Raw genomic sequence first — 67,660 nt, forward strand, 5'->3', positions numbered from 1 at the left:
AATCATCAGAGCCAGAATGAAGAGAGGAGCAGCATCTTCTGGGTTTCTGGCTCTACCAAGGCCTAATGTAGCTGCTGGCATACAGAGAATAATCAAGAGCTTCAAGAATTTGTCTCAATTATTTTGTGAGTACACCAACTCTTAATCAATGCTGTTGTTGTTGTGAATTATGTTGGTCTTAACTACATGAAATTTCTATCTCCATACCCTTATAGAAATCAATATAAATATTGTAGGTGCATTATTCTTCTTTTCCTTATAATATATTGTTAAGACAGACTAAATACTATAGACAGACCCAAATTCGATCACCTATGAGGGTTTCTCTGAATAAAAAAAGAGAACAATGATAGAATATCAGTTACGTATACTACTAAAATTAAGATTATCAAATTTTTCTCTTTCTTTATTCAGAGAAACCCGTTACCTAAATATGTGATTGAGTTTGGACATGTATGTGATATTGGTTTTGTTCTAACATATATAATTCTCTTTTATTTTATCTTTCTGTTTGGTTTTTAATGTGTTTATATGTAGTATTATTATTTTTGGAGTGTCTCCAATTGTACAATTGAAAACACTAAACACCAAAAGGGTGGACCCATAACATTAGAAAATGGATCATCTATGTGTAGCTGAAATCTGAAGGCTGATCATGATTTTTGGTGCTAATACTCATTAGGCTCCCTTAATTGAAATGATTTTGTCCAGCTATAAAATACACCATAATTGCCTTTGAGATCTTTGTATTGTGTGAATTGTTGAGCATTTTGTTCACTTGAATGTAGTTTACAGAGAGGATGTGAAGGAAATGGAAGCTGAGATGGAAATAGGGTTTCCAACAGATGTGAAGCATGTGACACATATTGGAATTGATGGGTCAACCATTACAAATAATGTTAAGGGTTGGGACAATATGAAGGCACCTGAATTGTTGTCTCTCTCACCAATTTCATTCAAGCAATTTGAATTGGCCATGGCTACCCAAGCTCAATGTTCTCTCATTGATGATCCTAATTCCTCAAAATGTGGTTAAGAAATTTGTGGGAATGTTCTTTCTAATTGTAGATTAATGGTGATGATTGATGATTGATGACTATGTACCTAGGAGTTTATATACAAGTGCACAAATTGAATATTCATGAATGCTTGTAGTCTCTTTCACTCTTTTGTTTTGTTCACCTCTTGAGATTGCCCAAGCTTCATTACATTTTTTTCAATTTGAAGTCTTCCATTTTAAAATTGAGTTTTTTCTTTCTTTCTTTCTCTAATACTTTATCAATTCAAAGAAACAAACACAAAACTCAATAAGATTGACTTTGTTGAAAAATTTTCACTTCTCAGTTATTCTTTTTTTTTCTTTCTAGTTTATTAATAACAAAAATATTCTTCCTCTGTATAAAAAAAATCCATTTTAATAAAAAAAAAATCATACTGTTGGATTACACATCGACTAGAAATTAGAACTTTTCATAGTATATAAGTGGGTGCTTTTACCTCAATGAGCCAGTTTTATACAATTGAGCTAGGTTTAAAGTTCATTTCTTAACATATACTAAAACATATAAAAATAACATGAAAGAAACAGACTTAAATTTAAGATATTGAGTCTTAGATATATAAAATCTTAAATTATAAGAATACAAATTATTTTTTTATAATTTTACTTAAGTTACATCCACTTTCATTATTTTATTTAAAAGTATTATACTACTAAAGCTTAAATTAAAAGTTTTAAATATTTTACAGAAAATAAAAAAGTGAATGTTACTCTATTATAAATGTAAAAAATTAGATGTCATTTATCAAAATATAATAAATAAAAATAATTTATTTAAAGTTTTAGAGAATATGATATATTATTAAAAATATATGTCAAATCAATGTCTATTTTAAAGTGGATGGGAACATTAGTATTATTTAATATAATTTCATAAAAGAGGTAAGAACAATGTTCCTTTCTTTTAAAAAGTAAACCAAACAAGTTCAATATGAATTTCTTTTTTTTATTCTTTTGATTTTTTTTTCCATTTCAATCAAATTAAACAGTAAAATTGCCATTTTTATCTTCCTCGTTTCATTAACTCTGTTTCTCAGTCTCTTACCAGGTACACCTACCTTCATCAAAATCATATTAATCTTTCTGAAACAGTTTGTCAGAAATATATCTTTCTATATTTTTATTCTATGGATTTTTTTTAATATGTTTCTAAATTTTATTTTTTAGATTTATTTTAAAATTTATTATTTATATTCCTGATTTTGATTTTTTAGAATGGGAGATTTTAATTTTCCAAATGTATTCCAGAATCTTATTTCTAAAAGGCCACAAATTTATTCAAATTTTTTTCTAGAATATATTGTTCAATTTATAATTCTAATTTTAAAATAAAAGGTAATTTTTTAAATTTAAAAATTAATTGAACGCTCGTTAGATTGATTGGGTGCAATAATAAATAAACAAAACCAACAGAGAGTAATATTAGCTTCCAATAAAATCTAAATATATAAAAAAAATTATACTAAAAACATTTTAATAGAATGAAAATGTATAATCATAAAAGAGTTGAAAAGACGTAGAAGTATTCTATCAAATAAGTGGTGTGATGAAAATAATTAAGAATCTTGTGTATATTTAATATTTGAGAAGTTAAATCATTTATTAAACTAAATAATTATTTCACTTGATTTTAAATGTTTTGAGTATAATTATGAGAAGATAATTTGATGTTAAGTTTGTGTCGGTTGTCGTTAGTAATGTTATGTCGTTCTCTTTGTTCCTTTACAATCACCGACACCTCTCTTCACTCTATTATTTCCACACTTAAAAACCTTCAATTTTCAAATTAGGGAGATTTAATTTTAAATTAGTAAACATCATTACAATGTATAAATTGATTTTTAAATGGAAATTTTATCACAAAAACGTGTTAATAAAATAAACTAACGTCAAATACTTGGCCATGAATTCTTTTCAATCAATTTTTTTAATTTCAGTTTATTTTATTATCAATGATTAATAAATATACATGAATCAAAAATAACATGTTAATATTAAAAATTAATCTTAGTTTAATTAAGATTATGAATATACTTATTGAGATATTTTCCAAATTGTTTAAACGAATAGTAGTGTATTTATAAAAGATTTTTCAATTCGCTTAAATCAGTAAGAATACCAATAATTTTATGTGTTAATAAATAGTAGGATAAATATATTTTTTCATAAAATTAAGGTATTTATAAACTTATAAAATTAAAAATAAAAATTCAAATAAAACAATTAATTTGTAGTAATAATTTAAGTTAAGTTCTTATTTAAGTATATCTTATTATTAAGATGACTTGATAATTACTTAAGAAAAGTTAAGGTCCAACATTGAGTAACATAAATAATTACTAACAAACTATCAGATCAACTATCATAATTATTATTTTTAGACTATATTTTATAAATTATCTATTCTTTACATATTTATTAAAAATCTCAATCGATTAAAAAAATTATAATATCTTATAATATAAATAAGTATAAATCTCATTTAATAAATTAATTTAATGAAATTGAGTTAAGGAATTATAATTAAAATTAAGAGACTTTTAAAATGCTAATAATTTATGGTTAGAGAAGACCCGCGAGAACGAGACTGAAAAAAAAGACCTACCAACTAACTAAATAATGGTGAAAGAAAGGGCAATAAGGACATTTCACGTGTCCTCCCTGGGTGTCGGTGGAGAAATGAGGTTCTTTGCCTCAAAGCCAGTCTGTTCTCACTTAAACATCGAACACTTTGGGTCGCATCAACACATCATCCACCGTCGATTCCCATAAAGTGTTCGATCTATAATCTCACACACACAAAGCACGCATAACGCCATTGGAGAAGGACCTTCTACCAGAACAACTCATAGTGTTCTTATTATTCGATCGATTCTCCCTCTTCTCAGTGCGCGCGTGTGAAGAGAGTGAGAGAGAGATGGAGAGGGCGAAGCGAAATGCTGTTGTGGCAATCGCGCTGGTGGTACTCGCGGTGGCGGCGGCGCGTGTGGAGGCGCAGCAGGAGTCAGAAGTGAAGACGCTGGTGAAGCACAAGAACGGGAAGAAGTACTGCGACAAAGGTTGGGAATGCAAGGGGTGGTCAATTTACTGTTGTAACCTCACTATAACGGACTACTTCCAGACCTACCAGTTCGAGAATCTGTTCTCCAAGCGGAACTCTCCGGTGGCGCACGCTGTCGGATTTTGGGACTACCGCTCCTTCATTGCCGCCGCCGCGCTCTTCGAGCCGCTAGGTTTCGGCACCACCGGCAACAAGACCACGCAGATGATGGAGGTCGCCGCGTTCCTCGGACACGTCGGCAGCAAGACCTCTTGTGAGTTCTCTACCATCCACATTTTGTGAATTTTGTTTATGGATTGTGTGTGTTTGGTTTGGAGTGTGGAAAATTGTTTAGGTTGAGCTTGCGGTCTTGAGATTGTGAGATCTGTGTGTGTTGTGGTGCTTGAGTAGATACTTTGGATGATTTGGATTTGTTGCTGTGTTGTCTGGTTTGGTTGCTATGCTGTAAAGCTTGATTTGTTTGGTATTGAGTCGGTGCAGTCAATTTTTCACGCATTCTCGCCGTTGTCGCGTTTTAACTGTTGGATGACGACTGGGCTTCTCTGATTTTGAACGTGTTTTTTAAGTTTGATTTGTCGAAAAAACATGTGTAATCTGATCTTGTCTGTCTATTTTTCTTTGACGGTTTGAGTTGTGGAATTTGCGAGTGTGGGATAAAAAAAATTTTGTCGAGCAAGCAATTTTGAAATAGTGCGATGTATGTGGTGTTGGAAACTTTCAATGATTTGGATTTCTTATTGTGTCTGGTTTTATCATTATGCTGTAACCTGGTTTGTTTGGAACTGGACTCTGTGCTGTTAATTTTTTCATGCATTCACACAGTTATCGCATTTGTAATTCTTGGATCAAGAAATGACCAATCAGATTTTGAATGGGTGCTTTGAATCTGGTTTATTGAATTAAAACATGTGTTGTTCAATCTCTGTCTGACGGTTGAGTTGTTGAATGTGGGAATCTGTGGAAAATTGAATTCGGGGAAGGGAATTTGGATCTTTAGTTGGTTTCACATGTATTGTCTTAAATGACTTTATTTGTGATTGACATATGGTGTCTGTTATGTTGAACCACATTTTGAGGTATGAGAGATGTTTGGTGAGAGGATAATTCGTGGGAGACATCTGTTTTGGATTCATTGTTTGTGTTTTGAGAGTTTCATATAGTAAGGTGATTGATTAGTTGTGTTTTAATTGGACAAGTGTGTGGTGCTGATTGGTCTTATGATGCTTGTACCAGGTGGTTATGGAGTGGCTACTGGAGGACCTCTTGCTTGGGGTCTTTGTTACAATCATGAAATGAGTCCTATGCAGTCATACTGTGATGACTATTTCAAACTCACATACCCCTGTACTCCCGGTGCTGATTACTATGGACGTGGAGCTATTCCCATTTTCTGGTATGCGTATGTTTGTTTGGCTGTACGGATAATAGAAGCATATTTTCCTGGTTTTGGGATTCCCGGCTTATTTTTCATTGTTGACTAAATTGCTTTTTAATTCATAAGAGATAACTAAAGATACCTAAGCTAGTCTTGGTTTCTTTCTGATTCCTGAAAATTTCCATTCTTCTCAAATGTAACCAGTTTTGTTCCAAGGTTTCTGCAATATCCCTGAGCAATCTTTATCAAATCAGTCACACTTGTCGAAGGGTTAACACACACCACAAAGTTATTTGTTCTTAACTCATAGCTTCCTCTCTTGTCTGAAAAAATGGAGTTCATGGATAGCAGTTAGGTTCTGGTGTTATCCCCAATTAATTAATCCGAAGTACATGTGTCAATGATCACGATCATCAAACTCACTTTGGCAAAGAAACTAATTGTTTTAGCAATCTAAATGACACATTTCATAGGCAGATAACTACTATAAGGTTAAGACCTTCAAAATATCAGTTAGCTGCTCATTGTGGCAATTATAGTTTCTTCAAATCATAATAAAGTAAAGATAGGAGTTAAATGGGCATTACATTACAAAGTTTGAAGACTATTGTAATAAGAAAGAACCTATTGCAACAAGAGATAAAGTAGGATAAGATTCAATAGAGAATAACAGTAATTTATCAGTTATTGGGAAAAACAGAGCTGTATTTCCGCAGATGATTTCTTAAATTATCAGTGATACCAATGAAAATTATTAAGAAATATATGCATGTGCAGATTTTCTGTAAGACCAATCAAATCTTAAACCTGATTCCATACATTCTATTGTTCTGATATTCTGGTTCTGTTTGGTCTGAATGGGTAGATATTTGGCCACAATAGCATAATGGCCATTTATAAAATTAAATACCATCTAAGACTACTTGTATTTTATGCATATTGTCATGAAAGGCGGTTCTGGATATATTTTATTGGAGCTTTTTATATGAAAGCTGAAACATATAGACAGTCAATAAAAAAACGATTCATTAGGTTTTATCACCATCGTTGTGCTTGTTGAATGTGGAGGTTATACTTAATGGCATACTCATCAATCCAGGAACTACAACTATGGTGCTGTTGGAGAAGCTTTGAAGGTGGATCTTCTAAGCCATCCAGAATACATAGAACAGAATGCAACCCTTGCTTTCCAGGCTGCAATCTGGAGATGGATGACACCAATAAAGAAGTATCAGCCCTCTGCTCATGATGCCTTCGTTGGCAACTGGAAGCCTACAAAGAATGACACTTTGGAGAATCGTGTTCCTGGTTTTGGCACTACAATGAACATTCTCTATGGGGATGGTGTTTGTGGTCAAGGTGATGTGGACACAATGAACAATATCGTTTCCCATTACCTATACTATCTTGATCTTCTTGGTGTTACTAGAGACCAAGCAGGGCCCCATGAACACCTTACATGCGCTGAGCAGGTTCCTTTCAATCCCTCTTCCAAAGCTGCATCATCAACTTAGATTACATTTATTAGCATGTGATGATATTGTTGTGCCAATCCCTTTGAAAGTGTAAGTTAATAAGGGTTCTTTAAATTATTGGTATGCAATAATTTTGAACTGTATGGCGGTGTGCGGATTCATATAGCTTTTTTTCTTGGTTGTTGTGTAGAAGTTAAAGTTATTTGTAATATTTGAAAAATTTGTATCTGGTATATATGTACGTTGTGGGGGCATTTTGTCACTATCATTATCAACATTCCTTGGTTGCAATGTAAATTTCAATATCTTCATTAAACAAATATCATTTCTTGGGAGTCATTTATTTTATTTTGTATGGTTCTTAATTTTTTGGAAGTGAAATAATGTGATAATGTTTCATCCAATTACCAGGAAAATCATTACTTAATAAATAAATAATAGCAGTTTTATCTTATGTGTAACGTAACTTACAATCAAAAGATATGCAACTTACAAAGAAATTGTTATATATATTATTGCATCTTTAAAGTTGAGAGACTTGGTTTTAAGTTTTTTTTAAAGAACTTTTATTAATAAAAGGATATAATTGAATACAATAAATTTTTATTTCTCTGCTGCTTGTTCTTTATCTTATTAAGATAAGATTTATTTTGTTTTCTATTTTTTCCAACAGTTATTAACTATAATGTTACATACGGGATAATATTACATTCGTCTTAAGTTATTAACCCATTTAATATTCTTAATTCATCTCAAAATAATTGATGTTATCCCTGGATGCTATTCTCCCCCTAATTTTTCCTCACATAAATTTCTTCAATAATTAATAAATAAGTGAAGTGAATGTAGTACACATTTTAATAAAAGTGTATCAGAAAGACGTATTTTTATTACTATTCTTAATCCGTATGTAAATGTCTTAAAAGTACAATAAAATTTCGAAAGAAGGTAACACTATTTTGATGAATTTTTTGTGAAGCCAATAATGAAAGCATAAGGTATGAAATTGTTTTTAGAAAGTGTGTTCTAAAAATTTATGAGATGAATTGTATTATTTAAAATCATAACAAATTTAAATAAACATGTGTTTTATTGGGATATCACGTTTGCTTAAGGAAAAAATTGTAATTATTCCACTTTGGCTTGAAACCAAGGACACATGAATAAAAGGTTGTTAGAATTCCATAAATTTGAGATCCACATTTTATTATAATTTTTATTATGATATAATTAATTCATAAATAATGGAGTGATCTAAACTCTAAATTTATCTATCAAAATAATATATAAAATGAAAAAATTATTCTCGTTTATAATTTTACGTGTAATGTAAATAAGATTAATTTCTAACCAAGAAATTAGAAGAAAAAAAATCAGCGTTAAGATAAAAAAAAATAGTTTATAAACATAAAGTTATGTAATATTTTTTACTCAATAATATAAATATTTTTATTTTATGAAAATGTATTTTTTAAATTATTTGTCTTCGTATGTAAATGTTTATTCAATTATTTAAAAAAACAGTTATTATTATAAACAATATTGTATTCAAATAGTGAAATCGTGGACTTTGTTGACTGAGTCACCAACATGGTCACGTTCTGGAGTGTTTTAATAAATTTGTGAAAATGAAGGTGATAGAAACAAATCACCAGCACCATTTATGAATAAAAAATAGACAATTCTTCAATGTTCTAAATTTAACCAAAAAAGTGAAAATGGATAAATGAGAAAAATAAATAAATCAAAAACACAGTAAGAATAAATATTGTTTTATGAAAAGGAAATGAAAGTAAAAATTAAATTGTAAAGTTGTTTGAAAAGTTGTAACGTTGATTTAAATCTTATATAATCAATTACATAACTTTATCTGTACATTAATAATAAAGTAAGAAATAATAATAATAATAAATATCTTATTATCAAGCAATTTTTATTCATTTTAACCAAATAACAGTTCCATCTCATTCGTGTATTAATTGAGCATAAATTAATAAATTAATTTATAGCAGAAGGAAAAAAAACCAATTTTACATGAGTCAAAAATTTCACATTGATTAAAAATTAAGATATTTAATATATATGAATATAAATTTTATTTTATAAATTAATTTTACGAGATTGAATTAGATTTAAATTTATTTTTAATATTGTATCATAATTGTTTTTATTGTGATTGGTTTTTATGGTGATTGTTGAAATTATTTGACAAATTAAGTTAAAACTTAAAATTTATTTCTCAAATACCATATTTTAATGAAAGAGGTCATAATTAATATAACTTTTTCTAATTAATATATTTAAGTCATTACTGTGTAAGAACAAGCTTATTATGATTTAAAAGTCGCTTCAAACTTAAGCTTTAAAGATAAAATAAAATTTGGATTAAACATGACTTTAATCTCTTTGAAAAAGCTTAAATGGGATAGGATTTGTTTTAATGATTTGTTCTTTATAAAAAAATTAAGAATTAAAGTGATACCCAAAGTGTTGTTTTAAGGATAAAATCAAAGTACTTTCTTTTGGGGACATGAAATCAATGTACTCTATGAACATTATTTGATGGTTTTGGAGTGTAGCATAAAAGAAAAAGGTCTCAGTAATGATAAAGAACATTGAACTTAGTCAATTGAACTTAGCCATTTACCAAATTCAACACTCTCTTTGAACCGATACCTTGACAACTACACCATCTTCATCCTTCATATTAGGCATCTGCATTATTATTTTTCCAACTCAGTTTTTTAACTTATTTCATTTTGTTTTAAAAATAATGATTTCAAAAAGGCATGGATATGAAAATAAAAGAAAAAAATTAGCTCATATATTTGTTTTAACTTAAGTTTATTGAGATAATACCGCTAGGATTAATCGTCAAAGTAGAAATATTGTTTGTTTTGAAGTTTGGAGTTTCGTTGAAATATATATATATATATATAAATTGTTTTTTATATCAACTCCTTAGTTGACTATTGGATGTAGAATAACAAAACTCTAGTGGAGGACTAAGGAAACAATCATTTATCTTTGGAACCTCATTTCTGTTGGGTATGAAGTCATGACCAATTGGATTGGGCTGAGTAGACTTAGTGAGTGCACTTAATCATTGTGTCCCTTTATTATCTCTATTTAAAGATATCATTGTACTTGTAATTGGTATGCAATAGGATAGAATGAAAACCTAATAGTTATCCGTGTGGATGTAGGTTGCAGTTGACGACCGAATCACGTTAAATCTTGTGTTATTTTTTTTTTTGCAATTGATTCGTGACTGTGTGTTGCTTCCGCGTGCGTTTTTTCCATCAATTTCGTCCCATCAATTTCGTCCCATCAATGTTTCGACTTTAAGTATGCTGAGATGATATCAGTAGGATCAATCACCAAATTCAATATATTATTCGCTTTAGAAGTCGAAACTTCGTCACAATTTTATTATTAAAAGACATATAACTGGACTCACATAAACATTTTTATAATTGAATTCTTTAATCTCCTATTTAAATTAAATAAATTCGACTATATTTAAATTTACAACGAGTCAAACCTTTTCAAAAAAATTCTTTAAAGCGTGGAGAAAAAAAAGTTGAATTTGTTGTTATTATTACATTATTTTTGGGTTAATGAGTATGGGTTAGTTATAATATAATACAAGACAATGATTATGTGTTTTTCTGATTCTATAATCCTATCCATCAACTTCCGAGCAACGGAATCATCTGCACCGTCCAAGCCACGTGTCGGCCTTATCTATCACAACCTTGTTTTGTTTTAAAAAAAATGTGGGTCTGCTATTACACGGTGTCGTTCTGATCCACTGTCTCGTTTCGCTTCAACCAATATATTCCTTATTTTTCGTGGCGGAGAAACAAACCCTGTTCTGTTGTCACAGCCATTGGTCCAAAGCCATCACCACCTGCCGGTGACGCACCCGCTCGTGACGGTAGCGCTGCCCTCCACGTTTTCCTCAAACACCACCAACACCAACGCCAAAGCCTAATTCGTTTCATCTTCAACCCTGATTTCTGTTGCATTCCTCGATTCGGTTTTCGGTTTTCACGACTGATTCTGTCAGAGGAGAAAGGGAAAGGGCGCTGGATCGAGAATCTCGATTCGTTTTTTCTGTTCACGGTTTTGATTTTACTATATTTGACATAAACGTTTTCACTTCTGATTTCACGCGCTTTTCGACGAGGTTACTGTTGAATAGGTGGATACGCTGTTGAATTTGCGTTGATTCGATCGAATCGGATTTCGTTGCAATCATGACTCAGGTTCCATTTCGAATTGCTATTTTTTTTTTCGCGCTTGGTAGTGTTAGTTTCTGAATCCGAACATCTGGTGGTGATTTGTGATTTTCTGAAATGATTGTGATGATGGCAGGCGGTGGAGGTGCTGAATAGGTATGGGACGGATATGGTGGGGGAGCCCAGGGGTTCTGATTCGGAGTGTTTGGCGGGTTTCGAGTGTTTTCTGAACATTGTGAGGGCACTGGGAATGGGATCGTGCATTTCGGAGGTTGGGGCTGGTGGTAGTTCCGATCCTCTTCTTTCTGATTCCAATACGGATGGGAAGAGGAGGAGGTTGAGGGGTTCCTCGTCCTTTGATTTCAGAGTGCCCGGGAGAATGTCCTCGAATGGATCAAGCGAGGTTGCATCCATGTTTTGTAAGCAAGGAAGAAAAGGGATCAACCAAGATGCTATGCTTGTTTGGGAGGTTAGCCCTTCCCTCAGCATCTATTAATGTTCTTTTGGATATTACTCCTTTAACATTGGATTTGTATAATTGTATGCTTTCGGTTTGCGGCAATAGAAATGAAGACTATTTTATTTTTCTGCATTTTGGAAGTTAAAAAGTTATATCTTTGAAAGGGAACCAAACTTGAGAAGGTGTTCTGCTTTAGTTACAATTTTTTTTTTAAATCAATGAACGAGTGAGTAATGCCTTCATTTTTTTATTTAGCATATCTTTTAGCTTGACCAAGTGTGCATGATTTACTGTTTTTAAAAGATCTTTTTTTTTCTCTGTAATTGGATTAAATATGAGCTGAGCTGATATGTGGAGCCTTGTAGACCTTTTTCTGACCTTTACATGTGTTCATTTCTTTTGCAAACACTCATCAATCTTCTTAGGTAGTTAGTAGTGCCATGTCATGTCGCCAATTCCTTCATCTGTTGCTTTTTAATAGATAATTGTGTTCTCCACCTCATCCCACTTCAGCACATTTTGAATATTTTTTTTTTTTTTTTTGTAAAAATGTCCTACATCAGCTAAAAAAACATGGCTGGAATACTCATAAAACATGAAAGGTCCCCTCTGCTTGAGTTAAATTTTGCGTTTGAGTTAGATCTAACCCATCTTTTATAGTTTATTTTGAGTTTTCAGATACTCACAGTTTTGTTGTTACAGTCTGCTCTAAGACTACTGATATAGATGTTAATAGTGTGTACAAAACTTTGTCTATTTTTCTTGTGCAGAACTTTTGCTCCAAGGAAGATACCATTTTTTGTGGTGTTTTTGATGGTCACGGACCTTATGGACACAAAGTTGCAAAGAAAGTTAGGGATTCTTTTCCTTTAAAGCTCAATGCCCAGTGGGATTTGCATCAGAAGAGTAGAGATGGACTCAGTGATCATAGCAGTGCCAACGGAAGTTATAAATCTGAAGGGAATGGATTTAGACTGGTGGAAGAGAAAACTAGCCCCACCACTGATCATGAACTTGACGAAACAGATATTACTTTTACATTGAGAGAATCTTTTCTGAAAGCTTGTAAGCTCATGGACAAAGAACTTAAAATGCATCCTGATATTGACTGCTTTTGTAGTGGGACTACAGCAGTTACCTTGGTCAAGCAAGTAAGAAATATAAATTACAATGTACTCTTCTCTTGATTATTTCCTTGTTTGTTTTTTACACTTGGTTTACTTCTTATGATCTTTCAGGGGCTGGACCTTGTTATTGGAAATATTGGGGACTCGAGAGCTATATTGGGTACTAGAGATCACGATGATTCTCTTATTGCTGTTCAGTTGACCATTGACCTGAAGCCAAATCTTCCAAGTACCTCTCTTTCTCTCTCCTCCGTCTCTCGCTGTGTGTGTTTGGAAATCTAATTTTAGAGAGCATGAGTGGGGAGAAGACGTGAGAAGAAATGTTCTGCCTTTTTAACTTTAGAAGTCCGAAAAGACATACTAGTTTTGAAAGCAGTTTAAAAAAATTACTCTTATCGAACAGAAGTATTTTAACTTTTTTTTAAAACAGAAAGAAGTTTTCATAAAAGGAAACAAAAAAATTGGCAATTTGTTGTTATACAGCACTTTTTAGTACAAAAGTCACTCGATCGAGTATATCAAAGCCAACATTTTGTTATGTTGGTTTTTGGGTCCTATCTTTTTAGGCCTTAGCATTTACATCCTTCTTGGGGAGGAAAGTTCTACAGTGCTTTTACTATTTATCATTTATTTATTTTCATTTTAACAGTGCCTTTGGAGATTACAGAGACTTCCCTCTGCTTTATGGAAATATATTTTTTTTTCCCTGAATTAATATACAAATGCCCTTGAGCTTAAATCTTATTTTTTCTTTGTTTGTTTAATTTAGCATGTATAGCTTCAATGCCTTGTCTCTTTGTTTTATCCAATATATTTCTCTGCTTCGGGTTTAGAACAACTTTACTATTGTGAAAAAAATGTATTTAGGATTGGTGAAACTAAATTTTCATTGTATGATTTAATGAATGATTTGGAATTTGTTTTGACTTCTGTTACATTACATCAGTCAGTGAGGCATATCTCAATGTGTATGGATGTGTGATATGAGCTTGTTTTTACGTAGGGGAAGAAGAGAGAATTAGGCTTCGTAGAGGAAGGGTTTTTTCCCTTCAGAATGAACCTGAGGTGGCTCGAGTTTGGCTGCCTAACTCTGATTTCCCTGGTCTTGCTATGGCTCGGGCATTTGGAGACTTTTGCCTGAAAGACTTCGGATTGATTGCAGTTCCAGATATCTCATATCACCACCTTACAGAGAAGGATGAGTTTGTTGTGTTGGCAACAGATGGGGTAAGGCCTTAAGGGGCTCTTTTTTTGTTATTCTGTCTTCTATGATCTACATTTGTTGAATTATATTTTCAAATCAGATTAGGAGAAGAAAACTTTATCTCATTCCTTTCAGATATTTATTAATATTTTGTAGTAAAAGCAGATCAATTAACGGTATTTTAGGAAAAAAAATTAATGCATCATTCACCTTTGTAAAATGGGACAACAAATTTTCTGAACGGGTCAATAGGGACGGAGGGGGTAATTATTATTTGAGCTGATTACTAATGTCAACAGTTAGCCCCAAACTTTCTCCATATCAAAAGTTTTATCAATAATTCATATTTTCGATTCAGTTGTATCTTAAACCCATGTTCATATACAGACATGCACGTTATTTCTACCCTCTTTTGAACTGGATTTTTTTAACTAGTTGAGCTTTTGGAAAAGCTTGTTGTTTACCTTTTTCTGAACCCCTCCTTTGAAGTTGTAGCTAGTTTTTCTCTCATCGTCTGTATTTTGTTGCAACTTGAAATTTTATATTTTCTAAATTGTCGTGCAATTAAATATGTTTCAGACTTTTTCTAGCAGTTGATATCCTAAAATCTTTTGTGCACCTAATTAGGTTATATGAAATATAATTTTCTGTTGTGATATACTTGATTAAATGGATGAAATTTAATGTAGCATTTTGTAAAAGCAAAAGAAATCACATTAGAAGGAAAAAAATGCAAAATTGTTTGGAATCTGCTGAACCCTTCAGAATGTTGATTAAGATAAATCTTTTTATATGTTGCATCCTGCCATTGAGCTTTTGATTTTTGATCGAGAGTAAGGGTTTCGTTTGGAGTTGTCTCATAGCTGGAAATATTTTTAACCTGTTTGATTCCTTTGGGCAGATTTGGGATGTTTTATCAAATGAAGAAGTCGTGGACATTGTAGCATCTGCTCCACGGTCTACTGCTGCTAGGGCACTGGTTGAGTCAGCTGTTCAGGCATGGAGGGCAAAATATCCTTTTTGCAAGGTTGATGATTGTGCCGCGGTTTGCCTCTTCTTTGATTCAGATACAGATTTCAAGTCAAATGATACCAAAGGCAAGTTGGTATCGGAGGCATCTATTGACCAATCTGAGCATTTATCTTGATGAAAGGTAATTGGAATGGAAGCTGAAAAACAGCTGCAATAGCACAAGTTTTGTACCATGTCTCTCCCAATCCAAGCCTTGCTGGTTTTATTGAGAAGGTTTGGAAAATTGTGTTGCAAAACTTAAAAGAGAAAGGATCATTATTTTGATGATTTTTGGGTGGTTTTCTGCCAGTATTCTTTTCATTATTTATCTTTCATTTCCTTCGACAGCATTTGAGGGGCGAAAGACGGGGGCTTATATACAAATATATTTCATATCTGGAGGAAAAAGGGTACCGGGCTTTTTTTTTGCTGGAGGTCATTTTCCTTCTCTGTATATTTGGTAGATTTGGAGTTTTTGTAAATCCAAGTCTCTAGATTCATATTATATAGTATGTTCAATCTGACGTTTTTCATTTTGCATTTTGCATCATTATTAGGATGTTGTTTATATCTCCAATTTAGTCAGTGAAAACATGAGAACTGAATAGAATTGGATTATTTCCTATGGACCTTTTTGAGTCAGGTTTTTGTACCTCCATGTGGTGTTGCTGTCTGAGATTAATGATATTTGCCAGTGTGGTTCTTTTCTGTGTGGAAAAATAATTTTTTTTTTGGGTAAACCCATGCACTGTCTTCCGAGTTGGGATTGTATTTATATTTTAAGATCTTTTAATTACAATATGTTTATGATCATGAGTTTTGAATAATATTTTCACGTCGCCAAGTTGTTTCCATAATCGGAATGGGAGGGTTTGGGAAGACTAGTCTTGGCAGAAAGATGTACAGCAATAATGAGGTGAATGGATTGTTTAGTAGTGGTGCATGGGGATATGTGCCCAATGATTATGGGCCTAGAGAGCTTTTATTATACTATACTATACTATACTATCTCAAGATTATAATTATATAGTTAATAAGTTTTATTACGTAATTGACTCTAGTTCGTATTCATAGTGTTTCTTGTACTATAGATATTTGTTGAATAAATAAATGACTCTACCAATATAGTCAATATATTTTTTTTAAACTCCGCAACTAAGAATCAACAAAGATTCAACCCTCAAATTGTTTTGCTTATATTTTAATTTTTCTGGACAATTTTCTAGAAATTAAGTTTCTTGAGTGTTAGGTAGCAGCATTACTTTTAAAAAACCACCAATAAAATGGTGGTACCCTGCCTTACAAGAACGATGATGGTCGCTTGCAACATTCCAACTTCTAACAGTGCAATAAAATAATATCCAAGTTTGTTTATGTGAAGGATAAAATTATGAGTTTTGAGTCAAAGGTCATACAAACAACTATGAAAGCATATGACATTCTCCATCAAGATTTTTTTTAAAAAAAAAATCAAATTTGAGAGAAGTTAGAAAGATTTTAATAATAAAAAGAATGAAAGAAAAAGACACTTTTGAATAAATATTTTAATGGATTGTACAAATTGTTTAATAAAAGGAAGTCATGAAGATACAGTCAAGGATAAAAGAATTATTGATCAAATTCTTATTAATTTGCGTGGTGGTTATCATAGAAGATAAAATGAAGAGATTTTAAATCCTAAATATTATTACATCATGTTGAAAAGTCAATTAAAAAAGCATTTCAATTATTCTGATATAAAAGAAATGCAATGATATAAAAATTGAAAAGCATGCCAAAAAAGGTGATCAATAACTAATTTAAATATTATGTGAATTATACATTTGGCAATGAGAAGCAAGCTAAGTCTAATAAGATATACAATTGATTGTTGCAATTTACATATTCACTATGGGAATTGGGATCAAAAATTTTACCCACAGCGAAGGTTCCCAATGGTCAGTGTCCTAGTTTTCCCTTCAAGATTACATTTATAAATCATGCAAGTTCCTGAAAACTCATGTTACCATAACTTTTAGTTTAGTATATGTATTTGGTGCCATTTCAATAAACCAATTTATGTAGCAGAGCAAGTAGAAACAAGATCATCATCCCATTTACGTTTAAAACGGAAGCAGAAGAAATGTAGTGGAAACCAACTAAATGCACTGTTCCCGTGCGCTCATCCCTCACTTTAATGCTTGAAGAACCTGAGATACATACATACACCATCCAAAATCACCAATTATCAAAACAAATAATACAACTCATTTCAATTTTATTTCTTAAAATTTCATTCCCCTTTCTACCCAAACTTCTTCTTATAACCCACCAATCATGTTATCTATAGTTCATTCATTATACATAACTAACCAATCTGAAATCAAGATCATCTGTGGAAAAGGAAAACAATGCTCATTGGATGCAAACTACAATCCCTTTATCCTTAGAATTGAATTTCATGGTGGTAATTTTTTTTAATACAAAAATACTAATTTCAAATAAATTTGGGCACTACTGTATTTTGAATTATCAAACAAGAAAACTAGTGATAAAGTTTATTCCTTGAATCTTTTTGTAATTATCTATCTTTCTATTTTTCTAGCTTGCAAACTATAATATAGCTCGATTGTAAAAAATTAAAATCACAGAATAAGGAACTTTGTCTCATTCATTTTCACAAAAATCTATAAATATTTTATATTTTCATCATTAAAATATTTAAAATACTGAATATCATAAAGAACTAAGATATGATACTCACAGTTGTACTCAGTCCATCCAATAGCCTGATTCTCGAGGTCGTAGAAGACAAGTTTATTTGAAAGCACTAAATCTGCAACAAATAAATATTTAGATGAGGCTGCAGAGTAAGGTCATGAAAAGCAAACTTCATGGAGAACCAAAATGATTATTGATAATAATTCTGCTATAACTTACATCTAGAAAAAATATATCTGGAAAACTCTTCCACCAGTAAAAATAATACATTTATCAGAATATTTAGCTTGTAAAGTACCGAGTAATTTTAACTCCAGTACATAAACATTTGATCCACAGCAGACTCACAATAGGGAATTTAAGTTGGTATAGCACAAAGTATTGAACACTTGCGGGACAAAGATCTGGCTAAAACCCCAACATGCAAGGGAGAGGGCCACCAGCACTCTATTGCTATGGCAATTCACCAAATAAGCCAGAAAACGCATTTGATTAATTTAAATTTCGAGTTTCACTTTCAAATGGTCGGGTTTCACCTCTGAAAAAAACAGTTAGCCCATTTAGAGGTTCACATGATAATGATTAAATAATAAAGACCCAGTCAAGAAACTCCCGTTATCCCACAAAATATGTTCCACGATATGCATTTATGATATATTTGTCTTATTCATTTCAGAAATCAGATTTAACCAGGTTCAAAAATGTTTCATCTCAAAATGCTGTCACAAAATTCACCATTTCTTCCCTCTTACAATGGCTATGGCAGTCTCATTCTAAAGCTGGAAGCATTATTCAGAAAAATTAGCGGCAAATAACTATTGGTAAAGAAAAAGATTTGAAGAGAATACCTCCTAATAAGGTCATATTTTTGTTATCTCTTGATTGTGTCCCACTATTTTGCCAACCAATACACCAGAAATCTCCCTGCAGATGCACAACAGTGTTTAATTCATAATATGGTATATAAAAATTTTTAATATAAAAATCATTGACATATAAAAACATGCTCAAAAGTACTGCACATTAATTGACGAGTGTTTTGAAAAATAATTTTAAAACTACTGAGTATCTAAAATGACAAAATAATGATCAACAAGGCTTCAAAATAGGAAAAGAGAATCTGTCTGTTGCATTTTCAATTCCAGAACTCATTCCGGAACTCACAAAACTAAATTCAGTGTAGATGAAATACAAAATGTTTTTAATGTACACTGTGGACACTTTAGGTAGAAGCAACTTTTTCTTACTTCAGTCCAGAATACAGCTACAGTTAGTGCACGATGCAGTTGACTTACATTTGGGGACAAAAAATTAGACCAGTTTTCTATACCCCTATTTTTAAGGGGATTCGAAACTGAACATAAATGTAAATTGTAATGTATTCTTTTTATAGTTATTTTGATAGATTCACTTTCACGCCTAAAAATTGTTTCACATGGTATTATATATCCAAACAATGTTGCAAGTGACATTAATTGTCCCATAGCGGAGGCCAGGTGGACCAAGTTACAATTGAATCATGATGCTTGGGCTGTTATGCGCTTAAGTAAAAAGAATTGCGCTCTAACTATCAGCTATAGCTTTTGACCCATGGTAAGTGCTCAATCCAACAATCGGTATTAGAACCAAGGCCATGAATTACTTTTAGGTGAACAATATCATTAGTCCAAATGCAATCCACCCAAATTACATTCAATGGATAAGTATTTTATACAAATTTATGACCTTATTGAAAAGCACAAGTAGCAAATGTCATAAAGTTCCAAAGCAAGATCATAAAAAATTTCAAAATATTAATTAAAAGATGTCATGTTGATTATAGAACCCAAAGTGTATGTGTTGTTCAGTCTCATCATATACTATAGACGGGCACTCTAAGACCACAATCGGTAATAGTAGTTGGAATGCATACCCAAAAACAAAACTATACGCAATACTTGAGAAAGGGATAACCGACATGAGGCATGAGCAACAAATAATGACAGAGCAGGCTAACAATAGGTCCCAAAACAAGCCAAATAAAACCATCATATATACCACAACAAAACAAAGATCAACTAGACTTGCAATATACTTACAGAGGGAAATAAGTAATCATGTGGATAAACCTTTAACGAGAGTCCATTTTCAAAATAAAATGTGACAGCTGGAAATCCATCATCAACACTGCAACAACAAATACGATAGCCATTACACTCCTGATTGAAGCTGATATAGACATAAAGGCATAGCGTATACAAAGGGAACAGTCCAGTTATCAAAGTACTCCAACAATACATAATAAGAAAGTTCCTAAAACTAAATCTACAAAATATTGTAACATAACTAAAGAAAAGTCATGGAAGGCATCAGCCAAATCAAAAAGTCATAAGCACAGTCCATATATTATTTATGAGAATCATGCAACACAATTTATAGGTTAATTGTCCAAAAATAATGAAGTTTACACCTTAACAAAAAAATGCATTCCATCTTACAAACATAGCTCATAGCCATGTGGGAGGCAAATGCCTTTTTACCTGACTAGGCATATTTCCTGTACCTTGCACCATAAAATTAAATTAAAAAAAGGGTATTTTAAATTGTAATTTTTTTAGAAAGTAGCAAAGGAAGGATATTATTACAAAAAACTAATGAAACAAAATAGAAGAAAAAATTAATGAAACATAATACAACCCAATGAAAAAATTATTTATCTATAAATAGATATAAATTGTTCTAAAATAAAATGAAAAATTATTATCAGGTACCACACATAATTAATTAAAAAATAATAATTATTGAACACTTTAGTATTAATACTGCATACATTTTCACACGAAAGCTAGTAATATGATATCTATTGTCCCAAAAAATACAGAAAAATATATGCAGATAAAGTGATTTCACTTTGTAAATGTTATTTAAGTAAAAACTGAATCTTGTTTCAAATATAAATCAAAAGATATTTATGAAAGTACCTACTTACACCTTCAAAAAAAAGTACCTATTTATTAAATTATCCATCTTGAGATCATGAACTGTTTGATTGATTAATATGAAAATGATTTTTTTCCAACTTTTATATTAATATTTAAATTCATTTGTGACATGAAACGACTAAAAAGGTTGAACACAGCCCAAAACAAGACTCATTAAGATTATTTAAAAATGAAAACAAAATAAAATACAATGCTTAAGCATATAGAATTTTCCGAAAAAAAATTAGAATACTTCATCAATGTGGATTACAAAAAATTGTATTTAACTAGTGCTAGAGATGGGATGTCTCCTTTGAAAAGAAATCAAAGAAAATTTAGAAACCATAAATAATGAAAAATGGAAAAAAATTGTTGTATTGCAAGGAGTACATTTAAAACATTTTTAATATTAAAATTCAAATAATATGATGCAATATTGCATGTTAACTTTATGTGATATAAAGTGTTATAGTGGTTATAATATTTTAAAACATTGAAAGAGTTGCATAATTTCTATATTAACAGTGTCATGTTGAAATGACTAAAACATTAAACCATTATGAATTTAATATTTCAAAAACATAACTATTAAACAAAATTTCTGAAAAATTTAATGTCAAGCACAGCAATAATGCATTAATATGAAGTTGTTTTCAATGCATTACATTACTGCATCATGTAAAGTGGTTATTTTTAATTAGTGATTGAGTGGTTTCCCAAAGTTTTTCCAGTAAGCAAATAAGATTTGAAATGGCAAAGAGACTACAAACCCAAAGATTTCCTTGACAAACTCCTTTAACATATAATATAGGCTACATGTTAATGTCGTTATTATAGCTATTATCAAGAAAAACATTAAGTCAGAAAAAAAAGATACAGAGAGAGGATAAGAAATCTTCAAGGACTAAAGATGACACCACTAAATAAAGGAAAAAAGAAATAAAATTCAGGAAACGTGCAACGGAGCAAACCAACAAAAAGCATAAAATCATAAAACAATCTGTGAACCAATACTGCAGAACCAGAAACAGAATTATAAGAAGAAATTTCAGAGCATACAATCATTACTGTGTCCTACAATAGTGCGGGAAAATAGAAAAAATGTAGAACCAAGAGGAAAACACATCTACCAAAATGGAAACAGAAGGATAAGACATCTACGAAGATGGAAAATCTATGAAAGGGAAAAGAAAAAAATTTCTAAGTGCAATTTAGAAGTGGAGAGTAAACGGTCCTATCTTGGAAAACTTGCTATGCTATGAAAAAGCTACTTGAAGATTCAGGAATATAAGCTCAAACACCAACAACCAGTAGAGAAGCCAATGCTCTGGACAGAAAGCTTAAACAATGCCAACATGGCATTACAATTGCCATATTGAAGATGGCGACCAGTTCTAAAGAAATAATAACAAGAAAACAATTAAATGAGTGTGTGAAGAACAGAGTTGATAGCAGAGGACCTGGTAACTTAATGGTGAAATCACCCTGTTCAAAAAAGATTTCTCACCAGACAATTTTCAAAGGAGATCAAAGCAGAACAGAATTTGTCAAAAGTCAAAACCACTTTTGATTTGTTTTCTTCCAATCTTTTTTATTACTTTACAACACATTGTTGAAGGGAAATTCTACCTAAAACAGAATAGACAAGCAATCACCTCCCTAATATTTTTGTGACATATGCCACGCACTGTGGACACCGGAGTTAAGAGAAAGTATAACACTATGGAATGAACCACCATTATCAAAACCACAATATTAGGCCCTTTCTTCCAAAACTAACCATACAACAAAGCAATCTTCTAAAGCCGGTATGCCAAAGTAAGCTACCAGAATACCTGAATTTGTTCCCAACCAACAAGACACCATTTACATGCAATATACATGCATGCATATTTCTTTTCAGATGTGTGTTCAAAAAAAAAAATAGATTACGTTAAACCCCCAGCTATAGTATCAGTACAGTATATGGATTAATGAACATGCACGTTATGCATCATACCTCTGAGAATATTGAAAGCATGTATACTCGTCATGGAGAGTCTGAACTTTTAGATCAGTTTGCTGAGAAATTATCTAACAAGAGAAAGCAATTCAGACAAGTGTATGATAAACTGTTACGTAAATTTAGTAATTTACAGAAAATAAGACTTTCAGTCAACAAAAGAAAACTGTATATTGATTGTATTTTGTACATTCAGTGACCTCCCTTTTATAGGGTAAATGAATATGCATAAGAAGTAAATAGCAATAATAAAGTGTAAGGGAAACAATTACTTAAAGAAATTTAGAGATATTTCACCTCCTAAATGTTTATGATATTTACAACACTTTGATATACCTTGGATACTAGAAGCTCATAAATTCCTTCAGGCAGATAGGCCAAGGTTGTGCCACTGTCAATTATTGTCCCTTTTGCATCCCCTTGTGCCGAAGCATCTTCTGATAGACTAAGGAAAGTTTCTCCAACTTGAACTGCTGTCATATTGACACTGTAGTGTGGCCTAAAACAAAATTTCAAATGTCATATTTTCTCAAAATATAGATTTCTGTAAACCAATATCTTAATAGAAGAGAGACTATAAGTACAAATTTATTAAGATCCCACTTAGATAAGATTATGTTTGACCCAGCTTATTTTTTACTCAAAAGCTATTTCAAGTTAAAGCTAAAAATATGAAGTAGAAGTTGTTTGGTAGTCTTAACTTAAAAACTCTGTTTAAGCTAAAAGATTTGGTTCATTGTTCCGCATCAATTAGTTCATGAAGAACAGGATAAGAGGGCCTAGGTAATGTAGCTCATTAGTAAAAACTACTGTAGTTATCAATTTTTAAAAAGCTATTTTTCCTCCATTTTCCTTTATTAAAATTAATGTCCTCATTTTTTTAAGAGCCTGTGTTTGGCTCAACTTCTCCTTTTAAGGGAAAGAAAAGCCAAAAAAAAGTTGGGCCAAACAGTACCTACATTTATGGCCTAGATGCTACTTATAATGACTTGGGCAAGCTTCCAAGGCTGATATGTCAATTCTAATAATAGTAAACAAAAATATCCTTGCATAAAGAAATTGACCAAAGTCCAGCATATCAAGCATGGACATGAACATCTAACAAAGATATCTTGTTCTCCATTTAGAATATAGGGAAGAAAGTTTCTGGCTTTTATGGTAGAAAACCACAGAAAAACAATGAAGCTTCACTTCCTTTTGCACCATCAGAAAATCCTACCGCCAGAATCAACTAACATGAAATTCATTTCATATTCAAATTACAGTTTTACTAAATATTCATGATAACTTTAGCTTCAAATAATCTTTTAAACCAAAAAAACCAACAAACACCATTTAGAGTGTAGATGTTGAGAGATGTCACCAATGTATAAGGGACAAGCTAGATTATAGATAAATATTATTCACATGATAAGACAACTAAAATCAAACAAGACTAAAAGAAAAGAGAAAGATGGATTTAGTAGTAGTAAACAAGATGCAAGATTTAGTGATTCAAACGCATTATATAGGTTATATGGTAACACATAGCTCATGTGAAGGATCTGGATTAGTTGTGGGAAAAAAATTACATAGCCATACACATGGAATTAAAGTCTTCGATAAAGTAATTAACTTTACAAAGTAGAATTTGGAGGACTTTCTGTATGATTCAAAAATCTTAAGAGATATATAAACCACTAATGATAATAATCTTAAGTAGAATTAGAAACTATTTGTGTGACAATCAATAGAAGCTATTGAGATCCCACAACTGTAGATATGGCGAAAGTAGAGCTTATAAAGGTTTGGGAAATCCTCACCTCATGGGCTAGTTTTAGGGTTAAATTAGCCCGATTTTTTTTTTTAAAATAAGTGTTCTACTATCACAAAACATACTACAATATCTGCAAAAAAATATAATGTGGTCACTAACAAAAACATAATATGAAAACTAAAGAATATCCCCAAAAGAGTAATTAATAACACAAGAAAAAAAAATGTAATTCTGAAATGTATTAAATGAATTGCATACTGGTCTGGTAATAATGGAGTCATCTTCACTTTAGGTTGCACAACATGCCCAATAGCGAATATACCACCTCCATTTATTCCATTTAAACAATGAGCAAACATCTTTTTCACTTTGCCAGAAGAAGCCAGTTGTGAGATCATTGAAGAATTAGCTTTTCCAAATCCAAGTATTCCGTCAAGTGCTTCTTCATTTGAAGAACTTAAATCTCCAGATTGTCTAGCACCACACCTACAAAATATTCATTTTAAATATAAATAACACCACATCATTAATTATCAAACACAAGTGCCTCCAGAATCACATCAAGCTGCATTAATCACATCAGGCTGTTATTAGAAAAGGCATTTCTAGGAGTGTTCCATATGTTAAGGTGTTCTATTCATTGCCTCAGTATTTACTAACTATTTTATTTACATAATGTCTGATAAAACTGAAAACTTAGCAGTTAAAGAGTTTAAATTCAAGTTTGGCATTTCCCGAACCTAAAAGGATAAAATAAAGTAAATTATAATCCACAAAATAGTTTCTGTTGATAGATCGTTGATAGAACAAATTGCTGAATTATTCAATATTTTTATGCATAAATTTATGTTGAGCTTGAGTAAGGTTCGCATTACAAAACTTAGCTAATAAAACTACACTAAATTCCAGTTTGGAACACAACAAAAGGAACACTGCAAGAAGAACAAATGTTATCATTCTTCTCACTCTCAATCTTACTCAAATAGACAGCTGACTATTATAATCAAATCCAAGTATTTTCTCAGGCACAAACATCAATTTTGGTGAGGACTTACCAAATTTGTATGCTTCTTAGTGAAACAAAAACCAAACTTTGAAAAAGTAATACCTGCACACCGCACCGATGCATCCACTTTATTTTAAGATAATATGAGAAATTATGTTATTGCAAGTTTGCAAAAGCATCATGTTAAATTACTATAAACACACATGCATGGTTTGAGTTCACAACTTATGAGAAACTAATATCATCCACTAGCAGCAACAGATCAAAAGTAATAGCATGCATTACTGCCACATGAAAACTCACCCAAATATAATACTTCCATTAGCTGAATCGGTTTTAAGGTCCCCAGACACTTGCTCATAAAGTACAATATCCTTTACAAAGTTACCAGCAGTTGAGCTCCCATCACCATATATCTCCAGATATGGACAGGTCATATTAGTAGTGCATCCGGTCAGAAGACCTCCATTGACCTCTTTGCAGAACTCTTGATCACAGGGAACAAATTTACCAGAGGAGGACTCCCTTATGTCGTAGAGAGTAAGGTCCATCTGTGATACACAAAAAAAAATAAAAAATTCAAAATGAATAAAAACGTCAGTGTTAACTTGAGGAGGCAGACAGCTAGAACATACATGGTAAGGACAGTAAAAGACAACATTGACCCACGTAGCTACCAAGGCACAATTAAAATGATACATGGTAAGAGAATGATCATCTCGCAGACTTAGAATGCACCTAAAGAAGTGTTTGGCACGTTAACAGAATGTAACAAAGCAAAAAACATCCTTCTATGCTTTATTCTCTTTGGCTCCAACTACTTGGTGTCTTTGGTAATTTGTAACATGTTGATTGCATTCACTGGTTTTCTGAATCAACAAATAGTTGTTTTTATGTTGATTTCACCCTGATTATACCAGTCAACATATATTTCAACGTTGTTACAGAACAAGCACTTAGTGAACCCAAAAAATACCACATTAACCCTATGTTTCTAAGAGTAAAAATAGTGCATGTTCTGACCGTGTAAAAGGTTTTTACATGTCAACCAATCCGAAACTGCCATGTAAGGTAATTTTGTAGACTTTATCAATAACTATCTTTAAAAGTCATCCCTAAAATGATTTTTGAATGGCAAGCAATGTAAAAACTCTCTACACAGTGCATACATTCCTTGTACCTGCACATCTTTACGCTTCAATCCCAATACCTAGAAGCTACTCATTTTTGTCCCTACACATACACTTTTTAATCCAGTTGAATCATCCAAAATTGTAAGGACTGGAATGGATTAATAAGTGCATGTATAAGGAAAAAAACAAGTTAAAAAGTGTACATATATCGACTAAAATTTGTAGTTTGTAAGTGTAGGAGCTAAAATGTAAAGATTGTATATGTATCGGGAAAAAATGAGGAATTAAATCTTATTAAACTCAAGTTCTAATCAATTCTAATTTTATAACGGACAGAAACAAAATAAACCTAGGCAACCACGTTAGCCAAGTGATGAAGGCAGTTAAGTAACATTAAGCTAAACTAAAAAATGGGATAAATCAGCATTTTACTCCCCGAAAGTATAATACACTTTTAAAAGTACGAAAATTCAAAAAAAAAACTCAATGTTGTGACTTTGGTTTCTAAACTTAACTATTCATTGTCATTTGTGCTCCTAAAGTATGTTAATATCATTCCTTTAGTTATAAGATATTTTGAATTTGCGACTAAAATGTGATTGCATTTTCAAAGACTTTTTTTATGAATTCTACTACTTTCCTTCAAATACTAAATTATAGCGTCTCAAACTATTAAGAACCAAACTGGTTATTCACCCTAAAAAGATGAAAAGCTTACACCAAGGTTACTTCTGCTGGGGCACTCTTTGCACTGAATGCAATTGACCCACATAATGTCAGTGCCAGTGTCCACCTGCAAGTAGTAATTCTTCGGAGGAGTTCCAATCCCAATTTTAGCATAGTAAAGCCTACAAACAAAAAACACAAACACAAACACAACAATCAGTTCAGAAGATGATCGAACCAAAATTGAACAAAGCAAGGAATTCATCAGTAGCAACGAACGGACCCGACGGCGTCGGGGCGGCCGCTTCCGCCGAGGGGGAGGTCGACGCCGGCGAGGAGGGAGAGCTGGCGGCGGTAGTCATGGGCTTTGAGGGCGGAGAGGGAGCGGTCCTGGTACTTGCACTTGACGTTGAAGACGCCGTGGGAAGCGCTAACGACAGTCGCCGGTGACGGCGACGGTGAAAGTGACAGAAGAAAGCACACGCACACGGAGACGAAGACTGTTCTTCTGCTTCCGCGAAGCATCTCCATGGTCGTGGTTGTCACGCGATGCAGGGAGTGTGGTGAGGAGTTGCGTTTGTTGAGAGTGAAGAAGACTCGAGAGAGGGAGAAGAAGGAGGTTGGGGTCCACGCGCCAGCACGAGAAAGCAGAATCAATTTATGAGTAATAGAAAATAAAAATGGTAATATATATAAATATAGAAAAGGAGACGCAGTGAACGGTGAAGTCACGAAACACACTTTTTCGGTTTCGAATTTGGATAATTATAATTATTTTTCTTTCTTAATTAAAAGAAAACTACAACAAAATTATATTTTAAAATAATAATTAATTAAGAGTCTACTTTTCTTCGTGTACGCGAGGCACGTGATAACTACCCGTGCTTTCTTTCTGCAACCAAAATAAAAGTGTTTTGGGATTAAGGAATGTTTGGGTTATTATTTTATGAGAAAAGTTTAGTTGAGAACGTGAATAGTACAAAAGATACATTTAACAAATGTTTATAATAATATAATAATATTTTAAATTAAAAATAAAATGAATATTATTTAATAATATAATTTATTAAAGAGTGAAGTGTATGTTTCTTCTGTTTACATGGTGTTGTTAGTATTAATATATCAACATTCTATTTTATATATTATCTTTTCTAATTTTAATAAACTGAAACTTAGTGATGAAGTTTTTTTTATTGTATTACAAAGTGAACTTTAAGTTTAACTCAATTTGATATAATTTTTCACGCTGAGAGTTACAGTTTGTGCGTGGGATAACATATTATAGGTGGTTCAAGTCAGTTGATTCGAAAGTTGGTTCAGCTTCACTGTCAAATGCAGGTAGAAAAACGCGAATTTAGATGCACCAATGCATAGTGGATAACCTGATAAATTTAACAAACACTCGCTAAGATAGGCTCGAAATTGCTCTAATACCATATTACAAAGTGGACTTTAAGTCTAACTCAACCTCATAAAACCGGCTCATGAGGTGAGATTTGCACCCACTTATATACAATGAATTGTCATTATTTTTAGTCGATGCAGAATCTCCAACAGCTTGAAGTAATAACACAGTTTAGTTGTGAATATACCCAAAAGTGTATCATTGTGTAGATAAAACTCATCTTATATTCTGCAAACTAAAATTTGACGAGTACAGATATGTGTTTAGATTATTTAGAGTATAAAGGAAAGTGCTTCTAATAACGTGTACAAACTGCTTTTTTAATAATGTATGGCAACAAAAAAGGGGGAAAAAAAGAGAGAACGGTATAGGTATAAAGGGGAATCAAAGTATGCATAGCTTTAAACCTCTCACTCTTTATGTAAGTATGGGATGCAGTGATGATGAGAGGATAGTAAACATGAATGAGATGATAGAGCTGGTGAAAGCCTCCATTGCGAGAAATTTGCAATCCATTAAGGTTGTTTCTTCCTGCACACCATCACCATATCATTCAAGACATGTTACAACATAAAATTTAAAACTCAACATTGTTTTTTTTTAAAAAAAAAAAAACAGCAAATGAATGTTTTTTTATTGTGTTATACATTTTGAGTAGAGATGGTAGTGGTGAAGTGACAGGATGATGGAGCAAGTCACTACTCTTAGGTATGGTGCAAATCTCTTCTGAGATAAGGAAAACTATTTACGTTTTTGCGTTTTAGCTGATAATGATGTTGAGCTATTATCGGATCTTGATATTCGAAAGGCTCCATGTTTGCTCACAGATGCAGTAATTCAAAAGTGGTTGTTATATACTCTGGATTTAGATATCTGAAAGGTCATTTTCGTTCTTCATTTAAGTTTTCGGATGACCATATCTAGAAACGAGTAAAGAATTTCAGATTTCCATGTTCAGAATGGTGAGCTGTAAATGATAAGCTTACAGATCTTAGCATCCAGAAGGTTATTTATGTTAGTCAGGTATGCTTCCAAAGATAAGCTTCCAGATGGACAAATCCAAGAGTAAAATATTAGTTATGGACTTACATATCCAGAAACTTGTGATTTGACTTATAGATATAAATATCTTAAAGACAAAGTCATTTAAATTATTACGGACAAAACATATTCTTCATGTGGTTTTGAAAGAAGAATTAGCCTCCATTAAGAAGCAAAGAAAGCGATGTATGAGTTTGGTTAGAAGGGTATATATAGTCTGAGTTGTATCTTAGAAGGCCTCCAAATCCAGTTTTTCAGTTGTAGTAGCATTAACCTTGTATTTAAAATAACCACAATGTAATCACGGCAACGATAATAAAAAGTAATTGTGTTAACGAGCGATAAAAACAATGGTAAGTAGCAATTTTTGGCACAAATTTTAAGATTAAACCACGAAAACATTTTTAAGGCATGATTTTCATCACATTATGTTAACTTTTATTAAAGGGTAGTATACAACGGTAGAAAAACTGAACTATTGGAAGAGTTTTAAATCATTAAACAAAGATGCATTTACAATAACTATATATTACATGTACCGCGTTCATATGACTAATAAACAAATTTGACAGTCCAAATTTTCGATCTCAAATGCTCAAAGACCTTCAAACATAACATCAGATATGTCAACGAGTAAAAGAAAATTCCTCCATTAAAAAAAGTTCCTCGGTAACTTGAAAGCAACATGGGGAGATTGAAAGTTGAATATTCGATCTTTGTAGAGACGTTTCAAAGAAGTTTATTAACGCAACGTTTCCTACACGTTCTTAAAGAATAATTCACAAACAAATTGATATGATTTATATTCTAAGAAAGTCAATCGTTACTTTACACATTGCTTTACAGTACTCACAAGTTTCGCAAATAACGCCACACTAATATTGTTTCTTTAACATAATACATTTGTTGCGGGAGTTCGTTCACAAAATAATGGTACACAGGTGGGTAAAGACCATGAAAAGTATCAGCGTTCCTACAGTTCGTTATAATGTTATTTACATATGGACTTCACCTGTTTTAAAAACACTCATTAATACACTCCTGAAAACAATAATATTTTTCTATTATACTTTTGGGTGTTGCATATTCTCAAACAAATTAGTAAGATAACTATATTCCCCGCCAAACATGAATCGAGTTGATTTGTTTCTTCCCACAAAATATTTTATATAATGAATGAACATAACTGTTTTACAACCTGCATTATGGGACCCTTGAAAAGCTTCGTATAACCCCAAAACTGATACCTTGATCAATACTCGTGGACTATACTCTCAACCCAAAAATAATGACCGAAAAAAGGTGTAAAAAAACAAAAATTTGTATATCATCCCTCACCAAAAATTACCAATAAAGCAATTGGCGACCCTACATACCTGTCTATGTGACAGGCAACAAATATTACAGAACTGAACTCGTATCCATGAAACATAATACGGTTGGCACATAGATGGAGACTATAAAAGGAGACCGCGAAAGGGAAAAGGGAAAAAGGGGTAGCGGGAACAACACGGTCTTGGCAAGAATGGGCACTTTACTCCAAAAAGACAGCCCATAGCACCAAACAATAACTTGAACTAAAACCTGTAGAAAGCGCTAACTTCACAGTTTCCTCAACGCATCACCCGCTCCATAAGTCAATAGGAGCTTCTTTGCACAGATCTCCAAGCACTTCAAAACTGCAAACTCTTCATGATCAAAGACCAACTGATGATCACAAAGGCGACAAATGCCTCAAATATAGGCAACCCTCTGATTCTCTCCTAAAGAATGGGTAACATCTGAGAACTTGAGAATAAAATAAGCAACAGTAATAATGTACATTCAGAAGCTTAAGAAGTTGTAGCAGCCGTTGACTTCTCTAGCTTTTCCTTTTCAATTTCTGCCCTTCTCTGCTCGGCGTGCTGGGCAACACCATTGGCAAGAGCTTGATAATTGAACTCAAGTGTCTGGGTGAGATTCTCAAATCTCAATGGATCCGATGATTGTATCACTACAATAAAAATTATTTTGTAAGGTGAGTGTGTAACATGATGACAATGGGGAACACTAAGCATTTTAGCTTACCTTTGATTGTATCCACGAAGAAAACAAAAGGATCAACCTCATCAATTGGGGACTGCAACTCTTCATCATCACTATAGTCCTCGTCTGAATCATCATCGTCCTCATCATTGGGCCTGAATGATTTCGCCTACATCCAACAGATGCAGAATGAAAACAAAATTCAAAGATTGAACAATAAATTATAAGATGAACTGAAGCTACAATAATTGTACTTGGAGGGGGGAGGGACAGATTATCTCATTTGTTCGACTCATTTTAGAGAAATTTATAGCTAGTTTTTATCAGCTTCCTGAAAGAAGCTTTGATCCTGTCTTACTGGACCCAGTGTTGACATGGACCAAAATTTCTTACTAGGTGCACAGATCCTAAAGAAAAAATAAATTGGTATGTGGAATAAAAACCAACAAAATGGTACCACTATATATTGGCAGCAGCTGCAGCAAGAGACTGCTGAGCCTAGATGGTTATAAAACAAGATCTAAAATTATAAGATTAGTTTCAAAATTAACAAATAAAAAATTATTTTAACGTTAAACTTCAGGTTTTTCATTTGTTCTCTATACTTATTTCAATAGTGAACTTCATAATAAAATATATTACAGACACAACTACAATTCAACCAAAACCGAACCACATAAGGATGAACACTTTTTTAAATTCACTAGTCTAGATTTCAAATTTGACTAAACTGGGTCTTTCAAAATTCAATGAAAACTATAATGACCTGACCAGAAGATGAACTACTAGAATATCCATCTTGCAGCTCATATCTGCATATAGACATACTATAGAACTCATATGCAAGCAAATGTTTTTAAGGCCAGCATATCCAGATACCTGTTCAGCCAACTTTCTAAGTGTGATAGTATCACCATCGTCCCCGTCATCAGCATCAACTCCCATTTCCTTGTCAAAACCACTGCCATCCTCATCTTCATCATCAGTTTGAAAACCATCCATATCATCGTCATCTTCAGCTTCTTCCTCCTTTGCAGCTTCTGCAATCAGTACAATAAACATGAAAATTAGGCACTAACAAAACTACTGTTAGGAGTTTAGGCCAAGCAACCGATACAAATGACATCAGTCTACCCCCCAAAAATATGATTGTGAGAACTCAGTTACAGAGACAAGGAAGACATAAGACCTGCAACTTGATCCTTGTAGGCAACTAGAAGATCAAGATTCGCCCGAAACACCCTTCCTAAAGCCTCTGCCGGCAATTGATCAGAAGGAAGTGCCAGTAATGACGTCAAACCAAGGCAGCATACTTTCTTTTCATGTTCCCTGCACATACAATGTTTGTTTACCATCACCAGACACATTCAATTTGTCATCAGACAATCTCTATACTGTTGTACAGAAGCATGTTGGCAACATACAAAGTAAAATGGGAACAAGTGATAGCAAAAGGTAAAATTAACAAACCTTTTAAAATTAGCACGCATTCCACTCTTCTTAACTTGTTGTAGCAACTGGAACCAAAGATGGAAGATTTCTGATGCAACACCTAGCTTTTGCAATATGCTGAGAGTCAGTGCTGCGTTGTAGTAAAGAGCATCTGCAATCTGAAAAAAGCAACTCGTCTTAGAACAGGTATTGAGCGTACATCAATACAACAGACACCAGCACAATCAAGATATCATCAGAACATTATAGCCAAAGAGCAACAAAATCTGTTTTCATCATTACTTTAGTCATTCGTGTAATTCAACCATTGAATGTAACATTCCCTTACCACTTGCATGAAAAGACATTTCAAATATGATTTTTCAGTGTGACGCAGGCGTTCAACAGTAATTCTAAGATATGGTTCAACCCAGTGATCCACATGTCCTCTGCAATTCTGGAACACAACTTCAATAAGCTTGGGAGCTGGTACAATATCATTGTCCTCCATATTTTTATCTGACATAACCTATATATGATATAAAAATCAGAGACCTCGGTAATAACACAAAAAATAATAATGATCACTGATCAACCACCAGGCTCCAACCAAATAGTTGATGCTTTAAGTAATAAGGTAAAAATAACTCACTGATGAAATCATGTTCCACAAACTCTGTTGATAGTCCGGTTCTTTGCAAGAAAGGAATTGAGCAGTTCCCCTCGAAATATAATTGTCCAAAGGAACCAAAATATCTGCAAAAAAGAGATCATATAGAAGGATGATAAATTTCCAAGCAGGTCAAGATAAGATAGACTAGAAATATGCTTGTCTTGAAAAGTGAAAGCAACAACTATTTGAAACCCAAGTTCAATGTAAACAGACCAGAACAGGTATCAATACCAGGTCTGTGTATGAAAGTAAAAAGGAGGAACTATGCATTCAAGAACAAAACTAAAAATATTGACATCAGTTACTAACAAACATGCATTTTGTAAAGGAATCAGAAAACCACTAAACCACAAAAGCAAAAAGGATATGGACATGACATAATCACCACAATCAAGCAAAGGAAATTTGACGAGAAACAGCATTTATTAAAATATATAATTATTCAGCACATGTTTGCATAAAGCTAACTCCACAAGCTTCTAACTTTAGAATTGAGACCAATAATTTCAAGTCTAAGGAGAAGAATATGAACTTAGTAATTATACCTTGGATTGTTACAAAATAAGTTCTGAAGAAATACAACACTTAGTCATAGAATCATTTTCACTTATATTTTGGAAAGACGAAAAACAGCATGGAATGTACATTAATTTGTTCCTATTGAAGAAATATATTTTTGGGAAAATAGAAAGATTGTATTTAGAACATGGCAATTATTACACTTGGGACGAGACTTTCCAGGTTTCAAAGATAAGTTGTGATCACTGCCCTAGAGACCCTGGCAGAAGAGTCTAAAGGTGCTGCTGCACATCCACATTATCCAATCATTTGGCCAGTACACGCAGCAAGAAGAACCACAGAGAATTCAAGTTGGGATAGTCGAAAAACATAAAATCTGATAGCAAACCAATAAATAACACAAACAAACCTAACTACAAGAAAAAGGATTGGCACTGTTCAAGTTCGCCACAAGGGGTTGAAGCCAAGGAAAATTTTCATTAAAATCATTTAGAAGACCATGAACATTGCCCAAATAGTCACCCACAGTGCCACCAAACTGTAGACAGACACTCAACATGACTTTGGCAAAATGCCCACACTAGTGTTGACTGTCATTTCATTTATATAAAGAATCTTCGCTTGCACCCACATAGCTTGACAAGTATCATGAGCACGAAAATTCTGCTTTAAACGACTAAGAGAGGACTTAAGGATTGGAACTATGTCCCCTTTCAGCTTGGGTCATTAGGCATTTGAAGCCCAAGTCATATTTATCAACTCTATGGTCTTAATATTTCTAACATCAGTTCTACTTTGTTATTTTCCATGGAAAATAGATGTTATTTCTTATCAAAATAGCACCAACTAGGACTCGGGCTTCCAACATCAAACTTAAGAAGAGATTGGGCATGATAACTGCTCATACTTCAACATATTCACAGGAAGATATGAGATATATATTGCTTTTAACCAGAGAAAATTGTCCATGTTGTATGTTTAGCTTGTTTCTTTATTAATAGAAACACTCCATTGTTGTGTTCATCTTCTGGTTAATTCTCCAGCTTTAATATCGAAAAATAAAATAGACCATTCAAAGATTATGTAAACTATGTATTAAGACATTAGCATAGAAAAAAGAGTTAAAAGTTGTTAGAAGCACATACTTGGAAAGAAATCAATTGCCCAATCAGCCAGTGCTTCAATCATCAATGGCCAAAGACTCCACATATCCAACGATATTGTTGGAGAGAAAAAAGTCATATAAGATACAATCTCCAAAACTTCTTCAAAAACCTCTGTAGACACACAACGAAGATAGTAGAAATTAGTGAAAATCCAAGCAAAATTAAAATATACAAACCATGGTTTACATATCACAGTCTAATAATTACACAAACACAAATACAGGGTCCAAGAAATTAAAGAAGCAAATATATAAAGGCTTCAAAAGTTTTTCAGCATCACATTCATTTTAATAAGTTCAAGCATGTAGAGGAAGTCCTAAATAGCGATCAACTACTTCATACAGCCATCTTAAAGTGTTACGAAACATTACTAGAAGGGGAAGAAAAATCCATTATTATTGCCCATTTCTTACAGAAAAAATATACTTGCACAAGGCTTAACAACCAGAATAACTGTACAGCTGGACAACTGCCAAAAAGAACAAGATGGGTTTTTTTTTACCATTTTGGCTAATAAATAAGAAGGAATTCTAAAATAATAGGCCTGCTTTTTTTTTCTCTCCATGTACAAATTTACTCCAGCTCGCTTCTGAGTGTCTATCATTGGACCAATTTTTATGATTAGCTTCAATGGTCTAGACAGAAAAATAGAACGCTTTTGTGGAAATGCACAAAATATACAAATGTTTTGGTGCATATGGTCAGAGACTGAAACTTAGAATTTTTAAAGGGGTTGTTTTAGCACAACAATTGTCAGAGATAAGATTAAGCAGTTGGCCTTTATTTCGTAGAAACTACCTATATTTTTAAGGAGTTTTTAACTAAGATGCTGAGAGATTTTAGCAAGCTTTGCTTAATTGGTGATTCTGTTTTCTTTGTACCCTCTTCTCCAAAACTTCTGTAATTCTTAATGAAAAGATGTGTATATACACATAACACGAACACAAAATAATGACAGAGCAAAATGCAGGACAGATATTGTCATGTGTGAGGGCAGCATAGAGAGAGGTACCTTGACCATCATTTGTCAACATTCTGCGCATTATAGGAAGCAAAGTTGGCTCAATTTGAACAAAAAGGTGAGGAAGCCTGCTCACTGATTCAAGTATTGTACTAATAGCACGTAAACAACCAACAGCAGCCAGAGCACCCGGATCATCAGCTTCATCATCAGCTTCTGCAGTGTTCATACACCTCCAAAATGCAGCGGCCTGTAATTTAAAATAAAACCAAATTATTTTTATGCTACCTCTAGAAATTGTTAAAAAATTCTTTTAACAATTTGTGAAAGGAAAACAAATATTACCAAATTTTGGCACAACCCAAGGGCATAAGGGGCCATCTCTTCCCCAAACTTGTCCACAATAGTCTCCAATGTGAACACAAGGTCCTCATTCTCAACCTCATTCATAAGTTTGAAAAACTCTGGATAAAATTTTGCTTGGTTAAAACTTATTCAGCTAGTCAAATAATAATTCTGGAGTGAAACAAAATTCTCACACCATCATACCATCAAGGAGTTGAGGAAGAATAGGACGAATTTCATTCAAATCTGCATAAGCATGTCATGAAAAAAAAAACAGGTATAAACAACATTAATCGTATAGAAAAAAAAATCATATTAATTACAAAAAATACGAAGAGAAGGTAAAAGCCACCTTTACAGGCTTCAATAAAAGAGCGCAAAGCAAAAACAGAATCGACCCGCACAGGAAGTTCTGAATCCTGCATTCTGGATACCACACACTGCAAAGCCTTTCGGAAATTGTCCTGATCTGAAAAGTTAATATGGGCATACTGTCCAGCCACCCATGCTGCCTGTTTTTCGAACAAAAAATAAATTATAGTTTAAATAAATAGTTCCATAGTCTGAGTAAATTTTAGATAACTCAACGAAATCAAATAAAATATGCATTTGCAAATAATGTTTCATTTAGTTAGTATAGAACACAGTGAATAACAGCCAAAAACCCTTATTTTTTCCAGCCGTGCCAAGGATGTTAATTGCACCATTAACAAATATGCCCATTGTATGCGCCTTTTGCATCCATATACAGCACTCAAGACTGCATATAGAACAGATCTACTGATTATATGAAGCACAAGTTGAGAAACTTAGAAGTAGATCCTGCTTTTGTGAGTAACTCTAGAAAGCAGATCTAGAAATCTTTGGGCACTGATCAGATATTATCTTCCTCTTATCATCCCATTTGAATTTCAAGACCCTTGAGGGTATTGTATCATTTTTGGATGAAGGGTACTGTATGCAAATATGAATAGAACAATGTTACTTGACTATTGTTAAATTGGATTTCATAGCTGTTGGGTACCTGCTTATAGAAAAAGCTCAGTTGTGTTTAGGAGACTGGAATGATAATAAAAAAAGTGCAGCACAGTTCTTTGATTTCTGTTTTTCTCTCTCCCCCCTCCCCCTCTCTCTGTTATGTTTCTTCATCCATATTTCTCTTTCATTCTGTCTTTCTATTTCTTCTCTTTCCCACCAAAGTCCAACATCACATTGATATTAATGGAGATAAAAACTATAATTGGAGATCGTACCTTAGCCCTAAGGTGGCCAACAGGACTGCTGAACTCGGGAAAGACATGTTGCACTAACATTCGCTCAAGTTCAGACTTGTATGGCTCAGTCTGCTTCAATTTGTCACAAAGTGCCCCGATGGCAAGGAGAGCACCATCTTTCTGTCTGTAGGGCTTGTATTCTGCAGAAGCTTCATCATACCTAGTGCAGAGCAAATCATAAATATTGCACCCAATTATAGATCATTCATTCTAACAGTAAACCATTACCTTCTGAAAATTTCAACAATAAATTGAATAAATTTTTGAAGATTTTCTTTCCCCCGTTTCCGAACCAACTCACTCACAAAATCCATGGAAGCGGTCCTAGGACTATACAAATCTTCAATAATGTCTGTAACAAAGAATTAGAAGCCATAAGAAATCCCAGTGCAATTTATTGAAATATTGTTTGCATACACACCAACGTAACTTACCATAGCCTTTCCTTACATATTCATGTGGATCTTCATCCCAAAGCTTTTGATCATTATCATTAAAGCACATAAGGGGGAACACTATTTCAAAAAGAAGGACATCAAGCCGTGGTTGCAGCAGAGTATACATACTATTCCTTGAGATACTGCATATGATGCCAAAACAGAGAAATAATTAATGTGTGCTCTCTAGTGGCACCAAATATAGCACTCAACAACTCATGATCACTATCCAAATGCCCTAACTATACAGACAATAACAACTTTCTTCTTGGTCTGATTTGACATTCAGGAATGAGAAAGATACATTCATGAAGAACCAATAGCAGAAATATACTAGCATCACACATGGGGCACTCATTTCTATAGTAACAGCTACAGGTACAAAGCCTCAAGACCCCATGACAATAGATGCTCTACTACAATGTCAAGCATTTACTCCTCCTTTAGCTTTCAGAAGATTGAACTTCGGTGTTTACTAGGTTCATGTTATAAGAGTTTTTGAATAAGTTCACTGAAATCCTGAATTTACGATGAGCAGCAATTATTGGAATAAGTCTTGCGAGTGAGATTTATTTAATGCATACCATAAGCTTATAATTGCAGATAGAATATCAATTGATATTTGAAAAATAATTGGATATAATGCAGAACACAGAAATCACACAAATACAATACACCTGTCTTCCTAGAGACAAAAGTAGTAACCACAAACTTCAAATAATGACACATATGTACACCCCCCATTATGAAATACACACTAATAAATAACTGCTATCAGTTATTTTCAATGAATAATTGTCATTGAGGCACTTTCTAATTGTAATACAGATTAATGTAGAACAGTTAATGAAGGATAAGATATCTTTTATAACAATTATAATAATACATTACTGTTTCTAACTTCTACACATAACAGGAACTATTATTACACATGTCTAAAAATACATCATGACCCATCAACTGTCCAGATCCCACCATTGCACTAAGCACACTACGGTCGTACATTCTTACACAGGAAAAAGTTAAGACAACAGGCATTGCTTACACGTGTTAGTACTGTTTTACTGGACAGTTATATTGCTGTTAATCGTTTAGATTTCAATTTTTGTATAGTAGCTAGCTTTTACATAGCTGTAACTATGAGTTGTTACAATTAGTTTAACTCTATATAAAGAGCTTCATGTATTCTGTTGCAAGCACCTCATATACAGCAATAGAATCAGTTATTTTCTTTCTCTATATCAATTCAACATGGTATCCAACTCTTGAACAGGCTTTTGTGGCAGAAAACCTTGGCAATCTTCCTCCTCCTCCCATCCCATCCTCTGCTGCTTCTGCCAAAATCTCAGAGAAGCTTGATGATTTCAACTTCTTGCTATGGCAACAAGAGGTTAAGTCATGTATTAAACCACATTGTCTTCAAACATTTTGTTTTGATCCATCGATTCCTCTTTTGATTTGTTACTGAAGATGGTTGTGATGCTGGAAAAATCAATCCAACATATAGCACTTAACAGCAAGATCAAATGTTGTTGACACACTCTAAGTTTATAGCACCCCATTTCTTTCTAGTCTTGGGTAGCCTTCATTCTTATCAAGTTTGCGATAAAGTTCCTGATTATTTTCATAAACAAATGTATACTCTACAACAACTTTGCATTGAACTTCAATCCAAAATTCTTGAAGATTGTCTGACGGCAGAGTTTCTTATGAGTTAAAGCGTTAATCAATTGTCTCACTTCTACTCTATTGGAGATCTTGTTTCTCTCCAAGAACACATCCATGGAAGTTATTTTTGAAGAATTGCCTCAAGACCGTGATTTTGTCATTTTTGTCATTGAAAGTAAGTTTGAACCGCTACCAATTGAAGAAATTGAAACTTTACTTCTTGTTCATGAATCTCACCTACAAAAGTTTTGAAAGAAAGTTTGCTGGATGCTGCCCCTGTAAATTTAACTTAAGGTTCGTTGTCCAAAACGAATTCACTAAATGAAGAGAGCAATACTGTTGTTCCATCAAAATCTGCACAAAATCAAGAAGCTGAAGTACTTGTTACTGCCTTTCATGGCTCCTCCTCATTTCGTGGTGGTCATGTCTTTAGATATCAAGGTCGTGGCTGTGGACATGGAGCCCACTTTTCCAATATTCAATGTCATGTGTCTTAAATAATACTGCTTCATGTTCTATCATATGTTACATCAAAATTATCAAACTAAGGCAATATCTATTCAAGTTTTACAAGTGCTTGGAACCAGAATCATCAAGGAAATCTCAGTTTTTTTTGCTCATAACAGTTCTTACTCACATTTTCCTCAGTAGCAGCATTCCCTCAGGCAAGAGCTCTTTGAATTATAGATAATGCATGAAACCACCAGCTTTTTGTTGAATTTCAACCTTTTATTGGAAGAATGGGGACAGCAATCTAGACCCCTGGGTCACAAAAGCTCTAAAATCATATCATGAACCAACAATCCTAAAAGCCAAACCTGTTAGGTAAAGACACCTTAATGGTTTTTACATTACCTCTCCAAACCAGGCTACTACAGTCAACACATCCATCCATTTATAACCAACCCAGTGAGTTCAAGAAGAAAATAAGTTTACCAATAGATGTGACATTAATCAGAATTAACAACATGCAGTTAATGAAAGGAGTTAGAATATGATTATATAATATGATTCAACAATGCAAAATGTGACTGCAATGTATGCCCACCTGTTGCTTAGATATTGAAGAATCAAGTTGATAACTCGATCAGGTAAATAGCCCCCTACTCTAACAACATTTAACAGATTTAAGTGGCACTCTAAAATTTTCCCAGCGTAATGCTTCTGAAACATTTGGGCAAAGGCTCTGTTTTCAGGGTTTTGCAGCTTCAAGTCTCCAAAACTGTCATAGAAATTCAGAATTAGTGACACAGCAAAAAAAATTTAATATATAAATCAATCCACACCTCAACATACCGAGTGTAGAGCCTATTAAGAATGTGAACGGTCCATTTCTTGACCTTCCACCAACCCCATGATTTTCTAAGATCGGGATCAACAGGTTGACCTTCAGAGGGAACAGGTCTCTCCAATATATTTAAAAAAAGCATCATCCAAGCATTGAAGATATTTTGATCAAACAACAGCTTAGGAATCTCCAACTGAATAAATTCAACAAAATCCATAATTGCACATGTCAACTTTTGGGATTTGAGTGACGAGAAGCATCAAATAAGTGAGGTGGCTTAAAACGCTATCTAAATTGTAAAAGATGCTCTCCTTTCTTTCATTTTATACCCAGTAACAAGGTCAACCAAAAACAAATGAAACTAAGATTTATTCACACACAAACACATAATAAATCCCACAATAACTTTCTAATCTTTGCTTATTTAGATTTAATGGCAATATAAACCCAATGACAAGGGATGAAAAGATAGTAAAATTCATGGTTGTCAAACTTGTTATTTGACTCGTAAACTTATATTTCAGAGGTGAAATCAAGTCAACTCACAGAAACTTGTACGATCATTCAATTTCGTCATTTATGTATGATTTTTACATGTACTCTCAAAATTTTGTTCCCATGGAGATAGTAGGCCTTCAATAATGAAGGTCTACATGAGAAGTAATACAGTGGACATGTATTTCTTAAAAGACATTACCCCAGTGTAACAGAATGGTATCATGTATTTCAACTAAAATTTAACAGAAGGGTATCATTCCTTTTCGTAAAAGAAAGGCATTGCATTTATTTTAATTAAGATTTGATTAACTTCAGTTAGTTGATTAGTGAGGTGAAAGGGGAGAACTTGTAAAAAGGTAGGAGAACTAAAAGAAGAATATCATGTATTTCAATATTCACTCTAGAGAAGAGACTTAAGACTCTTGGATCACCAGATAATTCATTCAATTCTTCTGTTTGTTCATTCCCTTCCCTATTCAAGACTAACCAGATTGGGGATTAAGGTTCTCTACCAATAAAATTCAGGTACCAAAGACTCTTGGATCACCAGAGAATTCGTTCCATTCTTCTGTTTGTTCCCTTCCCTATTCAAGACTTTGATTACAGATTCTATCGGTAAAAAATTCAGGTAGTTTTGTTTCTGATCCAATTCCATTATATGGTTTGCTTAATTGTGAAGCTAGAATGCTGAATACTTATTATGTGAGATACTATATTTTGTTTTGATAATAGTGTTTGAAAGCAGCCTTAATTGTGGCCTCTTTAGGGGCTGGCTGAATTGCAACAAAGGGTATTGTTTAATCCTACATCAACTAGAAGTGTGACTTAAATAGAACTTATAAAGCTTGCACAATCCTCACCTTACAAAGTTACAAGTCAATTTGATGAAGTTAATTTTAGCCCAACTTCTAAGATGGCTTAAGAGCCAATTCTAAAGTCATGATTGAGCCACCTACATTAGCCACACTCCATGCCAGTAAACTTAGGCATTGGGGGGAGTTGGAAAGTCACCTTAACCGCAGTTGCCTTAGTTACAACCTCTTTGGGGGGTTTGCCTTAATTGCTGTCTCAAGGATGGTGTTTAATTCTATATCAACTAAAGCTATGTTTTAAAAAGAGTTTATGAAGTTTGGCAAAACTCACATTACAAAACAATTATGAAAAATTGAGTTAAGCCCAAATTCTAGGACTACGATTAGGCTTTTTCAAAAATATTATTTTTGTTTTGGGTAAACTCTATAAGTCCAATACAATCTAAAGTTTACATAGGGTGTGATCAGATAAAAATTATGTTCAACATTATGCACACTAACTTCAGTGACACAAGGGAGTTGCGTCTTCTTTCACTGCTTTGAAATATGAAAAACTTATGTCTGAATACTTTCAAACATTGATCCAAACACACTCATACTCCCTCAAATTTAACAACCTTGACCACCTTGAGCTAAAATAGAATGTATTGTACACGATAATTAATATTAATCACCGGTTTTACATAATGACTATTAATAAATGTAACATGAACTCTGAACAAGGTTTGATCTACAGCATAATGCATGAAATAAATTCCTTAATTTAAGAATACATATGAGGAAAGAGAGCATACATATATGGAGGACCAGAATATTTTACAGATAAGCTTGATTAGATCAGCTACTTCAAGTGATGGATTAACAATCTGGACAAGCCCGTTAAAAATATTGAGGAGATGAGGAAATGTCTCTTCAACAATGCGATAAACTGGTACCCTTTCCTCATCTGACTTGAACCTGAGAAGAGAAAATAAAATAGTTTATGAACCTAACACATTCGAGACTAATCAATCTGGACCACCGTTGAAGGCTCACAGTATACTTTTGAAAATATGAGCTCTTGCAAAATCAGAAATCTAATACTTTGAAATAAATTTAAGCACGTTATTAGTGCAGAGCATTTATTAGCTTTGCCAATAACTGATCTGCATAGTCAACTTTGGTGGGGTCACCCCTCCCAACAACTTTTTTGAAATGGAAACTTCGAATCTTGTTAATGGACATAGCAAAATAATCAAACTAACCAAAACGCATGGAATGAGATTTGTCCCTTTCTCCAAACTTATTGAAACATCTCAAATTTTTGGTGTTACCTTAATCCTCATTCATTTTCTTCAACACCTCAAAATGAACTCGAAATTAATTAGTTAATTATTTCTTTTTGTACTGGAAAAGCAGACACTTTTTTAGGTGACATGTCCAACTAGTGTATATAGTTTATTCTTATTTTTATGTTTTGTTTTTCACTTTTTTTGTGACATCTTTTATTATTGAGAGTTTCTCATTCTCTTATATTTGTATCTTTCTCCTCACTCTTAATAAATCTTTTTTTTCTATCAATACAACACATATATAACAAATTTATAGTTCAATGAAATGATCTAACAACAGTAGTACAACCAATTCGTGAGTAAATGACATCGTAAATGTACAATGAAAAAAATGAAAACCAAACAGGAACTTCGATATTGTATGGAAATACTATTACTAAAATAATGGACAAAATTAGCAAACAGTGAAAAAATATCACCAACAGAACTCGGTAGGAACATCAGCCCAGTTATTTCAGTTACAGTATAAAAGATATGATATTAAAAGCTTACTCGTATTTTCTAGAAAGAATCCGCAGCACAAACAATGCACCATAGACTTGTTGATCCTGTAAGTTATGCTTCACCCAGTCAAGAAGATGCGGCCACTGCTCAGGATAATCAGAATGTATAACTGTTTTAAGGCACTCGCCAAGCTGTACCCTATAAACATCACACGTAAGCAAGGAATGCAAATCAATACAATGGAGAATTGAAAAAGAAAAAAAAAACAAGTCTTATTCAAAAAGAAAAGAAATATGCCACATAATTTAAAACCTCATTAGTTGCCATCACCCACTAGGGTAAGGAGAGACATGACCACAAAAAATCAACACATCAAAATATACAAGATTAGCCACCAGACATGAGGCACCAAAGGTGAACGATCGTACCTCAACAGAGGAGGAACCTGGGTTACAAATACGAGAATGTGATCCCTCACCACATCTTTGTCACTCTGGGAAATCTTCTGCTGCGTATCTACATAAACAACCCCCAAAAATGAAGAGTGCGATCAGCAAACGTCCCACTTCATTATCTAACAAGAAACAATGATAAAAAAAAGTGCCTACCATCAATAGGAGACCAATTTTTCGCAATAAAGTTCTTGAAATGAATACTAGCCACTTGTCGTACACCCATGTCAACGTTGTTGTCAACAATGATTTGCAACAGCCTCACCAGATGCTGAGGCGCATACTGAAACTGTATACAAATTCAACAGCAAGTACACAAAATTAAAAGAAGTCAACAAACTGCTACATGGATACATTCAATTACAACAAACTCCGATGTGTTTTAATTTATTTTCCAGTGCGCGAGCTTCATAAACATTAAAAAACTCATGATTCAAAAAGATCATCAGCAAACACAGCCAAATTTAAATTCATCATATTAAACTGCCAGATTCAATTAACAATCATACACCAAAATTCAAATTAACAACAGAAGACCACGCTAGACACTAAATATCATCACGTCTCACAACTATTTTGCAACAGCCTCACCAGATGCTGAGGCGCATACTGAAACTGTATACAAATTCAACAGCAAGTACATAAAGTTAAAAGAAGTCAACAAACTGCTACATTGATACATTCAATTACAACAAACTCCGATGTTTTTTACTTTATTTTCCAGTGCACGAGCTTCATAAACATTAAAAAACTCATGATTCAAAAAGATCATCAGTAAACACCGCCAAATTTAAATTCATCATATTAAACTGCCAGATTCAATTAACAACCATACACCAAAATTCAAATTAACAACAGAAGACCACGCTAGACACTAAATATCATCACGTCTCGCAACTATCCGTACTTCGTAAACACTTAACCGGAAGTGAATCAATAAAATACAAAGCGATTATAACTCTGATCAGAAAGGAAAATCGAGAATCGGAAGAAGTCGCACCTGATTCAAGCTCTGCTCAGCAGCTTTCCGTTCATCCGGATTGGGACTGAGAGCAGCTTGGAGTATAACAGCGAGACTTGGAAGATCCATGGAACCGAAAATTCGATCAAAACACCTCCGATACGAACCAACTCCGATCAACGCGCAAAGCAATAATTACGAAAGCGATTATAAGTTGAAATCTAAACCCTAGAAAGAGCGTGCTCTAGGGTTTAGAGCGCAAGCTGAGAGCAACGAGAATCGAATGAAGTGCCTTGCGATTTGTGTTATGTTGAGTTGTGTTGAGAGAGAGAGAGAGAGAAAGCAGTGGAAGAAGTTGGAGGCTATTTAAACTACTAGGGTTTACGTTTACGGGTTTTTAACCATCTTCATACTACTCTACCTGAAGAGTACTTTTCATTGCGTTGAGAAAAATAAAAAATAAAAAAAATGAAAATAAAAATGAAAATGAAGAATAAATATATGAACTGATACCCTGTTTGTCTAGTTGGACACTTAGCGGGTTGTTTGGGTACGAAGATACGTTAGAGGCGTACGGGATAGGTTAAACCCCGTGACGTGTGTTAAACCGTTAAGGAGTAATTTCTTAATTCCGTTTGCGATTTTGGTGTTTGGTTGGAGTACGCTTCTCCACTCTTATCCAGGAAGCTGCCGCTTCGATGGGTTGGCTGCCAACTTCACCTAATTACAGAACTCACTACCAAAGCTTTCATTTTTTATCTTAGGTTTTGTTTTTTCCTTTCCTCTTTGGTGCTTTTGTTTAGATATAAAGCTCCACAACTAATTTTTCTATGAATTATTCAAAAAATAATAATTAATCTTGTAAAAAGATTATGAGGTAAAAAATGTTATAATTAATCTACATTTCAATCTCAACATATGATCCTAGTGAGTTGTCGATATATTTTTTTATCTTATCTTTTGACCTAACGACTTTATGGAATAATCTTCATTCACTAAAAGTTGAAACGTTAATAAGTTTGTATGAGAGTTATTATTCGATTAACTTTGAAGAAATATTAGACTTTAATTAAATCCAAACAAATAGTAGACCTCAATTAAATTTTAAGAATATTAAATTTGGACAAGTTTATCATAAGATAATATAAATATATAGTAAGAAAATCGTATATATAAGATTGTCTAGTATTTATGACTCATTAATACACTATCTTAAATGTCGGATTAATTTTACATATATATTCTTTCATCCCTTGAAAAAATATATTTGAGACATAAAAAATTGAGAAATTGAACAGTTAATATCGATAAAAATAATAATTTTAATCGAATTACTCAAGTTCAATAAAAATAATAATCTTAAATAAAAGAAAAAACTCTAAAATTTAATATGAAAGTTGAAGAAGTTATTATAGTGAATCATTAAAAAAAATATTCATTTAGCATTACAATAAGAATACAGGAATCAAAATATTTAGATATGTGTAGTGCAAAAATAAGATAACTAGGTAAAAAAATTATGTGATCTTTATCACTTTTTTACAAGGGTTAACAACGGCTCATAGTATATCGTGTGGAATATAAAAAATAAATAAAATAGAAGTAATCAAATTTGACCCTAAACTATTAACCTCCTTAAACCATAAATCCTATAAGAAAAAACACTACAAATTAATATATGAAAGATGAAGAAATTATTATAGAAAATCATTAAATAAATATTCATTTAGCATTACTACCACGCCCACAATTAATATTACAAAGAAAGCACATCAACCAAGATTTGAACCCAAGTCCTTCCAATAACCAGGAAAGGGTTAACCACTAGACTAGAGAAGTTCTTTGGTCATATTATCATTTTTATTTTACTTATTATTATTAACATAATTTATACATATTAATATTATATTCATATTATAAATATTATTATTAATATTATAAATATTATTATTAATATTATAAATATTATTATTAATATTATAAATATTATTATTAATATTATAAATATTATTATTAATATTATAAATATTATTATAAATATTATTATTAATATTATTATAAATATTATTATAAATATTATTATAAATATTATTATTAATATTATTATAAATCTTATTATTAATATTATTATAAATATTATTATTAATATTATTATAAATATTATTATTAATATTATTATTAATATTATTATAAATATTATTATTAATATTATTATAAATATTATTATTAATATTATTATAAATATTATTATTAATATTATTATTAATATTATTATTAATATTATTATTAATATTATTATTAATATTATTATAAATATTATTATAAATATTATTATAAATATTATTATAAATATTATTATAAATATTATTATAAATATTATTATTAATATTATTATTAATATTATTATAATGAATAGTTTCCAGTGTATGATTTTTCAAAATTTGATGCTGCAAATGTAACCAAAAAATAAATTATGATGATGTATATATGTGATAAGTTAATGTCACTTCATATACAACTTATTTTTACTTATTGAAATTCATAAAAACAATCTTTAAGAATTGAATAATAATTTCAATTAATGAAGTGCCTTCTAACTTCAATTAATGAATCAACCTCTAAGACCTAAGTTCAAAGCATATTTAAATATGTATATCAGTTTAGGCTAAACTCACTAAAAAATTTAATTATATCTATTTATTAAGAATTGAGAAAATATATTTTATTGATGTTTTACAATAAATTTTTGACACTTAAAAAAAATTAAAAAACTCTATTATTTTGATGAGATTTTAGAATAAATATTTAGAATTTAACGAAGGTTTTAAAATAAACCTTTGGAAATTAACGAAGGTTAAAAAAATCTTTGTTATTTTATGGAGGTTTTAAAATAAACCTTTGTAAATTAACAAAGGTTAAAAAAACCTTCGTTATTTTGTGGAGGTTTTAAAATAAACCTTTGGAAATTAACGAAGGTTAAAAAAACCTCTGTTATTTTACTGAGATTTTAGAATAAACCTTTGGAATTTAGCTAAGGTTAAAAAACCTCCATTATTTTGTTGAGGTTTTAGAAAAAACCTCAATTAATTAAATCAATTCCTAAGGTTATATTAACCTCCACTAAATAACCTCTATTAAAACCTTTTTTTCTTGTAGTGTACCAAAATATGAGAATCAAAAGCATTTAGATATGTGTAGTGCAAAAATAAGATAACTAAGTAAAACATTACGTGATTATTGTCACTTTATTTCTTAAAGGGTTAGCTACCATAGTATATCGTGTAGAATATAAAAAGTAAATAAAATAAAAATAATCAAATTTTACCTTAAAATATTGTGAAATTTATAACTAAAAAAATTATACACAGAAACTCGGAAACAAAATTACTGGTCACCAACACTGTTTTATGAAAAAAAAAATCCTTTCCTTTTGGAATTCTTTATTTATTGTTTTACTTATTATTATCCCAGTTAATTTATTATCTTTCTCTTGTAATTTGAACTTTAAACAATACTTGTTCAAGCCTTTACATTGTCTTATATTTTTAGCATTTTATTAATTTATTAACATTTTTTATAATCTTAGTTGTAAATCATTTACAATTTTGTTTAAAAATGTTTGTTTACGTTATTTTATTTTAAATTATTCAGTTACTTATAAAGAAAAGCTTTAAGACTTAGAAAATTAATATATTTCAACGAGTTTTTTCAGAAGTAATAAATAACCATTGATAAAATACGTTTCCTTAAATATTATTAAAGATAGAATATTTCGATCTAATATATTCTATTGATATAATATCAAAACATATACAAACAGCAAATATTTAAGATGGTTGGGAATTCACAAATATACTTTTTTTTTAATTTATAAATTATATAATAATAAAAAATCGTGAAAAATCAAATTTATTCAAATTTGTTGTACGATAAACCCTTTATTTATTAACTTCAATCAGTTAGTTCAGCAAAATTATTAAGGTTATGTTTGAATAGAGAGAATGAATTTGGAATGATTTAAGATGAAAATGTAAAAAAAAGTGAGATTATTTTGATTGAGTGTAGTCGTAAGATTATTTTTATTTTTTTAAAATGTGTAAAATTATATCTTTAAAAATATTTACCCACTGGAGTATGAAGTGTTTATTTTTTATTTTAGTTAATTAAAATTGTGTATATTATTTATGATGCACTTAAATATTCATTTTTTTAAAAAATACAAATTATTTATCATTGTCACAACATGGAAACTTCTCATAAAAATATTTGTTGTGTCAAAATAAATAAATTTTAGTATTGGAAATTGTAAAAAATGTTTGAAAAATAATTTGAAATAATTAATATAATTAATTTGTTGTTTAATTAATAAAATATAATAATACAGTTAATTAAAAAAATTAGTTATTTGTGTACTAAATCTACTTGAATTAAAATATTATTAATCAAACATTTCAGTTAAAATGTATATAAATTATGTAACTATGAGAAGTTATTAAAAGTAAATTAAAGTTATAAAAAGTTAATTTTAAATAAATGCATGTATCATGTGACTAACACACATGCATACATGGCTTTTGGTTCCTTTCTTCACACTTGAACGAGGAAGCTTTCACAAGTGATTGGCATCTTCACATCATTGGAAATAAACATGCAACTCACTCTCCGTTCCATCTCTGTGAATCATAAACCATTTGAGAGGAAAAATAAATTATAAATCAAATTATCATGATAACTTTAATTTATCCTATCTTAACTTTAACAAATTTGAAATTTTATGAGTTTTCAAACACGAAATAAAAAGATTTTGGAACTACTAAACCAACCTTAATCCTATGAATGGCCCTATTTGACAACATGTGTTTAAAATTATATATATATTTTCAACAATAATAAATATCATTTTATTTTTAAAATAAATGAAAAATCGCTCTTAAATCACTAACAAACATCCAAACTCAATCAAACATCTTAAATCAGGCATTTAGACATAAATCGTAACTAATTAATATTGTGCGTGATATATTTTAATTAAATATATGTGACCGGTACAGTGTGACATGTAAAATGTTCCACCAGTTATTGTATTTAAAAATACTAAATTTTGTTTACTTTAATTCATGTTTGTTAGGTATTATTTGAAGTTATATATATATATATATATATATATGAGACAAAATTGTGGGGAATGATTACGAATTTAGAAGTTAATAGTTGGAAGGTATAATTATTTTTTTATTTTATTTTTTTTTCGTATATTTATGATTAATATTCCAATTTATTATCGTGATTTAAAAAAAAAACAGTTTGTTTATAACTTTTTTTTTATAATGTATGTAAATTGGTTTTTTTTTTATTAAATTTTCAAAAATGACGTTAATTGTTGATAATTTTGAAGACAAAACTGCACACGTGAACTGTGAAAGGTTATACACATTAACAATGTTATGTACACGTATGACACATTTAATGTTTATGATTTATCCATTAAGCCTCAGTTGATATATAATTAAATTCTATTATTTATAATTTTAAATATTTAAATAGATTTTCTATTTTTTTAATAAATCAAAATCTAGATTACTATAATATACAATTGAATTTTGAATAATATGATATAAATAAAATTACAAAAATAATAGCCTATAATTTTAAATAATGTATTTTATTAATTCTGATTATTTTTTTAATATTTCTAAAATAAATAAAAACAAAATATTTAAATTAATTTTATTATTTTACAATTTAATTTTAAATATTATTATTATTTTAATATTTATATTTTTAATATAGTTAATTTTTTTATTAGTATATATATATATATTTTTTTCTATTTTATTATAAATATACTTTATATTTTTATAATTAATCTTTTTTACAATTTTAGTTATAATTTTTTATGTTTTATTATATATGCAGTGGATAGTTAAAAAACATAGATAGAAAGGTGTAATATGTGATTAATTCATGGCAAATTTCATAAATAAAAAGGAGGACACAAACGTCATTGCATTGCATGCATTCTTTCGTGGCTTTCTCTCTTCTCTCCTTATTTTTCTAATGGTGAGAAGAGACTTTCGGGTACCAACGATCCACTCTCTCGCTCCCCCACCCTCCTTGATCTGTGGAAGGGGTGACACTCATCCGTCTTTGCTACAATGTCATCCTCAAAAACAAACATTTTCTTATTGTTATTATCTATTATGTGTGATTCTATAATGTTGCTTGACATGACTTTTTTCTTCAAATAATACTATTTTCACTTTTATTTTCCCATCTAACACTCTTTTTATTTTATTTTCTTATTTATCATTTTGTTGTAATCTAACACAAGCCTCATTGGAAAGTTTAGTGAACAAATTCAAGTTGATTTTCGTGGACAAAGTCATTGCTAATATATTTCCTAATAACAATTCGACTCTCACAATGACAAATTTATGCATTTAGTTATTTCATTAAAGAACAATTTACATAGAAGATACAAAGTGACTTGATTATCACAAATAAGTTCAGTGTGCCAATTATTTCCAACTAAAGTATTACAAGGTTGACTTGTATTTTGCATTGCAACTGTTATTTGACTTTGGTGTTAAATCTTACAATTATGTACTATTTTGTCTTCATAAGATTAAGTTCACTCTAATAAGAAAACAATAATTTGAGGTGAACCTTCTATCTAATGGTAATATTGTCCAGTCATAACATAGGAAAAAGTAAATAATTTTTTCATTCCCATATAAAAATTGAAGTAAACCTAAAATGATGTACTAATACAGTAAGATAATGATAATTCTACACAAGGAGGTGATGGCATGACAAAATGAGATATGGAGTAATGGTATAAGAAAGGAAGGAAGCAGCAGTAAATTGGTCCAGTTTACAAAATGAGATATGTAAATTGTTTTTTTTTTATTAAATTTCCACAAATGACGTTAATTGTTGATAATTTGGGACACAAAAGTGCACACGTGAATTGTGAAAGGTTATAGACATTAACAATGTTATGTACATGTAGGACACATTTAATGTTTATGATTTATCCATTTTTAGGAGTTGATCTTGTCCCCTCCATTGAAAGTTTATTCAACGACTTTGAGGGTGGTGTGTGGATGTTCTCTAAGGTTTTCTTTGTTTGTTGAATGTTATTTGAGGGTTTCTTTGTTTGTTGAGGGTTATTTTAGGGTTTCACTATTTGTATGGAAGATGTTTTGTGGATATTTAGGGTTCAGCTCAGGGCTTTGGTTTTTGTTGGAGGTGTTTTGTTAAGGAGCAATGGTTTTGCTTTAGTGTGCATCAATGTTTGGGTATAATTAACTTTTCATCACCATGCATTGTGATTGGATGAAAGTGTATGACCACTGTAATTTTGGCTATGGTGGTGAGAGTAAGAGTGTCTTAATTGCACCCATTTGCAATTGTGTGAACTTTGTTATTTCAAGAACAACAACAACTGTACTAAATATTGGGAAGCAATTTTGGGGTTGTCCCGAGTATGATGTGAGATGTATTGAAGTGTGCTTTGTGAAAAAACTATGCATTGAAAGTATTAATTGTTTTGGTTTATATGATTTTCTCCAAAATAGATAAGGAGTGGATAGATAGACAAAGGAACAATGTTTGTAGTGTGAAAAACGTGTGAAAGTGTATAAGAAATAGATTAATATATTATTATTAAGTGTGTGTTTTGTTGTTGTAATAGACATTATTATGTTGTCAATTTTGTTAAAATTTCCATTAGCTCTGTGTCTCTTTTGGAATTATGATGTAATGACTCGATGTAATGTGTATTAGTTCAATGCAATGAGATTTTTCCCCTATTTGATTTTAGTATTATGTAATGCAACGAGATTTTAATGATAGACAATTTTAGTTTAATATAGAATGAATCAACGAAACAAAATGTTAAAATAATGTTGTTAGAGTTTAAAACAAATACGAATAGAAGTATGGATGTATGGTAGGAGGACTTCACGATTTTATCATAGTTTTGTTTTTTAAAACTATTAGAGATTATAATTATGAATAACAATGTGATTCGACTTGTAATTTGTTATAAAAAAGTGAAAATAATTTCACTAATCTATCTACTAATCCATTTAGATTTGTTTTACATAATTCGTAATCCGAATGAGTGAAACATTATAAATTGATCCAAAAAATATATATATATTTTTTTATCATACCTCACTAATTTATTATTGTAGTGTGTTTTTTATTTTATTTTATTTAAAAAAGTAAATTTAATGTATTAAAAAAATAAATATTTTATTTTAATCATCTAAAGAAGTTAGTATTAAGAATGTGAATGAATATAATTTTAAGTAAAATCTTATATTTAAAATTTGTTAATAAAAAGTAATATAAAAAAAATATTTCAATAAGAAACTCTTATGATGTTTTTGAATTGGCTATGTTTGATGTGGGTCATTTTGGTTGAATTTGATGCTAGTATGTTGCAAGAGTTTCAAGTATTTATGACTCTCAAATATTCTAACATATAAATGTTTTATTTATATTATTTTGTTATGTGATACATTTACATACATATAGAGAAAAAATATATGCAAAACAAAACTTTAATTATTTTTAATAGTCTCTTCTAATAACTATTATTGTACCGGTATGGCCGAGAGGCCGAGACCTGAGAAGACTTGGCCGAGAGGCCGAGACCTTGGAAGGCTTGGCCGAGATAGCCGAGGGGCCGAGACCTTAGAAGACTTGGCCGAGACGACCGAGACCACTGGAACATGGCCGATGGGCGACCCATGCCATGATGATTTGGCCGATGGCCGACCCCTATTACAGTTAACGCTCAAACCAAGATCAGTGAAGTTAATCTATCATTAAGAATTAGGTAATGTAAACCTAAGAGGTGTCCACCTCGATAAATGAGCCCAACAAGGTAGGCCCACTAGAATAATATAAATAGTACGCATCCCAAGGAGTAAGGTATGTCATTTATCACTCTGAGAGCTGACCACCGCTTTACTGACTTGAGCGTCGGAGTGCCTTCGCAGATACCCCCACCATCCGGTGTTCAGCCGAGGCCGAGGGCCGAAGGAGAAGCAGGAGGGCGAAGAGAACCCCAGTTCACTACCCAGTCACCTGACCGACCGAAGGAAGGAGAATAAGACTTCAATAGTTCTCTAAGTCCCATCTCCCTAGCAGGAACAGAAGTTAAGAAAATAATTCCTAACATGTTGTGTCCGGTTTGATTCTCCGTATGAATTTTGTGGATGAAAAAAAAAGTAATTAGGAAAAACAATTCCACTAACAAGTAAAAGTTTCATTATACATATTAATTATCAATAAAACAGTAAAAGAAAATTAAGAAAATTAACAAACAACTATACTGATTAAACCTCATTCTAATACCTAAATAATAAGACTAAAGAAGGATTAAAAATAAAATTGAGGGTAAAAAATGTTAAACATAAAATTATGCTAATACATATTTACACAAATATAAATATAAGAGTTTAACTCATCTAAAATTAAGTTAAATTTTTTTATTAAATATTTATTATATTTAATTGTTTAAGATCGAACACTAAGTCGATCATCGAAAAATCTTTATCAAATATTTATCTGACATTTAAACTCCAAACCAAAATCAAAGACACACATCAACACATAACAAGAAGCAATAAAATGAAACTTTCCCACCAAGAACAGGAAAAGTTAATATATAAAAGTTTCTATAGTTAGTTTATTTACAACAATTTTTGTAATCACTATCAAATCAATATCAAGAATCTACTTTGAAACACATTTATTGATTTTTTTTTTTATCGAATTTCATCTCAACCTTCTTAAGTAAAATAAGAGTTGGGGTGCTATTATGCTACCAAATTAATCAACCAAAAATTAAATTGACAGAAACTGGTGACAGAAGAAGAAGACTTAGGTGTGGAAATGATGGTGAAGAGGAGATACAAGATAAGTGATGATAGATAATAGCTTCGTTTTGTTTAACCTTTTTATTTATTGTTGTGTGAGCAACTCAAGAAGTGTGCACCTCTCTCTGCTCTCTATGAATCTCACTTAGAAGAAAAGGAGTGAAGAGTGAGTGTGTGTTTCCACACGGCGGGAAACAGAATAATTTGGCCAATAACCCTCTCCCTCCAAATCAAACACACACAACACAACACAACACTTTTCTAATTCTCTCTCTTTTCTCCTTTCTCTCGCCCAAACCCTAACCAAGCTCGTTTCGCCATTTTCCTACCCTTGCACATGGCAGCGGCGTTCCAGGAAGGTGGCGGTGGCGACGACGACGCCACCATCGACGTGCACACCACGCGTGGCACTCCCATCCGGTACCTTCCCCTCGACCACCTCTACTCGGCAACGTCGCCCTGCCGCGTCACGGCCAGCGGATCCTCCAACGTCATGTCCAAGAAGGTCAAGGCTAGAAAGCTCACGGCGCTCGCGGCGCATCACCATTTCAACAACCACGACCACAAGAAAGCGACGTCGTCCTCATCGTCCTCCTCGCAGCCCCCTTCTTCCAAGCCTCCCTTGCTCTTCGTCTACTCGCGTCGGCGCAAGAGGCATTCCCCTTCCACGGCGCCGTTTTACGATTCGCTTTGCAAAACCGAAGGCGAGGTGAATGCGGACGAGAATGAGAATGAGAAGAGGCTGCTGAAGAAGAGGAAAATTGGGAGCACTGAGCTGGAGAGACTGGGCGTGGATTTGAACACTGCGATTGGGGATGTTGACGGACCTCGATTGAGGGAATGCCGAAACCAATTCGGGAATTCTGGTGCTGCTGGGAATTTTAAGTGTGGTTCCTTGGAGAATTTGCCGAAAGGGTCGCCTGATTCTCGTCCTGTGAAGAAATGGATCGGGTAATTTACTTCTTCTTAGTCTGTATTTGGTGCATTGCGAGAGAAAACGTTGCTCTTGTGGAAATTGGGGATTCGTGGGTCTGCTTTGTAGTTTTCTGGGTTTTAAGTAAAAATAAAGTATTGCTGTTTGGACTGTAGAAATACAAGGTCGGAGCATTTGAGCTTTTGCTTGAATTTCAGCTTCTAGTTTTGTTGTTGGAATGGGGAAAATTTAATTGAGTAAATGTTCTTGGAGGGTCTGCTTGGGAATTCTGTGAGTTGAGAAAGTATTGCATGTTTAAACCTTGGCCCAAATAGATGTTCGTGAATTTGAGCTTTTACTTGAAGTTCTGCTTCGTGTTTTGTTGGAGGGAGGGGAAATCTTAATCGTTAGATCTCATTTGCGGAAAAGGAATATTTTGTCTTTTTGCTTTTAATATTTATTTTCAAATGCAGTGCTTGTTTGTACTGAAGGAATTAAAGTTTCGTAAGGTTGTGATATAGTTAGTGTGTAGGAGGGAAGTAAAATGTTTAGTTCTTGGATAGGTTGTGATGTTTTTGTTTTCATGGGTTTGTGATTTCTGCATGGTAGAAGAAAACCTTACATGATTGTTTATTGCACTTACTGCAGGTTGAGTTTTGATAATGCTGATCCTGAGGTGTTTATTGGATTACGTTGCAAGGTAATATTTTGTAACTTTTACACTGTATGTTCATTCCATTGAGTTTGTTCATGTAATTACGGGTTTTTGATGTTGGACCTTGTTTTCTGCAGGTTTATTGGCCCATGGATTTGAAAGCGTATACTGGTTATGTCAGAAGTTATGACAAGGAAACTAAGATACATCATGTATGGCCCTTAATTATCTAAATTATCACTTGAATGATATGAATAGCTTTGATGTATGTATTTGACATTACTGGACTTAATTGAAATTTCATCCTTTCATTAATAATAATTATGTGCAGGTCAAGTATGATGACGGAGATGAGGAAAATTTAATTCTTTCAAATGAAAATATAAGATTCCATGTTTCCCGTGATGAGGTGAAACATTTAAAATTGAATTTTGCCAAAGTTCGTGACAATAATGTCTCTGATTATGATGTTGAGGAGATGCTTGCAATGGCTGCAAGTTTGGATGATTGTCAAGACTTTGAGCCTGGGGATATCATATGGGCTAAGCTGACAGGTTTGTGCTCAATCTTATTTTGTTCCATTTGCGACGGTTTTACGTGGAAACCTTTATTTGATTTGACTTCCTATCTTTTAGAATTTTAGTGCACCACTTCTTTAAATAAGTGTTATTTTTGCTGCATTGATTTCATATGTGATATGGTAAATCATTAATTTGTATCTGGTATCATATGAAGTAGACTGGTATTCAGTCTATCACACGGTTCTCAAATTCAAGCAGTAAAGTTGAACTTAATATGGTAAATTATTAACTTGTATCTGATATCATACTGAAGGAGGCTGGTATGCAGTCTATCCTCCACGTTAAAACAAATCTCACATCATAGGAGAACGCAGAATATAATAAATTTTATTGTTACCAATGTTTTACATCCTTCTTTTAAACTCTATTTTCAGGACATCACAGTATGTCCAGTTACTATTAGGTTTTGTTAATTTTGTAACATCCCCGTGTCTTTTTATTATTTTGCAGGCCATGCAATGTGGCCGGCTGTTGTTTTGGATGAATCACTTGCTAGAAACTGTAAGGGTTTAAAGATGATTTTGGGAGGAAGATCAGTTCCTGTCCAATTTTTTGGCACCCATGACTTTGCAAGGTTTGATATTCTGTGAAAATTAAAAAAAAATGATGTTTTCAATGTTTTAGTGGGAGACTTTTATCTCTATACTGTATTATTCTTTCCTCCTTTTAAGATGTGCATCTCTGTTGTATATTCTTCCTGTTTTCTAGGGTTAGAGTGCAACAGGTGAAATCATTTCTCAGTGGACTTCTTACCGATCTACACTCAAAATGCAAGAAACATAGTTTTATTGAAGGTTTAGAAGAGGCAAAAAGGTAATGTTAATCTTGCCTTTTCTTCTCTCGTTATCTGTTATCATATTTGTTAAATAGAACATCAAAAGTTGAGAACCATAAAATGATTCTATTCCCTTTTTACTAGACAAAATTAGTGCTAATTTGTATGTTTTGCTGTTTCAGCTTCTTATAATTTATCTATTGCGATTAAGTGTCTACTATAGAATATTGCATTGATGAATATGGAGATTATATATTAAACAGAAGAAGCAAGTTTGATAAACTTGTTTTCTTTTGTAATCACCTTACAATTGCTCGGCCTTTTCAGTTTTTTTTTTCTTGATTGGCGATCTTAAATTCATACAAGTTCACTATATCTAATGTGTGTGCTTTAGTTGCTGAAGGGAATTGTTAAGGAGTTGTGCTCATACATAATCTGCTAATTTAAATTAATGAGCTAAGCCTTCATTCTCTGCAATGTAGCATTTTCAAATCTCTCTAGGCATTGGTACTAGAAGTTCAACATGGTTGCTCAAATTTGTTTGTTTGCAATTTTTTTCTCAAACAGATATTTAAGTGAACAAAAACTTCCTTTGGAGATGATAGAGTTGCAGAAAAGATGTACAGCTGATAATTGTAACAATGTAAGTGGAGAGGATGGAGGATGTACAGATTCAGGTGATGAGTGTTTAAATGGCGAGAGGACTTTAATGGCTCTGGAAAACGTTGAAACTTTCCCTTACGTAGTAGGAGACCTCCAAATTCTAAGCCTTGGTAATTTTTCTTGATTACCATTGTTTAAGTATTTATGTATTCCCAAGAGTTTCTCCATGTCAATCCTTTTATACCTGATTGAATCTTTAATTTATTAATCGTGCAATGTAGTTATGTTTCTAATTTTCCTTACGGATTTTCAAGACAACCTCAAAACATAACCTTTTACTGTTTACTCTCTTCAACTCTGTAATCTTCTTTTCATAGGATAGATTAAGGATTTGGAAATACTTCCTTGGATACATAAATAGCTTGGTTATTTAGCTAGTAGTGGCTGCCAAGTGGCCAGTGCAATCAAAGGGATGTTAATAACTTCTTTTTTTATTCAGGAAAAATAGTTAAAGATTCTGCATTCAGGGATGGAAAATTCATCTGGCCTGAAGGGTACACAGCAGTGAGGAAGTTTACTTCAGTTACTGGTGAAACATTTATTATTTCTGTTGTTTGGGATGTTGAATTGTCATGTTCTTTTGGTTGTTTTTTGAATCTTCAGTCAAAATTGTCTTATTCTTCTTATATAATATCTTAATTCTTCTAGTTCTGATTTATAGTTTTTTACCTTCCATGATCTTCTTTTTTTGTTGTCTAGACCCAGAAGTTTTTGCTCCTTATAAGATGGAGGTGTTGAGAGATCCAGAATCCAAAGTTCGTCCTCTGTTTAGAGTGACAGTTGATGGTGGCGAGCAGGTTGGTTTTTACTATAAGAGTTTATTTGTTTTTTCTTTATAAGAAATTATTTTTTTATTCGTCCTAGTTTGCATTTTTACTCTCGAGTCTGACAACCTTGCCTGTAAATATATTGATTTCACCATCTTTGACATATGCCAGCCCTTTTCCTTTTAAAAATTACTTTGTAATTTTTTGTTTCTAATGACAGAAATTAAGATCCATGGTGGCATACTGTTTGCATCTTTAATAGCAGGATTTATATGTTTGTTTGGTAGTTGTTATATTACTTAGCAAACTTCCTCTACTTGTTGACTTGGTTTCCCCTTGGCTTCCACAAGATAGTAAGATACTATAAGATAATTTCCCATGCCAATGATGTGTTAATCATGTTATGATGAATGTTTGGTGCAGTTCAATGGTAATACTCCATCTGCTTGTTGGAGCGAGGTATTCAAAAAGATAAAAAAAATGGAAAAGAATGCTTCTGAAGGCACTCTTGCTGAAGGTGGGGTAGAAAAGGGCTATGAATCTGGGTCTGATATGTTTGGTTTCTCCAATCCTAAGGTGCTTAAACTTATAAAGGTATGTTCTTTAATTATAAGTTAGTTCTTTGTTTTGTTTTGATCTGGGACATGAAGTCAATAATTTAGAAACTAATGGAATTAATTAACCTGAAAATGTTATAATTTATTGCACGTTAAGACATAGTTAGCTGTAGAGTGTTGGTTTTTTATATAGCTCAATGGTTTATCAATTCATGTAGTAGGATAAAACTTGGTTGTTGTTGTATTAAGTTGACACTTTTTCTTTCATTGCCAATCTAGTCACATGCTTCTCTTCTGCCCAATATTCTGTTTCTTTTTTTGATTTTTTATTGGCTGCATATGATTATTGCTTAGCTTCATCTTTGTCATTATGCTATATTCAAGTTCTTCAGCCAACCAAGTGTTTTTGCTAGAATACATGTACTTTTCAAGTTGTGTACCTGATGTTTTCTTTTTACTGAAAGAAGTGTTGTTATTTTCAGGGATTGTCTAAATCGAAAATCTCTTCAAAGAATTCATTTTGCAAGTTAGGTTCCCAAAGACATAATAACTTGCCTCTTGGTTATAGACAAGTTCATATTAACTGGTTTGACCTCGATAAGTGCAACGTGTGCCACATGGATGAGGTAGAGTTTCCTTTTCCTTTTCAATCCTCTAGAGCTCCTGCTTGTTGTTTTATATACTTGCATGCTCTTTTAGTCTCAATTTTTGTTACTTGTTTCTCCCTTCTCCTGTGGTTTAAATTCATTCTAAGGAAATAGAAATATTATTCCCTTGCAATACGTGCCTCATGGACCAGGTAGGGTTTTGTTTTCCTCTTCAATCCTTTACAGCTCCTGCTTGTTATTTTTTATGATTGCATGCTCTTTTGTTGCAATTGTATTTCTCCTTTCTCCCAGGTTCAAATTCATTATGACAATATAAATGTTATTACCTATGCTGTTTGCTTGCTTATAATTTTACCTCATGTTTTGCTTGCTAAATGGCAGTTATTTATCTTGTAGGAGTATGAGAACAATCTGTTTCTGCAGTGTGACAAGTGCAGAATGATGGTATGGCTTCTGTAAATTTTTTGTTCATTGCCCTCAATGACAAGTACTGCTTATTAGAGCTGTACTACTCCATCCATTTATTGATTTTGAAATGTAAATTATAATGTTCATTTAGGTCCATGCTAGATGTTATGGAGAACTAGAACCTGTTAATGGGGTGCTATGGTTATGCAACTTATGTCGTTCAGGAGCTCCACCTCCACCTTGCTGCTTATGTCCACTCATAGGTATGCTGGAATGTTTAAATATATGTGCGGAATTAAAAATTGAATTGTATGTCTTTGGTATTTAATGGAGTTTGTTCTAGGTGGTGCAATGAAGCCTACTACAGATGGCCGGTGGGCTCATTTGGCTTGTGCCATGTGGATACCTGGTTTGTTTGTCTATGACTTTATTTACTCTTTTTTACTCCTTAATCTGGATATGTCTTCTAAGTGTTAACATTTTTGCCAGAAACTTGCTTAGCTGATGTCAAGAGAATGGAGCCTATTGATGGTTTGAGTAGAATCAGCAAGGTAGGCTTTCATTGTTAACTATTCTAATCACTTTCTATTTTCTTTTGTTTATCTTTTGTCTTGAAGTTTTTGGCTGCAAACATCTTTGTTAGTTTTTCTTTTTTACCAAATTGCTTGTGTCAATGTTTTTATCATGAGTGTTAAAACTACAAGCTGCAATTTCATTTGCTTTCCTTTTAATTCTGTATCTGAACAGGACCGCTGGAAGTTGCTATGCAGCATATGTGGTGTATCTTATGGTGCCTGCATCCAAGTAAGTAGTATGAGTTTTAAATTAAAGAGTAGTTTAAGCTAGAATTTTTCTTGGTCAATAGGTAGGATATTCTTAATAGCCAGATAAAAAAATCTGTTTCCTAATCCACATCAAATGATCAATTAACAACCTTATACCTAAAGTGACAATATAAACGTGTGAATTTCAGTGTTAATTTTTGAAATGATTGTGTGGGGAATCATAATAGGTTCGAGCTTTAGGACCTACTACAAATATATAAAAATGGTCAAGATTACACTCAAGCAAAACTAATATTGAACATCAATGTTGATTATAGAGTTCAATATTAGCTTGTCTTACTCGCACTTGATGTACACTATAGGTGTGTTTGTGCATGTATGTATGTATGGCTTCTTAACTAGCATTTGTTACATTAAGAGATTTCTGTTTTTTTTTTTTTTAAAAAATTTGATTGTTTTTTTCCTAACGTTAATCCTGCAGTGTTCAAATAGTTCTTGCCGAGTAGCATATCATCCACTCTGTGCACGTGCTGCTGGCCTCTGCGTTGAGGTATTTATCTACCCACTTGATACAGTTATTATCCAAAAATATACGTTATTGCCTATTTATTTATTTTTATTATTTTATTTATAGCTTGAAAATGAGGACAGGCTCTATCTACTTTCTGTTGATGATGATGAAGATCAGTGCATACGCTTACTTTCTTTCTGCAAGAAACATAGGCAGCCGTCTAATGAACATTCTGTTGCTGATGATCGTATAGTTCGAGTTGCTGGTCTATGTTCAGACTATGAACCACCACCCAATCCATCTGGTTGTGCTCGAAGTGGTATGATGTTGGACACTTGTTTTACTAAAGCAAATTGAATTTTTCAAAATATTTGCTAGCTTAACCTCCAGCAACCAAGAAAAGGAAATAGAAATTATGTTTTTGTGATCTGTAATTAATTAGCTTTTGCCTTGTTACTTTGCTATTTTATGTAAATACTTGTTCATGTTCATCATTTTGGAGCTTGCAATCTTTAGCTCAGTTCCACTTATTTCCAATTTAACATAAACTGAGTTGATTAGCATATCACACACTTTGATTCATACTGGACTAGTGGCAAGCGTACTCAAATTACATTGCTTGAAATTGGTTTACTTTTGATTTGATTGGGTCTACAATTGACTGTTTATTAAACAGTTTTGGGATCCATCTGGAAAGGGAAATAGGTGTGTGCTAGGGCAGGGTGGCAGAGTAGCTAAGCTGATGCGTAAAATGCCCTATGACAGTTCCAAGTCACCCATTTATTGAATCTGGAAAATCAGCCGATGAATACATGCAATCTCAAAATCAATCATTTCTCAATTGAATGGGTTATTTTGCTACGTTACAAGTAATACTAGTGCATCTCTTGCTCAAGTTCTTCGTTGTCCAGTTTGTTATACCATTTTTCGGATGTTTTTTGCATTAATTCTTCTGATGCTTAGGTAGAGGCCAGGAAGACACATGTATAAGGTTAACATATCTGCATTGTTTCCAGTACACCAAATAATTCCATGTTGTTTAATAATCGGGGCTAAGGGTGATTTTGTAAATAATCTTCTCCTTTAATCTATCGAGATGCATTTAAAGCACAAAATTGCGAGGTTCAAAACTAATGTCAAAGTGGATAATACCTTGAATGCAATGATCCTAACAATGCTAATGGATTAGAGGTTGAAATATTGACCCTAAGAGAAGGGCGTAAGCCTTACACAATGGCTGAAATACCCTATAGCCCCCTTAATATCAATTGGGAGGTTGTTGTTATGATATACCAAAACAGTTTTGCATAGCTTAGGAATCAAGATTAAGTATAGTCATCTTTTTAGTATAAAAGTGTGATTGAGGCACTGAACATCAAAATGATAATGTCTTGTATTGGGCTATGGGTATGCTAATGAGTCTCCTTTTGCACTTGATGAGTTTTGCATTTTAGCTCTGTTACTATATTTTTAAAGATAATTTTATTAAATAAGGTTTGTTTTTATTGTTGGCAGAACCATATGATTACTTTGGCAGGAGAGGTCGAAAAGAACCTGAAGCACTTGCAGCTGCATCATTGAAACGATTGTTTGTGGAGAATCAGCCTTACATAGTAGGTGGATACTGCCAGCATGGAGCATTAAACGACCCAGAGCCTTCTGGGAGAGGAGTCTGCTCTAAATTCTTTTGTAGCCAACAAAGGCTAAGAACATCTCTGATTGACACATCAAACAACATACTTTCTATCTCTGAAAAATATAAGTACATGAGGGAAACTTTTCGGAAGCGGCTTGCATTTGGTAGGAATAATTCTATCAATATATATATATATATATATATATATATATATATATTCGAAAATAGTTGGGGAAAGGGGAATTATGTACTCTTTTGCATAGTTGACTATTACTTATCAGGGTTGTTGTTTGAGATTTAACTATGGAGTGTTCCTGTCTTACATTAAATTAAATATTTTATTTTTTCAAGGGAAATCAAGAATTCATGGATTTGGCATCTTTGCAAAGCATCCACATAAAGGTGGAGACATGGTAAGGAGAATATTTTCCATTTGCATTATCTATTGTTGGAGCATTTTATATATTTAAGGGTGGACATATTTATTTTATTTATTCAGGTGATTGAATACACTGGTGAACTTGTTAGACCGCCAATAGCTGATCGGAGAGAGCACTTTATATACAATTCATTGGTGGTAAGTATTCTGAATTATCAAATGAGTTTGTATGGAAGGGAACATAATTTTAGTATATCAATTTCAAGCACTTTATATGCAATCCATTAATAGTTTATATTAATAGTAATATAGATTTCAACCTAATAAATGCTTCTGATGGAAGGGGACATAATTTTGATAGCTCTAAAATCTTCAACTAAAAGAGACAGTAGATCTAGAACCTTTGATTGTCAATATGAGCACCTTCTGCCACAAACGAGATAGTATCAGTGCCATTTATAAAGGATGTAGTAACCTGTGCTTCTTTCCCTTATGCAGGGTGCTGGAACATATATGTTTCGGATTGATGATGAACGAGTCATTGATGCTACTAGAGCGGGAAGCATTGCTCATTTAATAAATCATTCTTGTGCAGTACGTTTTTTTTTCTAATTTAATTATATATTTTTCATGATTTCATCTGTTGCTTGTTAATAATTGCCATTTTAATAAGCCTTCTTATTTTGGTGTATGAAATTCACTTGATGTACCCTTTTTTAGCTTACTATGTGAAGACTGGAGCCTGCAGGAGTTTCTAATTTTTAATATTGGGGGGTTTGTATGCCTGATTTAAGATATGTATATTATTGCTTTGGTTAACACTCGTATATGCTAGTTTACAACAAATGTTCTACTATTGACCCATAGTAGCAAATTGACTGCGATAAAGCTGTCTTCTCAGTTTTCTGGCCACTAAAATAGTCTTATCAGTTTTCTGACATCACACAACACTTTCCAGCTATTTTCTCTGAAGATTTTCATTGTTGGGCTGACCCCTGACTTTTACAATGTTTCTCCTCTGTCTGGAACTGTTTGTTTTTGGTTCTGTGCTCTCCTGTTTTTCTATGCTCCACCCTTTAATTCTTTTATTCTAATTGGGCATGATCTTCACAAGCATCAGCTTTATTGGCTTCATCCATCCTTATGAATATCTTAACTTTTATGTTTTTTTTTCAACATATATACACTTGTTGCATAAATTATGTAATGTGTACCTTGACTTAAAAATACCAGCAATCTTGCTACCTGATATATAGCTGCTTCGTGCCACTATATTGAGCTGACTACTATGCTGCTGAAATTAGTTTGGAAATACTGTATTGGAACTTGTTTATTTACTGAGGAACTCATGCAGCTTTATTTTGGTTGCTTACCTGTATAATATTTTTTATGCAGCCAAATTGCTATTCAAGAGTAATAAGTGTTAATGGCGATGAGCATATTATAATATTTGCGAAGAGGGACATTAAACAGTGGGAAGAGCTCACTTATGATTATAGGTTTCCCTCTTCTCTAAATGAGTACTAAAACTCCTTTTTTTTGTTGGGATTAGTTGTTTGTGTTCCATTACACTCTGCAAATATTGTAATTCAAATTGAATATTGTGCTGACTTTCTCTGATTCATTTGACAGATTTTTCTCAATTGACGAACGGCTTTCTTGTTACTGTGGCTTCCCAAAGTGCCGAGGTATAGTAAATGATACAGAAGCAGAAGAGCGAGCTGCTACCCTATATGCACCACGAAGGGAATTAATAGATTGGAGAGGAGAATGAGGTAACCAATAGTGTATTTCTTGTCTTTCGAGTTTGGTCAATATTGAAGTTTCCAAGCATTACTTTATTGACATGGATTATTAGGGTGGGGCTGAACGTGCTTGCTTTACCATCTGTTTGGGTATATAGTTTCTTTTGTCAAAAGCTCACTTCACAATCTGCAGTATAAGCAATTAAGGCCAGAGGGAGCAGTTCATATTATGAAAATTTAAAGAGTGGTTCTTTAGGATGCTTGATTCACTTTTAATTCATAATATTTTGAGGAAATTTGCTAAATTTGGTTTTAGGGAAGATTTAGTTTAGTTTAGTTTGTTTTTGGTGTTGCTACTCAACCTTTTTTGTCAGGTTTTCTTCCTTTTGGTTTTTTGGAGATTTTAGTGCTTTATTTTTTCTTTACTTTATATTTTATTGTCTATATTGGATCTTTCTATTTAAAAAAATTGACCTAATTTGAGCATGTTGACACAAGGCCATGCTAGCAGGGTTAAATTTGTCCTTGACACTTGATACTTAATTGTATGTACTGCCAGTGTAACATTTCACTGGTGCGGGCTAAACAGTAGCATTTATACGGTACTATAGCAGTTCCATGTGGATGATGTTCAATATCCTAAGAATGACCTCCAATATTATTGCTGTAGGGGCATTTTATGGAGGTAATTTTGGGTAAAATAGGGTTACATTAGAGCTTCTAGAAATCCCTTCAAAAGTTAATACCTAGCAAACAGTGTTGCATGACCACCTTGTGACCCTCTGGTGACTGACAACAACCATTTAGCAC

The 67,660-nt window shown here is 32.4% G+C and overlaps 6 protein-coding genes across 8 annotated transcripts in view; 4 read left to right on the forward strand and 2 right to left on the reverse strand.

The window, feature by feature from the left end:
• Window positions 1–1,220, forward strand: part of LOC137826775 (CRIB domain-containing protein RIC4) — a 1,631-nt gene extending 411 nt beyond the window's left edge. For both annotated transcript variants that reach the window (XM_068632914.2, XM_068632912.2), the window contains exons 2-3: window positions 1–125; window positions 789–1,220. The exon at window positions 1–125 is cut by the window's left edge. In XM_068632914.2, coding sequence (XP_068489015.1) covers window positions 1–125; window positions 789–1,036 — 373 coding nt within the window. In that variant the 3' untranslated portion in view covers window positions 1,037–1,220. The remainder of the gene's footprint in view (window positions 126–788) is intronic.
• Window positions 1,221–3,635: 2,415 nt separating this feature from the next.
• Window positions 3,636–7,306, forward strand: LOC137825827 (chitinase-like protein 1). Its single transcript, XM_068631617.2, has 3 exons — window positions 3,636–4,374; window positions 5,355–5,514; window positions 6,596–7,306. The coding sequence occupies exons 1-3, from the start codon at window positions 3,978–3,980 to the stop codon at window positions 7,008–7,010; spliced, it is 972 nt and encodes a 323-aa protein (XP_068487718.2). The 5' UTR covers window positions 3,636–3,977; the 3' UTR covers window positions 7,011–7,306.
• A 3,328-nt stretch (window positions 7,307–10,634) lies between these two features.
• Window positions 10,635–15,737, forward strand: LOC137826986 (putative protein phosphatase 2C 33). Its single transcript, XM_090293801.1, has 6 exons — window positions 10,635–11,242; window positions 11,352–11,684; window positions 12,446–12,826; window positions 12,914–13,031; window positions 13,806–14,029; window positions 14,908–15,737. The coding sequence occupies exons 1-6, from the start codon at window positions 11,234–11,236 to the stop codon at window positions 15,151–15,153; spliced, it is 1,311 nt and encodes a 436-aa protein (XP_090149927.1). The 5' UTR covers window positions 10,635–11,233; the 3' UTR covers window positions 15,154–15,737.
• Window positions 15,738–16,779: 1,042 nt separating this feature from the next.
• On the reverse strand, window positions 16,780–27,973 carry LOC137826985 (aspartic proteinase 36). Its single transcript, XM_068633153.2, has 10 exons — window positions 27,524–27,973; window positions 27,293–27,422; window positions 25,745–25,992; window positions 24,694–24,921; window positions 23,016–23,178; window positions 22,677–22,750; window positions 19,796–19,883; window positions 18,566–18,641; window positions 17,761–17,832; window positions 16,780–17,206 (listed from the first exon to the last, which is right to left on the reverse strand). Exons 1-10 carry the CDS (start codon window positions 27,769–27,771, stop codon window positions 17,061–17,063), a joined length of 1,473 nt encoding a protein of 490 aa, XP_068489254.1. The 5' UTR covers window positions 27,772–27,973; the 3' UTR covers window positions 16,780–17,060.
• A 2,851-nt stretch (window positions 27,974–30,824) lies between these two features.
• Window positions 30,825–46,751, reverse strand: LOC137823326 (importin beta-like SAD2). 2 transcript variants are annotated; one of them, XM_090293601.1, is made up of 23 exons: window positions 46,011–46,308; window positions 45,167–45,299; window positions 44,987–45,074; window positions 44,607–44,756; window positions 43,578–43,740; window positions 41,482–41,666; window positions 41,234–41,407; window positions 40,823–40,947; window positions 38,515–38,660; window positions 38,309–38,432; window positions 38,060–38,240; window positions 37,159–37,318; window positions 37,011–37,052; window positions 36,807–36,925; window positions 36,513–36,711; window positions 35,480–35,611; window positions 33,795–33,898; window positions 33,492–33,671; window positions 33,182–33,321; window positions 32,901–33,040; window positions 32,591–32,751; window positions 31,754–31,880; window positions 30,825–31,679 (listed from the first exon to the last, which is right to left on the reverse strand). In XM_090293601.1, the coding sequence occupies exons 8-23, from the start codon at window positions 40,840–40,842 to the stop codon at window positions 31,519–31,521; spliced, it is 2,136 nt and encodes a 711-aa protein (XP_090149727.1). In that variant the 5' UTR covers window positions 40,843–40,947; window positions 41,234–41,407; window positions 41,482–41,666; window positions 43,578–43,740; window positions 44,607–44,756; window positions 44,987–45,074; window positions 45,167–45,299; window positions 46,011–46,308; the 3' UTR covers window positions 30,825–31,518. The 2 variants fall into 2 exon arrangements, with proteins under 2 accessions (XP_090149727.1, XP_068484509.1); XM_068628408.2 differs by lacking the exon at window positions 40,823–40,947 and having other exon boundaries at window positions 46,011–46,751.
• Window positions 46,752–55,809: 9,058 nt separating this feature from the next.
• Window positions 55,810–67,660, forward strand: part of LOC137824182 (histone H3-lysine(4) N-trimethyltransferase ATX1) — a 12,688-nt gene continuing 837 nt past the window's right edge. Inside the window, exons 1-24 of the mRNA XM_068629668.2 lie at window positions 55,810–56,818; window positions 57,429–57,480; window positions 57,573–57,647; window positions 57,767–57,989; window positions 58,467–58,590; window positions 58,725–58,829; window positions 59,359–59,564; window positions 59,894–59,983; window positions 60,154–60,251; window positions 60,645–60,815; window positions 61,261–61,404; window positions 61,783–61,830; window positions 61,946–62,057; window positions 62,138–62,203; window positions 62,284–62,345; window positions 62,542–62,598; window positions 63,061–63,129; window positions 63,214–63,409; window positions 64,606–64,890; window positions 65,078–65,139; window positions 65,226–65,303; window positions 65,604–65,699; window positions 66,501–66,604; window positions 66,738–66,880. Of these exons, the coding sequence (XP_068485769.2) occupies window positions 56,205–56,818; window positions 57,429–57,480; window positions 57,573–57,647; window positions 57,767–57,989; window positions 58,467–58,590; window positions 58,725–58,829; window positions 59,359–59,564; window positions 59,894–59,983; window positions 60,154–60,251; window positions 60,645–60,815; window positions 61,261–61,404; window positions 61,783–61,830; window positions 61,946–62,057; window positions 62,138–62,203; window positions 62,284–62,345; window positions 62,542–62,598; window positions 63,061–63,129; window positions 63,214–63,409; window positions 64,606–64,890; window positions 65,078–65,139; window positions 65,226–65,303; window positions 65,604–65,699; window positions 66,501–66,604; window positions 66,738–66,879 (3,279 nt within the window). The 5' untranslated portion in view covers window positions 55,810–56,204 and the 3' untranslated portion in view covers window position 66,880. The remainder of the gene's footprint in view (window positions 56,819–57,428; window positions 57,481–57,572; window positions 57,648–57,766; window positions 57,990–58,466; window positions 58,591–58,724; window positions 58,830–59,358; window positions 59,565–59,893; window positions 59,984–60,153; window positions 60,252–60,644; window positions 60,816–61,260; window positions 61,405–61,782; window positions 61,831–61,945; window positions 62,058–62,137; window positions 62,204–62,283; window positions 62,346–62,541; window positions 62,599–63,060; window positions 63,130–63,213; window positions 63,410–64,605; window positions 64,891–65,077; window positions 65,140–65,225; window positions 65,304–65,603; window positions 65,700–66,500; window positions 66,605–66,737; window positions 66,881–67,660) is intronic.

The sequence above is a fragment of the Phaseolus vulgaris genome, chromosome 8 (assembly GCF_051622355.1).
Source record: "Phaseolus vulgaris cultivar YP4 chromosome 8, ASM5162235v1, whole genome shotgun sequence".
NCBI classification, from domain to species: Eukaryota; Viridiplantae; Streptophyta; class Magnoliopsida; order Fabales; family Fabaceae; genus Phaseolus; species Phaseolus vulgaris.

What these genes read in the sequence shown, in the direction of transcription:
- LOC137826985 (XM_068633153.2), bottom strand. Translation starts at nt 27,771, where the DNA reads ATGGAGATGCTTCGCGGAAGCAGAAGAACAGTCTTCGTCTCCGTGTGC. An exon ending in ATGAGCTTCTAGTATCCAAG is followed by an intron (nt 22,751 to 23,015) that starts GTATATCAAAGT and finishes TTCTCTTGTTAG; the next exon opens with ATAATTTCTCAGCAAACTGA. An exon ending in TGCTTTCAATATTCTCAGAG is followed by an intron (nt 19,884 to 22,676) that starts GTATGATGCATA and finishes TTGTTGTTGCAG; the next exon opens with TGTTGATGATGGATTTCCAG.
- LOC137825827 (XM_068631617.2), top strand. Translation starts at nt 3,978, where the DNA reads ATGGAGAGGGCGAAGCGAAATGCTGTTGTGGCAATCGCGCTGGTGGTA. An exon ending in CGTCGGCAGCAAGACCTCTT is followed by an intron (nt 4,375 to 5,354) that starts GTGAGTTCTCTA and finishes TGCTTGTACCAG; the next exon opens with GTGGTTATGGAGTGGCTACT. An exon ending in GGAGCTATTCCCATTTTCTG is followed by an intron (nt 5,515 to 6,595) that starts GTATGCGTATGT and finishes TCATCAATCCAG; the next exon opens with GAACTACAACTATGGTGCTG.
- LOC137826986 (XM_090293801.1), top strand. An exon ending in CAGTTACCTTGGTCAAGCAA is followed by an intron (nt 12,827 to 12,913) that starts GTAAGAAATATA and finishes ATGATCTTTCAG; the next exon opens with GGGCTGGACCTTGTTATTGG. An exon ending in TTGTGTTGGCAACAGATGGG is followed by an intron (nt 14,030 to 14,907) that starts GTAAGGCCTTAA and finishes TCCTTTGGGCAG; the next exon opens with ATTTGGGATGTTTTATCAAA.
- LOC137823326 (XM_068628408.2), bottom strand. Translation starts at nt 46,100, where the DNA reads ATGGATCTTCCAAGTCTCGCTGTTATACTCCAAGCTGCTCTCAGTCCC. An exon ending in TTGGCCACCTTAGGGCTAAG is followed by an intron (nt 37,319 to 38,059) that starts GTACGATCTCCA and finishes TTCGAAAAACAG; the next exon opens with GCAGCATGGGTGGCTGGACA. An exon ending in ATGCGTGCTAATTTTAAAAG is followed by an intron (nt 33,041 to 33,181) that starts GTTTGTTAATTT and finishes TTGTATGTGCAG; the next exon opens with GGAACATGAAAAGAAAGTAT.